The sequence below is a fragment of the Neovison vison genome, chromosome 7, assembly GCF_020171115.1.
Source record: "Neovison vison isolate M4711 chromosome 7, ASM_NN_V1, whole genome shotgun sequence".
Taxonomy (NCBI): Eukaryota; Metazoa; Chordata; class Mammalia; order Carnivora; family Mustelidae; genus Neogale; species Neogale vison.
In genome coordinates this window covers 194,232,210-194,300,803 of record NC_058097.1, presented here as the reverse complement: position 1 = coordinate 194,300,803, position 68,594 = coordinate 194,232,210, and the positions used below count along the sequence as shown (strand labels likewise).

General features: G+C 55.0%; 3 protein-coding genes across 3 annotated transcripts; 2 read left to right on the top strand and 1 right to left on the bottom strand.

Annotated features, from left to right (window-relative positions):
* The first annotated feature begins 565 nt into the window (after window positions 1-565).
* Window positions 566-3,300, top strand: TIMM10 (translocase of inner mitochondrial membrane 10). Its single transcript, XM_044261096.1, has 3 exons — window positions 566-681; window positions 1,108-1,223; window positions 2,849-3,300. The coding sequence occupies exons 2-3, from the start codon at window positions 1,153-1,155 to the stop codon at window positions 3,048-3,050; spliced, it is 273 nt and encodes a 90-aa protein (XP_044117031.1). The 5' UTR covers window positions 566-681; window positions 1,108-1,152; the 3' UTR covers window positions 3,051-3,300.
* An 11,757-nt stretch (window positions 3,301-15,057) lies between these two features.
* On the top strand, window positions 15,058-36,228 carry SLC43A1 (solute carrier family 43 member 1). Its single transcript, XM_044259339.1, has 14 exons — window positions 15,058-15,241; window positions 22,044-22,221; window positions 22,344-22,399; window positions 22,530-22,606; window positions 24,912-25,004; window positions 26,620-26,753; window positions 27,636-27,814; window positions 28,939-29,085; window positions 29,177-29,212; window positions 29,442-29,580; window positions 32,196-32,337; window positions 32,548-32,621; window positions 34,282-34,405; window positions 35,496-36,228. Exons 1-14 carry the CDS (start codon window positions 15,088-15,090, stop codon window positions 35,640-35,642), a joined length of 1,680 nt encoding a protein of 559 aa, XP_044115274.1. The 5' UTR covers window positions 15,058-15,087; the 3' UTR covers window positions 35,643-36,228.
* A 7,278-nt stretch (window positions 36,229-43,506) lies between these two features.
* Window positions 43,507-56,913, bottom strand: RTN4RL2 (reticulon 4 receptor like 2). The gene is made up of 3 exons (XM_044261095.1): window positions 56,878-56,913; window positions 50,791-51,272; window positions 43,507-44,256 (listed from the first exon to the last, which is right to left on the bottom strand). Exons 1-3 carry the CDS (start codon window positions 56,906-56,908, stop codon window positions 43,507-43,509), a joined length of 1,263 nt encoding a protein of 420 aa, XP_044117030.1. The 5' UTR covers window positions 56,909-56,913.
* Between the last annotated feature and the right edge of the window lie 11,681 nt (window positions 56,914-68,594).

Below are 68,594 nucleotides of genomic sequence, written 5' to 3'. Positions count from 1 at the left end.
CTTCTCTGCAACCCCAGGGAAAGCTTAGGACCTACATGCCCCTGTATATGCACAGTCCCCGGGAGCACTGGCTCTCAAACCTGGCTGCACAAAGAAATCACCTAAGGGACTGAAACATTGACTGATGCCTGGGTATTACTCTTTAATTGGTATGAAATAAAGTACGAACATCGGGATATTTTAAAGCGTCCCAGGTGACCTTAATTCGCAGCACAAACAGAACTGCTCTTGGCGGGAGTCCCTCCTTCTCCGCGCCAGTTTGCGCTGGGGCGTGAACTCTCCAGCGGTGCGAGCAAGGTTCACCGAGCTCCGCCCTCTACTCCTTCCTACGAATCCGTTAAACTCCAATCTCTCCGCGATCACCCGGGGAACTTGACAGCCAGGCTGCAGGCGCTCTGCACTCCGCCCAAGCCTCTATGGTATTTTGGCGTCCTCTCTAGCACATGCAAGGCGCCTTTGTCTTCAGGCACGGCCGGCGGCTCCCTCTCTATGGTAGCCGATTGCCAGTCGGCCTCTTTGGTACTTCATTCCGGAAGCGAGTCCTATCATGGAGGAGGCGGGACTTCCCTCCCGGAAGTGACCCACGTGCTTCCGCCTTAGCCTACCTGGTCCCGCGGTGAGTTTCGAGTGTTTGCCCGAAGTTGGGGACACTGCGGGTATTGTGACAGGCCGCGGGCCGTGGTAAGTGACCTCTCTCCTCAAGGTGACCCTGATAATGGCGCCGCCATTTCAGAGGTGCAGGCCCTGGACCGGGACCTTTGCATCTTAGCTCCGCGTGTTGTCGAATTCCCGGGGCCCTGGAGGTTCAGGTCCGCGGTTTAGTGTTCCCCCCCGGTCTCTGGATTTTCTCCTGGGTAGAAGTGACCAGGAGGCACTGGGCCGCCAGGGCTCGATTTCCAGCCGCTCCACTGACATGTGACCTTGGGCTAGGCAGTGTTCCCTTTCTGGGCCTCAGTTTCCACGTCTGTGAGATGGGGTGGTTGAGCGCACTGAGATCAGTGACCGGTGCCAGCCGCATGTCTTACGATTCCTTCGCATCCTCCACCCCCTTGGGATGGGAAATGGAACGGGCCGGGTGGAAGTTGACGGTGTGGTGTCTGCTCCCAGGACTAGAAGGCGAGAAGGAGCTCTCTTCCACGGTGCAGGGCTGAGATGGATCCGCTCCGGGCCCAGCAGCTGGCTGCGGAGCTGGAGGTAGAGATGATGGCTGATATGTACAACAGGTAAGGGCCCACAGTGCGCTCCCTTGTCTTTGAGAATGATCCTAGGTCATCCTCTCTGGGCTGCCTTTCGGAGGGTACCCGCCCGCACCTGCACTCCTCCTGGCTGAGGGCTAGTGCAGATGCAGTATGGGGTCACTAGAACAAGTTGGACATCTAGATTGGGATGCAGTTGGTGAGCAAGGAGCTGAGCAGGAAGAGAAGCACCAGATCAAGCTCTGGCTGGGTTCCAGGAACAGTTGAGCGTTTGCCTTTGTGCCAAAAAGCACATAGCCCACTTAGTAGTTAACACTTCTTAAGTTCTTACTCCACCTCAGGCCCATGCTGAGCAGTTTGCATGCCTTAAACTTTTTTAAGCTTCAAAGTGATCGACTGGGTCAGTTTTAGTTGTCCCATTCTAAGGTGAGGACACTGAGGCTTTTAGAGGTTAAGTAACTTCCCCAGGGCTCACAGCTGGTCAGTAGCAATATCAGGACCAGTACCTGAGTCCAGCTCCAAGCTAGTGCCCTCAACCATTTGGCAGATTTGGGAACAAATTGTAACTGGTCTAGTCACTCTTGGTTTGGCCTAGGGCAGGTTACTTGGACTGTTTGGTGGCTTTCCCAGCTATAAAATGGAGGTAGGGACGCCTGGGTGGCTCAGTTGGTTGTTCAGTGCACGTTGTGATCTTAGGATCTCAGGATCAAGCCCCACCTTGTGTTCTGCGCTCATCAGGGAGCCTTCTTGAGATTCTCCCTCTGCCTCTTCCCTGTGCACCAACACACTCATGGCCCTGCACATGTTTTCTCTCTCCCTGTCAAAGAAATAAATAATAATAAATCTTTCTAAAAATAAATAAAATGGACATAGTAATGGTACCTACCTTGTGGAGACATTGTAGATGTTACGTGTAGAAACGTATGACAAGCTCTTAGTATTAAGCCCAACACACAGTAAGTAGTCCACACCTGTTTGCTGTTTTTATTGCCTTAAGCCCCCTGGTATTTTCTCTTGATAGTTTATCTTGGAGTCTATATATTAGAATACTTCCGGGCATTTTTTTTAAAGATTTTTATTTATGATAGATAGTGACAGTGGGGAACACAAGCACAGGGGAGAAGAAGGCTCCCCAGCCTGATATGGGACTTGATCCTAGGATGCTGAGACCATGACCTGAGCCGAAGGCAGATGCCCAATGACCGAGCCAACCAGACCCCCCACTTCCGAATATTTTAAATAATTTAAAAATGTAAGCTATGAGGTCAGACTCTGGGGGTTTGTATCCCGGCTTTACATGGTCCCATGGTCCTGAGGCTCTCCATGCTATAATTTCCTTATCTGTAAAATGGGGATAATGATTGTGCCTACATCATAGGGTTATTGTAACGACTGCATGACAAGCCATGTCAAGCTCTTAACATGATGCCTGGAACATAGCCAGTACTCAACTAATGGTTCCTATTTAAATAAACCTGGGCTCAGATAGGCGAGCATTCTCAAGGACACTTTAATACGGTTGAGATGCGAACTGAGGATTTTACACTGCCTTCCTGGGAGATGAAATCAGCAAAGCAGGACAGGAATGATGGAGAGATCCTGGTATGCCTCCGGATGCTGCTGACCTGACCTTGCCCTTCCTCCCCGCCCAGAATGACCAGTGCCTGCCACCGGAAGTGCGTGCCTCCCCACTACAAGGAAGCAGAACTGTCCAAGGGCGAGTCTGTGTGCCTGGACCGCTGTGTCTCCAAGTACCTGGACATCCACGAGCGGATGGGCAAGAAGCTGACAGAGTTGTCTATGCAGGATGAAGAGCTGATGAAGAGGGTGCAGCAGAGCTCCGGGCCTGTGTGAGGCCCCGGACAGTGTACACCCCACGGTGTGCCCTGCCCCTTCCCACTTGTCCAATAAAAGTGCCCCCATTGGGTGTCAGCTATGAAGACTGCTGGGCCTCGGCTCCCTCGGGAGAGCCTCCAGGAGCCCAGAGTATGGTAGAGCTGCTCTCCTGGTTGAAGAGGGGTATTTGTCACACTGCGATGTGACTATCTATGTACGTGTATGTGTGTGTATATATATATATATTAAAACAGGTATGTTGACACCAGCTACACGTAAAGCAGTGTGCCTGGCACTTGTGAGCAGAGGCGGCAGCCGCAGCCTCTACCAGCAGAGGGAGTCTCACGTGTTTCAAAGCATAGACTGGTGCCATGTTCTGGGTTATACCCCAGGACAGCCGCTTGCCGTGTGACCCTGAACATGTCCCTTTACTGTGCTTTAGCTTCCTCGTCTGTGGAATGGGGATAATCACAGGGCTGTGGCGAGGATTAAATGGTTAAATATGTGTCCAGCATGTGGAATAATGACTGGGACATAGGAAGTGCTCTGTAGATACAAGCTGTATACACGTGTTTAAATAACAACCTAAAATTTAAATGGAGTCAGGCAGGCATTTTTTCCAGATGTAAGGGAATAGAGGAACAAGTGCACAGGAGATGGGAAGGAAGATTTGAGAAGGAAGTAGCCAGCGCCTGGGTTCTAAGTGGCAATATCGAAACATGTGACGGGACCAGCTTCATGTGTGGTGTGAGTGATTCAGGGAGGGGACTGAGCGAAAATGCTGCCGTTCACCGTTCACCTGAAATAGGGGCTGCCTCCTCACTCTTCATACACTATCCCATCCAGCTCTTTCCGCCATCATTCTGGGCTGCCATAATGGTGCACACGGATGTCTTGGCAGATGTTCGCAAGAGCATTAATGCTGAAAAGAGAGGCAAACACCAGGTTCTTATTAGGCCATGCCCAGAGTCCTTGTCTGGTTTCAGTGAAGATGAAGCATGGTTACCTTGGTGAATCTGAGATCACTGATGATCACAGAGGCTTGTGAACCTCATGGGCAGGTTAAACAAGTGTGGCGGGATCAGCCCCAGATTTGATGTACAGCTCAAAGATCTAGGAAAATGGTCGAATAATCTGTCCTGCCAGTTTGGTTTCATTGTATTGACAGTCTCAGCTGGCGCTGTGGCCCGTGGAGAAACAAGATGAAAACACATGGGAGGGAAAATCCTGGGGTTCTTTTTCTCCGGATGTAATGCATGCAGATAAAACGCCTCAGTGGGGGAGAAGAGTCTGATCTAAGCCACTCAGCTGGGCTAAGGGGCCCCATTAGACAGTGGAGGCCCAGAGCCCTGGCTGCTTGTCGGAGGTCTCACGAGAGGAGCGAGGGCTGACTGCTGCTCTGCTGTCTCCGTGAGGAGACCGCTGCCCCAAGTTCCTGAGTGTCCTGGAGAGCTGTGCGCCTTTCAGAACGCGTGGCTCACTCCCTCCAGGTAGGATTTTGGTTGATGTCAATGCCACCGTGGCAATAGTGCCTTCATAGCAGAGAGGTGGGTGTTGGAGACAGAACCTCACCAGGTCACTGGGCATGGGGTAAAGGAAGCACTAGATGCAGTTGAGTTTGGAGCTTAGAAGTGCAGGCCAAGGGACTCGGGTGGTTCATTCAGCTGAGCGTCTGATTCTTGACTCTTGATTTTAGCTCAGGTCACTATCTTAGGGTTGTGAGGTCAAGAGGTCAAGCCCTGCCTTGGACCACGTGTGGGGGTGGGGGGAAAGGGAGGCTCTGGAGGAGTCCGCTTAGGATTCTCCCTCTGCTCCTCCCTTCACCTCTCTCTCCCTCTGTTTAAAAGAAAAAAGGGTGGGCGGTGCCTGGGTGGCTCAGTGGGTTAAAGCCTCTGCCTTCTTGATCCCAGGGTCCTGGGATCAAGCCCCACTTCGGGCTCTCTGCTCAGCAGGGAACCTGCCTGCACCTCTCTCTCTGCCTGCCTCTGCCTACTTGTGATATCTGCCAAATAAATAAATAAAATCTTGGGAAAAAAAAAAAAGGTGCAGGCCCAAGCTAGACTGTCTGTGGTGGAATTTTCTAGCTGTGTGATCATGGGTGAGACATTTACCTGCCGTGTGCCTCAGTTTCCCCATCCATAACACAGTAATCGTGGTACCCACCTCCTTGAATGGTGTGAAAATGGAAAGTGTTCATAACTGCAACACTTACGAAAGTGCCTGCCTCTGTCAGATTAAGTGCTCGGTAATGTTAGCTTGTGTGTTTGTTTGTTACTGCTGAGTTTGGTGTGAGAAGACCTTGGGCAAACTTAAGCCGTGTGCACTCACCGTAGTGGCAGGCAGAAGGCCAAGGCTCCTTTCTAGTACCGAAGTGCAAGCGTGGGTCGACAGGTGGCGCTGTCTGCTCGCAGGAGCAGCCTGGCAGTGGGCAATTCCACAAATGCCCGTTTGCCTCTTCCGTGCAGGCGTCCTGAGAGGGAGCGGGGAGGGGTGAGAAAGATAGATGCGGTGCCTGCCCGCGGGTTTAGCAAGGAACATCAAAAATTCCGAGAGCGCATAGCGGGAACATCTAGAAGGGGTGGTAGGAGAGGAGAGAAGAGGTTCCAGCTGGAGGGAATAGTACTTGCAAAGGCTTTGAAGTGGCAAAGTGTGGAGCGTTCAAGAAACAGCTTCAGTGTGCCTGGAGTGCCGAGTGTGAAGGGAGGTGGTGGTGAGAGATGAGCCTTGGGGGCTGGGCAGACAGAGCTCCAAAAGAGCCTTGAGAAGCTGCGTTAAGGAGTTTGGATCTTCTCCTGCCGAGGGCAGCAGCACAGCGTTGGAGGATGTAAACCCTGGCAGTGAAAGATCTGCTCTCCCGGCTGCCCGCTGGGTGGGTAGTGGAAGATGGCGGGAGGTATCAGTGAAGGGGAGAGGTGCCAGGGAGCCCATGAGAACAGCTGTTCAATTGCCTGGTGTGCTAAGAAGTGTATCACTTCGGTTAATCCTTGTAACTACTTGCAGGCGGGTACGGTTATTCTCACTTAGCAGATGAAGAAGCTGAACTCTGAAAAGGTAGTTAACTTGCTGAAGGTCACGCAGCAGGCAAGGGACAGAGGCAGGGGTCCAGCTTATTCAGACAGCAGAGCCCACTTTTAACTGCTGCTCTAGAATTCGGGGGTTGGGGGGCATGCTCTCTCAAGAGGTACACGTCAGCAATTTCATACTTCATTCACCAATATTTATTATTGGCTGCTCCTTGCAAAGAGCCACAGAAGGTATCCAAAGTGCATTTGCTCTGTCCCGGCTCTCATGAATATTGTGGGGAGCTGGAGGGGGTACAGGAGAGGTGGGACACACATATAAAGGGTGGCAGGATAGGTTAGGCTCTTTCTGCCACAGATCGGAGTCCAAAACTCCTAATCCTAATGTATTTTTGCTTGGTTATCATTTTTAAAATCAGGAAATGTCTCAAAAATTTGGATTTGACTTTTTTTTTTTTTTAAGATTCATTTATTTGACAGTGGAAGGAGATAGGGAGAGAGGGAACACTAGCAGGAGGAGTGGAAGAGGGAGAAGCAGGAAGCTTCATGTGGGGCTCAATCCCAGGACCCGGGGATCATGATCCGAGCCAAAGGCAGACACTTAACCACTGAGCCACCCCGGTGCCCCTGCATTTGACTTCTTTTGAAAGTTTAAAGTATCAGTCAGCCTCCATTTCGGCTTGGGAGCGGCCAAGGAAGAGCAGCGAAACTCCCACTGCTGAATTCTTTCCTCATCCTCTGCTTGGCCAGTAGGCATTTCGTCCTAACCTGCCCTGGGCTTTCAGGTGAGCCGGACGCTAGATGGGAAAACATGACAGGGCGCCTGGGTGGCTCAGTGGGTTAAAGCCCCTGCCTTCAGCTCAGGTCATGATCCCAGGGTCCTGGGATCGAGCTCCACGTTGCGCTCTCTGGCAGGGAGCCTGCTTCCTCCTCTCTTTCTGCCTGACTCTCTGCCTACTTGTGATCTCTATCTGTCAAATAAATAAATAAAATCTTTAAAAAAAAAGAAAAAGAAAACATGTCGATGTTGAGGGATAGGCGGGCACTAGGTGGCTCCCGCTGGTCCTGCCCACAGCCAGGCGTTCTTGGTACAATCTACTACTTCCCCCGGGTGTGCACTAGACCTACGGACTTGCTTCTAGTAAACACCACAGCAGAGGCGACAGGATGCCCCTTCCGAGGTTAGGGTACAAGAGATAGGAATGGCCATCTTGTTAGTGGTCTTTCTCCTCTTGCTTACCCCAAGGAAGCAAGCTAACATCTTGTGAGTGGCCCTTTGAAGGGGCCTGTGTAGAAGGAACTGAGGGCAGCCTCGAACCGGCGAGGAACTCAGTCCCACCGACAGCCCCGTGATAGCTTCTGCTTCTCCAGATGACCGCAGCCCCTGCTGACCCTTCCCAGCTCTGCGAGCCACCTTGGAAGCAGAGGACCCCTCCGAGCTGCACCCTGACTCTGACCTACAGAAACCAAGATAATGAATGTTGTTTGAAGCTATTACGTTGCGGGGTAATTTGTTATGTAACCATCTCTAACCAATACCTGGACAGATCTTACAACTACTATAGTAGTTGGAGATTCTGGTCTTTTCTACACCTCCACCCAGCATGGACCAGGCCCCATTCCAGGCATTTGGGACACCTCACTGCACAAAACATAAAGATCCCTGTCCTCTTGGAACATGTATGCTAGTGGGGACAGTTCTGCATAGTAGAAGTCTGGGCTGGCAGTGCTGTTTTGAAGGAGAGAGCATTTTCAGTTCCTGGGGAGAGGTTTTTAACTGCTTTTAGGTCTCAAACCCCTCATGAAACTCCAAGAGACGCCATGGATGGTTCTTTAGAAATATGTACATGCACATAGAGTTTTGCATACAATTTTAGGGATCATCATCAAAATGTCTGTGGGCTGACCGGAGGGGAGTTTTGTGATGAGCATTGTTTTAAGTGTTGGGTCAAAGAGAAACAAGATTAAAAAATTGAATGGGGAGATATACTAAAGTCAGTTGCTTTTGCAGTTGTGCTAAGTGCCACAGGAGATGTTCTGGAGCTATAGAGAGGAATGTGTCCCCAAGTCTGGGTGCTCAGAGAAGGATGTCTCCCAGAACGGGGTCGGTAAGTGAGATTTGAAGGATGAGTGGAATTTGGCTGGCGGGAGGCAGGTAGGTGGTAGGTTCTGTGTTAAGTGCCAGGAGGGTCCCCGCCCTCCGGCACACACAGTCCACCGGACGAAACACACATCTTGATGAGTCCCCTCAAAAGGAAACTCAGATATATAGATCACATAGCAAGGGGATTTATTGCTGGAATCCGGCAGGGAGACTTCTTCCCCCAGGAAGTGACCATTAAGCCATAATCTGAAGGATTAGTTAGATAGACTCAGGCAGGGGAATGTTCCAGGCCCAGGAGAAACTTGAGATGGGAGAACATGGGGTGTTAATGGGCATGGAGAGGTCACCATGGTGAAAGCATGGTCTGGAAGGAGAGACCAGAAGGGAGGCTGGGGCTGCAGGTGGGGCCCAGACGAACTTGGGGTCATTGTTGGGAGTTTGTATATTCGTCCAGGGGTCATGGGAAGCTTGTGAGGGGAGGAGTCGGATCATATTCCTGTTTCCAGAAGATCATTCTGACTGGACCATGGGGTCATGTGCACAGGTGGAATCAGGCCAGGTTGAGAGGGGCACCCGGCTGGCTCCGCTGGTGGAGCATGTGGCTCTTGATCTGGGGGTCGTGAGTTTGAGCCCCACGTTGGGTGTAGAGATGACTTAAAAATAAAATCTTAAAAAAAAAAAAAAAAGCCAGATTGAGAGGCTGCGGGAGTGCAGGTGCAGCTGCTGATAACCTAGCTTCAGGATGACAGTGGATGAAGACAAGACATCTTTAACAGTAGGGTCCATAGGCTCTCTAGTAGGTTGGATGTGGAAGATGAGGCAGGGAGCAAGTTGGGTAACTCCAGTTTTGTGGCTTAAGCGACCAGGTGGCAGGTGGCACTTTTACTGACACAGGCAACAACGGAGCAGAAGGGGGCTAGGGGAGAGGAAGGTCCTTTGTGGTCATTATTGGGCACTTCTCGTTTTAAAAAGATTTTTAAAAAATTTTTAATTAATCTCTCTTCCCAACATGGGGCTCAAATTCAGAGCCCCCAGATCAAGTGTGGCACTTGACCTCCCAACTGAACCAACCAGGTGCCCCCCTCTGACTATTTTAGAAGATCCAACATAGCTGGATCTTAACAGCTGCATCCTCACACCACAGTCCCCTCATTCTGCGGCTTCATCCATTCTGGCCCTCATTCAAACTGACTGCCTCTGGCATCCTCTTGCCATAGGACCTCCGTGTGCACTGTGTCCTCCTCTTGGCGGGCTGATAAATCCTACTGATTCAGACATGGGAAGCTGTCTTCAGATCAGACTACAAGCACGCTGACCTCCGGTCTCGATCAGATCCCCTCCCCAGTGATATGTTCGCATGGCATCCTCCGTCTCTCTTCCTTAGCACCTCCTTTGGATGCAATTATACCACCTGTGTAATCACTCAATTCCTCTATACCTCTGTCCCATTGGACTTTGCATTCTGAGGGTAAGGTCCGTATCCTACTCACCATCGAATCCCTAGTGCCCGAAACATGTGAAGGTGTGTGTGTGTTTGAACTATAAATTCACATATCATAAAATTAAATATTTTATTTTTTAAAAGACTTCATTTATTTATTTAAGAGAGTGTGAGAGCATGAGAGAGACAGCCCATAAGCAGGGGGACGGGCAGAGGGAAAAGCAGGCTCCCCACCGAATAGGGACCCCAATGCAGGACTCGATCCCAGGACCCCCGGGATCATGATTTGAGCCAAAGGCAGTTGCCTAACTGACTGAGCTGCCCAGGCATCCCAAATTGAATATTTTAAAGATTTACATTTATTTTTTAATGTAATCTCTACACTGAACTGGGGCTGTAACTCCCAACCCCAAGATCGAGAGTCCTATGCTCCCACCAATGCAAACAGTCAGGCGCCCCCTTCTCTTTTTGAAAAATTACAAAATTTTTTGCATAATCTCAAAAGTAGATAGTTTAGTGTAAAATTCGGTGGATTTTAGTATATTCAGAGAGTCGTACAACCATCACCCCTAATTGCACATTTCCGTTGCCCCAAGAAGAAACTTCACACCCACCAGCCATCACTTCCCGTTTTCCCACCTCCCGTTCCCGGCAGCCACGCATCCACTTCTGTCTCAGTGGCTCCACCTGTTGTGGGCATGTCATAGACATGCAGTCCCACAGTATGCGGCTTTTTGTGTCTGGCTTCTTTCACTGAGCAGTGTTTACAGGGTTCTCCCATGTGGGCACAGCATGAATCGCTATGACCAAATACAATTACGCTGGAGATGAGCACACACACATTTTGTTGATCCACCGACCGATGAATGGTTGGATGCGTGCACACTCCGAATAACGCTACTGCGAACGCTTGTGTCCAAATTTCTGTGTCTATGGCTGTTCTCAGTTCTCTGGGGTATATTCCTACAAGTGGAATTTGCTGGGTCACGGGGTAGCTCTATGCTAACTATGTGAGGAACTACCAGCCTGTTTTTCCAAAGCGGCTGCACCACTTTATTTACATTCTTCATGCAAAAGTTTATAATAATGATTTATTACACAGAAGAAATAAGTTCTGACATAGTGAACTGGATACCATTATTTCCAGCACCTAACGGACTAGAAGAGCGAGGCTCAGCAGCGTGCATGCCTTGGGCAAAATTGCACAGCTCTTCAGCTCTTCAGAGTCAGGATCAGGACTCCGCAGCGGACGCTGCTGTCGGCCCAGCCTTGAAGCAGGCTGCACCAGCAGGAGATCCTATATGACTGGGGGGGTGTCAGGGAGATGGAGTTTAGGAAGGCATTACTTTTGGGGGCAGGGAGTGGGCTGAGAAATCCTATCAAGTCTGATACAGAAGTGTATCTTAGGTCCCTGCCCTTCCCCCCCCCCCATCTGAACTATTACAGTGGCTTTAAGGTCTTTAAACTGTCCTAAGTTCTCTGTCCTTTGCAATATATTCTTCTCCTTTCATTAAGCACACTCATTAGGCAAACTCAACCACATCCATCACCATCCTTAAAAAGAAAAGAAAAAAGAGACAAGACAAGACAATCCAGGAGCTCCTTTGGGCCATCTCACAGCCCTGGAAGTCCTTGGCCTCGCAGAGGTCATTCCAGACCTACCCCAGCTGACTCTTTCAGCTTCAGGCCCCACCACCCTTTCCTTTATTCATCAGATGTCTACCAGAGGTTCGTTACATGCCTGGTGCCAGGATAGCGGCAGACCTATCTCTACCACATGGCTGTGGCCCCCAAGAGATTTACAGCTCGTGGGGAGGAGGCAGACAACGAAACCAATGAGTCAAGTTTACTGTGAGGGCTTCAGTGGAGATTAGACAAGTGTTTTGGGGAGTATGTGGGTAGGGCCCCAAACCCAGCTTAGGAGACCAGACAGCTTCCAGAGAAAGGTAAAACTTGAGGTGAGTCATGAGGGAGGAGTGCATTAGATAGGAAGGTGGGGGGCGCCTGGGTGGCTCAGTCATTAAGGGTCTGCCTTCTGCTCAGGGCATGATCCCAGGGCCCGGGGATCAAGCTCCACATCGAGCTCCCTGCTCAGCGGGAAGCCTGCCTCTCCCTCTCTCACTCCGCCCGCTTATGTTCCCTCTCTCCTCTCTCGCTGTGTCTCTCTCAGTCAGATAAATAAATCTTTAAAAAAAAAAAAATGAAGAGGGGAATCTGTCATGCCCACCAGAAGGAGGAGCAGGCACAAAAGCAAGGAGATATGACGAACCCGGCTGGTTTACACTTCGTTCCACAGGTGCTTGCTGAGGGCCTCTTAGCTGCCAGGGGCTCTTGTAGGTGCTGGGGATACAGCAGGGAACACAGCAGACAGACCAGGCCCTCGCCCCCATGGAGCCCACGGTCCACGAGGGGACAATGTGGAAATGTGTTGGGGATGAAGAAGGGCAAGCATTAAAGCCATAAAGGCCCATGGACCCCTAAAGCCCATCTCAGGGAGAGGACCCACAAAACCCTGAAATTTGAATGTGAAGATGTGTGTATGTGAGCTCATGGTCACAAACGCATTTTCACAGGGAGTGGACTCATAACATTGCCTATGGTGTTCTCAAGGGGATCCATGACTGTTTTGGGTTAAAACCCTTATTCGAGGGCACCTTGTGTTAAGCTAAGGAGTTTGACCTTGATCTGGAACTTCTGGGAGCGGGTAATGAATTTTAAGAGGTGAAACCATCAGAGCCTGACTCCGTGCTCCTGCCAGAGAAAACTCCTTGTGCCTTTGTCCCCGCTGAGCCTTTGCTCATGTTCTTTCTCCTGGCCGGGAGGACTGGAGCGGGCCACACTTAAAAGCCAGATCTGACTTTGCATCCTGCCTCCACCCACCACGTTCCAGCAGCTGGCTAGCCTTCCCTCCTTGTGAAAAGCTGTGGAGATGAGCCCATGATGTTTTGAGGATTTAATAGTTTTTGCTTGGCAAGTGCCCAGCGTTCAGTAGCCACTCAGCCAATGTGAATTCCTCTCTTGGCTTGGTGACTTAACCGTTCAGGGATCCTCTCTTGTCTGAGGTCGTGCGGGTGGTTGCTCACACTGCCACAGAGCTTTGTGGGTATCACCACTCAACTCTTAACAGGCTCTGTTAAGCTCACATCTGTATTGACTGGCCTTTGCCTCATCTCATTAACCCACACTTCCCCTCTATCTTATCATCGAGGAACCTGAGGCTCAGGGAGGGGTCCGGAAGTGTCTGGAAGCATCCCATCACCACGGCTTTGGAAATAATAATAAAACTAGCCATAGCAGTAACAACAATGAACCCGTAATGTGTTACTGAGCACCTCCCGCTCAGCATTTGCCCTACACCACAAGCCCCAATTCCATCCTTCACCTCCTGCCTCCTTAATTAGGTACTGTTACCTGAATTCACAGAGGAGGAAACCCAGGCTCAGAGAGGTTAAGCAGCTTGCCTAAGGTATCCCAGGTCAGTCACTTTCAAAGTCCAGATGCAGACCTCCAGCTGACTATCCCCTAGGAAACCCGTGTCATTCTGCTTCTTGGAAAACACTACTCCCAACTGCACAGTTCAAAACCCCACCCAAGCCCGCCCTTGCATCGCGGCCAGTCTGCTCCAGCTAAGTCGTTCTCTGTTTTGATCAAGGATACGGAGGGCGCTGCCCAATTCTTCTGGGGGACCCGGGGGAGAGGATAGGGGTGAGGGAGTGCGGGTGAGGGTGGAAATATTAGGTGCTGGGGCGTGTGCCGGGGGGAGAGTATCTGGGGACCGGAGGCGAGTCACGTGCGCGTGAAACTCGACCTAGGGGGAGGGGAAGAAAAGGGAGCCCCCGCCCCTACCTCGGGGCGCAGCCCGGGACGAGTGTAAATACCACTCTTAACTCAGTGCATCCACTTGGTCTATGCCCCACCTTAAGGATCCCGGGTGCCCGGCGAGTTCCCAGCCCCCCGATTTCATCCGAGGGAACAGAGGAGGCAAGAACACCAGACTGCGGCGCTGAGTCTCCGAGGCAGGCCTGCCCCGGAGCGCAGACAAGTCCGAGCACCCGGGCGGTTCGGAGTTGGGCCCGCGGGACAGCGGACACCGAGTGTGGACGCGCCCCGAAGGCGCTGCGCTCCCCAAGGCGTCGCGTCCGCGGCGGCCAGAGGCGCGTTTGCCCCCAGACCAGAGGTGAGCAGCGGGCGTGGGTAGGGGGGTCCCTAGCTGCGGGTCCGCTGAAAGGCCCCCGGGCCGGCTCTCACCGACACTCGCAGGCTCCACAAAGAAAACTTGCTCCCGGAACCCGTGGGTCCCGCGGCGAACTGTCGACGTCTCTCCAAGCGTGCCCCTCCTTCCCCTTCCCTCCCGCCCCTCCGACTCCCCTCTTCCTCTCCGCCCGCCCGGCGGCACTTCCTCAGTTTGAAGCAATAGTCTTGTAGTTTGAACCGGCGCGCGGGAACCCAGAGCCCCATTGCACAGACGAGGGTACTGAGGCCCCGGCAGCCGCAGCTGGTGTCCTCCGCCCCTCCCTCGTGCTCTCCCCGCCTTGCCCTTCCCCGTCCCTCTCCTCTCAGCAGTATCCGTCTCCCCCCTGCCGCTCCCCGCCCCCGCGCCGCCCGTGTCCCGTCTCCTCCCACGGTGGTGGCGGCGGCCGCGGCGGGGGGAGCTCGGGCGCCTTCCCTCCCTCTGGTAAACACACCCGCCCGCCGCCGGCCCGCTGGCCCATCCGCCACCACTGCCCTTATAAAGTCAGCGGCCTCGGGACTTCCTGCCGGAGCTCGAGCCCCCTTCCCCGGCCCAAGAGCGCTGGCTGGCGCCGATGCGCGCCTCGTGGTGGCCCGAGCCCCGCCGAGTGAGTGAGGGGCGCCCCGACTCGCCCTAGGTCCCCATCCACGTGGCAGCTGTTGGCCAGGATCGAGAGACTGCAGGGACACGGGTCGCCCGGTGCGGAAAAGGGGAGGGAGGAGGGCTGGCGGGGGCCCGGCCCCGGAGCAGAGGAGTGGTCTTAACCCGAGCAGCAGGAAGGGGGGGGGTCTTAGGCGAGCCCCAGACTTCCCCTTCCTCCTCCTGCTTGCTTCTGGGGGGGTCCTTCCTGGCGCAGGTCGCCGGATTCTGGCCAGCGGTGGCTCTTCAGAGCGCGCTCTGCCCCTTGCTGACCTTTGGGGACTTGGGGGAGTGCGGGTTTGGGCCCGGGAAGCCGGGCTCCGCGCTTCTGGCCAGGGTGAAAGAGCCCGGCAGCGCGCCAGGAATCGGCTGCGCTCGCACAGGACCTGCCTTGTTTCCGATAGTGGCCAGGCGGGAGCCCGGCGCCGCGTGAACCCCTGGCACTGCCAGTGCGCACAGAGCCAGGTTGGCGGCACCCGCCGGGAAGCCCGGGGCCCTGGGGCCTTCCCGGGCTGGCTCGAGGGGGTCTCGGGAGGCTCCATGATGCGAGACCCTTCCCGGGGGGCCTCTGGGGGTTCCCCCAGCTCAGCGCTGTGTTCCTGTGCAGGCTCGCGGCCGGCATGGCCCCCACGCTACAGCAGGCGTACAGGAGGCGCTGGTGGATGGCCTGCACCGCGGTGCTGGAGAACCTCTTCTTCTCCGCTGTGCTCCTGGGCTGGGGCTCCCTGCTGATCATGCTCAAGGAGGAGGGCTTCTATTCCATCATGTGCACAGGTATGTCCGCTGGGGGAGGGACAGCAGCCGGGCAAGGTGGAAGCTGAAAAAGGACAGGTGGCCAAGGGGACAGAAAGCAGGGCTGCCAAAGAGAGAGCACTGGGCTGACGCACTTCTTGACCTCTTCACACTTCCCCTAGAGAGTGGGTGGCGATCTGCCCACTCTACCTCCTTTATCTAAAGGAGTCTTTTCCCGAATGCCAGGTGTCCTGCTGGATATTCAGACCCTAGGACTGACCACTGGAGTCCTAAGTCTTTGGCACCTCAAGTCTGGCTAGAGTAAGATGGAAACCCCTAGAAGGAGAGCTGCCGCACCCAGCTAGGGGTGGGATTTTTGTTTTTGTTTTTGTTTTTTTAAACCAGAGCTCCTGGAAGGCTATACAAGACAAAGGAGCCCCTACAAAGTGCACTTGAACGTAACTGGTCTGTGTCCTTCCTCTTCTAGGACTTTGAGCCCCCAGATAGTCAAATCAGTCATCTGCACAAGGTTAATAAGCCAGGCATTGTGGAGGGACCCTGTTTTCCATTTCAGTTCCTTTGGCTTCCTGTGAGCGGCCCCTAATGAGGAAGTAGGAATTCTAAGGCTCCTGAGTGGAGGGGAGGAGACCAGGTCCCCTCTGAGTTGTTTACCCTGGAGACTGGCAGTCGACCTGCTCTTTGTCACCTCGTGCTCTTGATGCTTGTCACTGCCCATCCTGTAGCTCCTTCCTGCCTCACTCCACCTGCTTGGTTTGGGTGTTTTTATTTTTGTTTTTTTGGAATCAACTTTATCAAAGATTAGTCTACAGCACACACTTTGATGAGACTTGACAAATGTGTGCCTCAGGGACCGTCACCCACCACAATCAGTATTTAGAATATTTCCATCACCCCCAAACTCCTGCTTCCCTTTTGCTGCCCATCCCTCAGCCTGTGCTTTTTTTTTTTAAATCCACCTGTGCTTTTTAAAAACACATGTGAAAGCTTTATTAAGATCTAAGTCATATACTTTCCAATTCACTCATTGAAAGTATACAATTTAAAAAAAAAATATTCTATCTATTTGAGAGAGAAAGCACGACAGCAGGAGCAGAGGGAGAAGGAGAAGCAGACTCCCTGCTGAGCAGGAGCCCCAATATGGGACTCCATCCCAAGACCCTGGGATTATGACCTAGAACAAACGCAGCTGCTTAACCCACTGAGCTAGGCAGGTGCCCCTAAAGTATACAATTTAGTAAGTTATGCAGCCATCACCATAATCAATTGTAGGACATTTTCTTTACCCCAGAAAGGAGTCATGTACCCATTAGGAGTGCCTTAGTTTACCTTGGACAAAAATAGATTTTTTTTTTAAAAAGCACTTGTTACCATTTAGTAAACCTCCCCCTTACTCCACCCCAGGGCTTCAAGCTACCAGAACACAGCCACCCCCCTCCCCCAAATCTTCTCTTCAACTTTTCTGTTGAAGCATTTGGCTTTCCCAGCGACGCGTGGCTTTGAGCAGCCCTCCCTTGTCTAGCACTCTGTAGTAGCCTGATTTTACCCCTCAATGATAGGAACTGTTTGCCTATTTCATGTAAATGGCATCTTATAATATGTGGTCTTTTGTGACTCACTTTTTTTCGCCTAGCATGATGCTTTCAGGGTTGATCTGTGTTGTCAGGTGTCAGGACTCAGTTTCTTCTCCACCATATGGATCGACCACATTTTATTTACGTACTCATGAGCTGATATGCATTTGTTTCCACTTTTTTGGCCATTATGAATGCTCCTGTAAACACTTAGGTACAAATTTCCTTGTGGGCATAGGCTTTGCTTCCTCTTAGGAAAAGAGTAGAATTGCTAGGTCAGGTAGTAACTGTATGTTGAACATTTTGAGAAAATGCCAGACTGTTTTCTGCAGTGGCTGCACCATTTTCCATTCCCAGTGACGGTGTGAAGGGTTCCAGTTTCTCCACATCCTCGCCCTCACTGATGATTGCTTTTTTTTAAAAATTATAACCAGTCTAGTAGATACAAATATTATCTTCTTATGGCTTTGATGTCCAATTCCCTAATGGCTAACGATGGTGAACAACTTTTCATGTGTTTCTTTTTTTTTTAGATTTTATTTATTTATTTATTAGACAGAGAGAGATCACAAGCAGGCAGAGAGAGAGGAAGGGAAGCAGGCTCCCCACCGAGCAAAGAGCCCCATGCGGGGCTCGATCTCAGGATCCTGGGATCCTGACCTGAGCCGAAGGCAGAGGCTTTAACCCACTGAGCCACCCAGGTGCCCCTTTCCATGTGTTTCTTGGTCCTTGGTATATCTTCTTTGGAAAAATGTCTGTTCAGATCCTTTGGCCATTTTTAAGTTGGGTTATTTGCTTTTTTTTAATTAAATTAAATTATTTGACAGAGAGAGAGATCACAAGTAGGCAGAGAGGCAGGCAGAGAGAGAAGGGGAAGTAGGCTCCCCACTGAGCAGAGAGCCCTAGGCGGGGCTCAATGGACCCTAAGATCATGACCTGAGCCTAAGGCAAAGGCTTAACCCACTAAGCCACCCAGGCGCCCCCCCTCTTTTTTTTTTTTTTTTTAATCATTGAATTGTAAGAGTTTTTTATATTCTAGATACAAGTCCCTTATGAGATCTGCTATTTGTAAAATTTTATTCCCTGTGGATGGTTTCCTCACATTCTTTTGGGAGCACAGAAGTTTTTAAATATTGATGAAGTCCAATGCAACCTTTTCTTTGCCATTTGTGTTCTGCTGTCATGTTTAAGCAATCCTCGTCTAAGCTACGGTCATAAAGGTTTATGCCTGTGTTTTCTTCTAAGAGTTTTTATAGTTACAGCTCTTACATTTAGATCTTGAGTCCATGTGGGGGTAATTTCATCTGGTGTTTTGAGCTGTCCAGAAGTGAGTGTGTGTCTGAGCCTGGTTGTCTGGGATCACTAGAGGTGACCAGACCGAACCCTCCTTCTTTCTCAGAACTTATTTGTCCACTCTTGGAAAGCAAGGCACAGCACGTGTCTCTTCCCCTGGCTCTCCTTCCCTCAAGTGACTTGGCCTAAATCCTTGAGCTGTCAGGCTGATTGGGGGTACTGTACCTTCAGTCATGCTGCCCTATCAAAAGTGTTTATTTTCTGCTTCTTTTAAACATTAAAAAAATATTTTATTCATTTATTTGAGAGCGGAGTGAGCACAAGAACAAGAGAGCATGAGTTGGGGGAGGGGCAGAGGGAAAGGGAGAAGCAGACTCCCCAGCTGAGCAGGGAGCCCGGATCCCAGGACCCCAGGATCAGGACCTGAGCTAAAGGCAGACGTCCAACTGCTACCCCTGTTTTCTGCTTCCTGAAGCCACGTACACAAGAACACAGAATCAGACCAGGAATGTGGGTCCCCCCCGTGTGTGGAAAGAGCCAGGCTTCCAACGCTATGTGTCTCTTGGCTTATATTAGGTGTTTACTTAGCTTTCTGAATATCTCAGTTACCCCATATGTAAAATGGGACCGATCATCCCTACCCCAAGGGACTGCTGTGAAAATGAAATGAGAGCACGCATGTGGACAACGTGGGGGGTCGTTGTTATGTGCTGGACCCAGCTTTGCCATCATTCGCCATGTGCCTATCATTCTCTCTGCATCTCTGCTTCTAAGTCTGCAAAACAGAGTGGATGTGCCTCATCCTTCTTGCCACAGAGCAATGACATGAGGACCAAATGATGTCAGTTAACAGATGTGGGGTTCATGATCCAGGTGTTCACCAGTGTTGGCCTTGGGGTCCCTGGCTACACCCTCTGTCTTCTCAGTGTTTCCTGCTCCCCCTTGAGGTTTGCCCTGGGGTGAGTGGTTGAACCACCTCTAAGGGTGTCACAGTTGAAGAGGGCTCTGTTACTCAGAATTCAGGCAAGGACAATTCAATTTAACACATACTACTGTATAGCCAGCAAAACATGCCAAAACAATAAAGTGATACCTAAAATTCATCAGGCCTTTAGTATTTGCTAGTTAGGTCTTTAGTCCTATTATGTGGTCTGTTGTCTTATTATGTAGAAGAGAAAGCTGAAGCTCAGAGAAGCTAAGTAACTTGCTTGAGGTCACACAGCTCTTAAGTAGCAGAGTGAGGATTCAGCCCGCGCTCTGACTCCACGACCTGTCTCCTGGTCCTCATGGGAATAGTGTAGATATCTCCAACCTCCTGGAGCAGTTCCCACCATAGATGAGATAGCAAGCTGGAGCCCAGTCCTGCAGGTGTTTGAGTGAACGTGACTGTCAGTGGACGGATGGATCAGGGCGTGCTATGCATACCACAGTTTGGGAAACACATTTTTTTCTAAGACCTCAGCTCTACCACCAACTCTGTACATTTTCCCTGTCCCATCCTATGCCTCACTTTACTTGCCTATACAACTGGGGCTGTTAGATTTTGATGACCTCTTCTGTTATAATCGACATGAATAGAGTTCCAAGGAGTCTTGGCAGCTTGGGCTGGCTTTATCCAAGAAGTCCGGCTGTAGCCAGCTACCAGAGTGATCAGGCCTCAGGAGCTGGCTCACGTTAGTTATCAATCAGGCTCACGAGAGGCTGATTGAGAGACCAGATAGAGCAATGCACTAACTGACCTCGATTTGTAGCTGTCCACGGGGCTGGCACCCTCCACGGCTGGGGAACACCTCCTCTTGCCTGCACCAGGACGGGCTTGGGAAGCACCTGGAACTGCTGCCTACAGGACTGGGGGTCCTGTTGGGGATGAAGGAGTGTTGACCTTGGAGAATGTCTTGAGTCCGAATGGAAGCCTGCCTGTAGGAAGCAGCGTGGCTGGGAGTTGCAGGGAGGTTGTGAGGATCAGATGAGATACTGTATGAAAGAGCTTAGCACAAAGGGAAGGTGCCGTCTGATGGTGAAATACCGAGGAGTGGGGCCAAAGTCTGATTCAGCAGCTGCACACTCAGACACCAGCAGGGGTCAGGCAGGTTGTAATAACTAATTAATAATCAGAATTTAATAATAATAAAATAAGGCAGGTGCAAGATGGCGAATGTCTGGGAGCTACTGGAGAGGTGAGGACTTGGGTGGCCTGGAGAGGGCAAGCGGTGGCGAGAAGGGGAGACCGTCGCTCAGCAAGTGCCAGATCTTCTGGCTCGATCCATCCTTCCTTCCTTCCTTCCTTTCTTCCTCCCTCCCTCCCTCTGTTCATTCGTTCATTCGTTCCTTCCTTTCCTTCTTTCTTTCTTGATTTTATTTATTTGAGAGAGAGAGCGAGCGAGAGAGAGCATGAGCAGAGGAAGAGGGAGGGAGGGAGAGCAATGGCGGGCTCAATCCCAGGATCCTGGGGTCATGACCTGAGCAGAAGGCAGACGCTTAACCAACTGAGCCATGCAGGTGCCCCGATCTTCTCAATTCTTAAAGAGAAGCCAGATTTTCCAGGGATAGCTCCCGATTTTAAACTGCATCCTGTTACAGTTTGCAAGCCAAGCAAAACAGGCGTGGGGGCCACTGCTGGTTGCCTGTTTGCAGCCTCTGGCCTGAATGATCTTTGCATTTTTTGCTGCTTTACCCATTGCCCCAACACGGTACCTGGCATACAACAGAAGTTCCTGAAGTGCACGGAGACTGAATAAAGCAGAGCAGACGAACCTGGTGGAGACATGAACAGTGATCGTGACCATCACGAAATTATGGGGCTTACCTGAACCCCAAAGGCCGTGGTCTGAATACCCCCACTGCTTCTCCCAGGAGCCTGAGCAGTCTCCCCTAGCGTCCGGGCACTGGTACTGTGGCCAGCTCCCCGCGGCCCGAGGTGCCTCCTCTCCTGGTTGACTGGCACTCAGGATCCGAAACGTCTTCGTCCTGTTCTTCCTCATGTCAACACACGGGTCGCCTCACCCCTCTGCCGCCCGCACGCCCTTCGGATATCTGAAGTCGGGAGTCACTGTCCCCAACAGGGGCAGGTGCTTCCCCTCTCAGCATTCAGGCATCATCACGGCCTCCTGTTTTGTTCTCTTCATGGCACCCACCACTCTTTACCTATCTTTCTTTCTTTCCTTCTTTCTTTCTTTCTTTAAGCCCTACGCCCAGCGTGGGGTTTGAACTCACAGCCCTGAGATCAAGTCGCATGCTCTGCTGACTCAGTCTGCCGGGCACTCAACAGCACCTGCCACTCTTTAAATCAGGGTCCATTTGTGGACTTGTTTTGTATCTAATATAAGCCCCATGAGAGCAGGGAGCTTCCATTTGTATTCACTGTGGGATCCCCAGCACCAGAGAAGAAGCTGATGCCATCATGACCCCCCAGGAGGGCCGGCCCCCACTTACCCCATCATCAGCTGTTTCAGGAGAACCTTCTCTGGGCCAGACCCTGTGCCAAGTCACCTTCCCCAGCTGAACCTCCTAAGGAACCTGTGCGTTAGGCTCCCTCTGCTTCCTCCGTGGCCCAGGGAGAGGAAGTGCCTTGTTCAAGGTTGCCCAGCTCATAGGGACGGCAGTGGGAATTCAGACCCTGGTTGGTCTGCCCTCCAGGTGCCCCCTGAGTGTGCCTTTGGCAGTGACACTGAGGCAACAAACGGGGAAGGGGAACAGCCACCTTGTGACTCCGTGAGCCCTGAGTGAAGCAAATCGCCCTCCTTTCCCCATCGTTAACCTTCTTTATTAACTCCTCATGACTCCAAGTTGCAGGTTACCTTGAGGGCGAGTCCTCACCCGAGTAGATAGGACTCTGGGCCACCCTCAAAGTCACCAGGTTGGCAGGAAGTCATCAGCTCCGGAGCCCCGACCCCAGGCCCTTCTCTCCTGCACCTGGGTGTTCCCGATGCCGCGTGCTGAGCCCTCCCTTGCCTCCTCAGCTGAGAACACCACCAACGTCACTCAGGGCGAGCGGCGCAAGTGGCTGAGCTGTGACGGCCAGGAAAAGATGCTCAACCTGGGCTTCACCATTGGCTCCTTTGTGCTGAGCGCCACCACCCTGCCGCTGGGGATCCTCATGGACCGCTTCGGCCCCCGGCCCACGCGGCTGGTGGGCAGGTGAGGCTGGTCGGCAGGTGGGGGACTGAAGGCAGGGGCTGCCGCTCAGGGGCAGTGTTGGGGGGCGGTGGAGGCTCAGAGTGTTCATGGCCAATTCCTCCCCCTTCTCTGGGTCTCCACAGTGCCAGCTTCGCTGTGTCCTGCGCCCTCATGGCCGTGGCCTCTCAGGACACCAGAGGTGAGCTGTTCGGCCTCTCGGGTGACCACAAGATAATGGGTGGTATGCGGGTGGATCATCCGCTCCCAGCTCCTCCCTTGGCCTCCGACAGCTCCCCAAATGCCCTCACCCAGCCCTCTCCCCTTCCCAGTTCTGTCTCCGCTGATATTCCTGGCGCTGTCCCTGAATGGCTTTGGTGGCATCTGCCTAACGTTCTCTTCACTCACGGTGAGTGTGACGGGCCCCACTTGGCAGCAGGGTACCCAGGAGGTGGGGGGGGGGCTGGGGCTAGAGGTGAGGGAGGGGGAGAGGGTGAGGGAGGGGCCAGTGGCCGCAGAGCAAATGCTTGTGTGTGTGTGGAACCGCATAGGCGGCCGCTAAGGACCCGACGGTGTGTGAGTGTGGGTTTTGGGCCGTGCGCGTGTCCCAAGCACGCGGTGTCTGCCGCCTCCATTCTAGGCACTGGGGCCACAGCACAAACAGGACTGCCAACTTCCTCGCCTTACTGGAACTTCTGTTTGGGGGGTGCTCAGTGAACAGGCAACGCCCCCCCCAACAAGTAAACTTAGAAATGATGTCAGTAGTCATAAGTGCTGGAAAGAAAATAAAACTGGGTGTTGTGATAGCTAGTGACAGGGAAGGAGCCGCTGGGGTGTGTGTTTGCCGCGTTGTGTCTTGTGTGATGCCCTAGATGGGGAAGGGCATGTGTCGGGGAAGGTATTAGTGAGTGTATGAGGTTAAGCCGGGTGAAATTACGCTGCTTGACCGTGCGGGACCTACAGAAACAGCTTCTTTGCATGATTCGCTCTCTTACATATGTGTTTGCTGTGCTTGTTGCTCTGAGTGCGTCTGTGGATGGATGTGAGCGAGGGTAAGGGTTAAAGGCTTGTGAGTGTGAGGTGGGGGAGGGGTTCCTGGCTGGGCCAGCTACAGGCTGTTTATCCCTGACCCATCCTGACCGCCAAACTGGGTGTTTTTGGCTGAATTTCACCTCACCCAGCTGCCGCCTTTAATTCCAGCCTGGGACATTTCACAACTCTCTAAGGAAGCGATCCCTTCCTCCCCGCGCCCCTGCGCAGCCCCTTCTCCACGCTGTGCAACTTGGCTCTGGCCCTGAATCCTTTCCCTCGCTTGCCCTGCCCTGCGTCGTGCCCAACCTCAAACCCTGCCCTCGCCGGCCTAGGGAGCTCTGCCCGCCGCCCAGTCCCCCCGCCGCCCTCCGCCCACCGCTCCTCCCCTGCCCCCCCGCTGTAATCTCCAGCCAATGGCAGGGCCCGGCGCCCGGCCCGCCCCGAGCCTCTGCCCTAGCCTCTGCCCTAGCCTCTGCCCTAGCCTGCCAGGACAGACTCGAGCCGAGCAGGGACATCCAGTGCTGCCCAGCCCCTCGGCCCGAGTTAGCCCGGTCGGCCTCGCGCCCTGCCCCCGGCGCGCCCTGCTAGGCGGAGGCAGCGCCCGGGGACCGTGGGGCGGGGGCGCCAAGGGTCCGGCCGCACTCTGGCCCTGGCCCTGGCACTTTATCCCGCGTCCTTGGCGGCGTGCCTCGCAGATACCGGGTGTCAGGGAAACCTCTGCCCCAGTGAGGGTCAGCCTGGTCCCATCCCCTTTTCATAGCCACTTGGAAGGTGGTGGAGGACTCCGTTCTCCGTGTTTGCCATCTTCCTTCCCCAAGGTATTTCAGGTCCCCTTCCTGGCCTGGATTATCCTCTCTGTGGAGAGGGTTGAATTTCCATATGGCATCTAACTCCAGTCCCAGCTGTGGGAATCTGTTGGCCTGGGGAGGATGGTGGGGCCAGAGGAGGGGTGTATACAAAGGGCAGAGTGACTTTGCTTTCTCCTCCCCAGAGGGCCTGCTCAGGCCAGTGAGCAGAACATATGATCAGTTCTCTCCTGGTGGGAATTCTGGGCCTGCTCTGCACGTCAGAGCCACCTCTCCTGGAGACCTAGCCTGCCCCTACCCTACCTTTAGTTCCACCCTTACCTCCCTGGCACCTCCCATGACTTGTCCTGGCTCAGCAGATTGGGGCCTTTGGCGTCCCCAGGAGGGTTAATTCCAGAGTCAGCCATGGTCCCAGCCTTGGGGCCTGGGAGACAGCAAGGATCACCAGTTCTGTGAACTTGAGTACGTTTCTCACCCTCTCTGGGCCTCAGTTTTCTCATCTTTCAAATGGGTTGCCCTAGATCAGTTTTTCTTAAACAGCCACTGCATGGGTTATTAAGAGGCATCGCCCAATAGAAGGGCTCCATAAACTTGGGGAACCTGGGGGTTAAGCAAAATTGACAATTTTTTTTTCTTTGAGTGCATGTCTGGGAACATTTCACATGCTAAATTGCATTGGGAGGGTGCTAGCTAGTTTCCAACCAAATTTTGCCTTCAGACTTTTCTGTTGCATCTCCCAGAGGTAGTTTTCCTGGAGCTCACTTTGAAGGCTGCAGGGCTGGATGCATTCAGGTTTTACCCCACGGGGCTGGGCACAGGGCCCCCTGGGTGGCTGTCCGGGTCCCCTAGCTCACCAGTGCTGCTTCTCTCCCTCAGCTGCCCAATATGTTTGGGAACCTGCGGTCCACGTTCATGGCCCTCATGATTGGCTCCTACGCCTCTTCTGCCATCACTTTCCCGGGAATCAAGGTATTGGAACTGTCTGGGGTGGGGGCAGTGAGGTCACCTGGGTTTTCTTTTTGCCCCGACACAAAAACTGGGTGGGACTGGGTGAGTAGTGGCTGGCGTGTCTGAGGATCCCGTTCTTGCTGGCTGGAGGTCAGTCCCCACCACCAGGGCACAAGGCACTGCCACTGACCCACAGGTCTGGCCTCCCCGCTTTGCCTCCTGTCCTTTACTACCACCCCGGGCCTAGCCTCCATCCTCTCTCCTAGGCTAGCTCAAGCCTTTCTAGCTGGTCTCCCTGCCTTTGACTGTCCCCCTCTCTGGTCTGTCATTCACATGACTTCTAGAATGATCTTAGTTGGAGGCCTGGCTCGCACACTTGCCCTGCTTCGCTGACAGACTCAAGTCCAACCCCTTCACAAAGGCATTCAATGCCCTTCACCTCCCTGGCCTCAACCAGCCTTTCCAACCATGTCTCCCTCTCCTGCCCTGGAGGGACTGGTTGCCTTGGGTCCAGGGTCACGAACGTAGTCCACATGGAGCTGGAGCCTGGACACATCTGCCTGGTGGAACTAGAACCAGAAGGCCTGCGTTCTAGCTTGGGGGAAAGCTTGGGGCCTCATTTCTTCCTCTGATATCAAGGAGTGGTTTCACCCGGGCCATCACGTACCCTCCAGATTCTGCCCGGGGCAGTCACGTGTGTTATTTTAGAAGGCACTTGCTTGGCATCCCGGGAGGAGCTTGAGAGTGGAGTGGGGGGAACGGCCGTCAGTCCTTCAGGTAGCACCAGACGCGGAGGGTGGCAGGTTCTCCCTTCTCTTTGAAGCTCTGTCCTGTCCCCAGGGAAGAAAGAGCCTCCAGGCCCCAGCCCGAGGAGGAGCAGAAACATTCCCAGGCAGCACTGGAGCTCTGAGCAGGAGCCTGAGGGGGTGGCCGATGTCCATCATCCCAGGCAGGGAGGACAGGGGGAGGGACACCGTCTCTGTGTACCTGGCTTCCCCGTTGGCACGGAATCCCAGTCAATTCAGAACCTGCTTGTCCTGATGTGAGGAGGCCTTGCGCAGAGCCTTTGCCCGTGCGTACGCGTGTGCGCACATACACAAACACACACACACACACCCCACACACACATAGTTGTCGTACCTGGGAGCACCTGTGAAAGGAGAGATAAGGCTTCTCAGATTCGGTTTGTCTTTCCCTCAGGGAACATGCCAGGAAGGGACAAGATAAACACAGTTAGGCCTGGGGTAACCTAGAACATTAATTTTTCTCTTTTGTACATAAAATGAAATGGCCTTTTTGTGTGAAAGCCAACACGTGCATCGACTCATAGGTACACTTGGGTGCCTTTTTAAGATAGTAATTGAGATTTCAAAGACCTTCCATGCTTGCGGCCAGCAATTTCAGCTCCGTGTGGGAATTGTTTCACACCTGTTTAGGGGACTTGGGTGAAAAAGGATGGTGGGTCTTCTGCATCTGACTCTTAACTTCTGGCCTCAGCTTCCTTATCTGCAAATCAGGCACAAGGAATGGGGTAGAAGAAACCTTGTCTCAGGCCACCGGGTCCTGGGCTGTGCCTTGGGCTGGGAGAGGTGGGGCCAGGCGGCCACCCCCGTGAGTCTGCCCCCTCCTTCCACAGTTGATCTATGACGCTGGTGTGTCCTTTGTGGTCATCATGTTCACGTGGTCAGGCCTGGCCTGTCTGATTTTTCTGAACTGTGCCCTCAACTGGCCTGGTGAAGCCTTTCCGGCTCCTGAGGAAGTCAACTACACGTGAGTGGCTGTGGAGGGCTATGTGGGGAGGGGGACTCCCCTCCCTGTGGAGGAAGAGGTGGGGGGGACTGGCGAGCATAGTGGTGATGCAGTGCACAGAATCAGCTTTGGTGTCAGAGAGACCTGCCTTTGCTGATGGCCTCTGCTTTCTCAGCTGTACAATGGGCTTGATCCTCCCCACCCACAAGTGTTTGAATAGACATGGCACGTAAAAGATGGTCAAAACAGGGCGACTCGTACTGTTAGTATCCTTTCTGAGTTTGGACAGTGGGATCAGAGTAGAGGGACCCCAGCCAGGGTGCTGTGTGCCATGTGGTCCCAGCAGGGGGATACAAAGACTCAAATACTCCACCTTTTATGGGGCAAGCTAAATGCCAACTTTCCCCCAGCCCCTATCAGCTTCCCCACAAGGAAGCACATGGGGTGCCAGTCAAAAGCTGATGTTTATCCTGTGTGTGCTGCTGGCCAGGCACTGTGCATAGCTCTCATACCATTGTCAACAGTCCTATGATGGGGCTTCTGTTATTAACTCCTTTAATAACGAAGACTCAGGGAACAAAGTGATTTTCCTAAGGTCATACCACTGAAGGGGGCTGGGGTAAGGCTTGGAACCAGGCTCTCTGACTCCGGAGTCTGAATTCTTAATTCTGCCTCCATGGCATCAGCCCAAGTGGAAAATGACTTACCCATCCACCACGAGGGTGCCAAGCTGGCCCCTGGCCCCGGGCTCTGAGAGATAGACACAGTGGGCTTGTCAGTCAGTGCTAGGTCAGGGGGTGCTCAGCACCCCTGGGGACGACTGGGACAGACCCTGAGAGGCCAGCTGTTGAAGGCGGGCTCTGCGCAGCTGGTTCCCACACGCCCTGGCCTGGCTGCTGGCAGGAAGAAGATCAAGCTCAGCGGGTTGGCCTTAGATCACAAGGTGACAGGTGACCGCTTCTACACCCACGTGACCATCGTGGGCCAGCGGCTGAGCCAGAAGGCCCCCAGCCTGGAGGAGGGGGCCGACGTCTTCATCTCATCCCAGGATGTTCGTGGTGCCTCGGAAAGCCCTCCTGAGAGTGAGTGTCTGGTCAAGGGGCCAGTCTTGGGGGACAACGAGGGTGGGTCCTCATGCTTAGTGAACACTCCTCCTAAGCGCTCATTCTCTCTCCTTGTGGTCCCTCCACACCCGTGGTGTAGGTGGAACATGCTCCCCATTTACAGATGGGGGCAATCAGAGCTCAGAGAATTCTGGAAGTTCAGACTCAGGGGTACTGGATTCCTGGGTGAAGGAGGGAGGGAGAAGCTTCCAGAAGGGGGCAGGCTCTCCAGGCCTGTGGGGCAGTTGGTGTCATCAGGGCTCCCTTCAACCCTTTGAGCCCCTGGCTTCAGGTACTGTCCCCTCACCCCCCCAGGCCACTGTCTGGCTAGGCCCTCCAACGTCCGGCTGGCTGGCTCCCCCTGCTGGCCGGAAGAGGAGCTGCAGCCACCTGCCTGGGGCACTTCCTGAGGTGTCGTCCCAGATTAGAGGAAGGTGCGCTGACCTTGGAGTCAAGAGATGGAGGTTTGAGTCTGGCTCCCCAGTTGCAGGCCATGTGACTTTTGGGTCGATCCTGTAACCCTGCTCTGGCTTTCCTTATCTCTTAAACCAGCAGTAATAACATCCACTGAACAGGGAAGTTAATCGTGAGGATTAAATGGTCCATGGCCGTGGAAGCTCTGTTACGGGCACAGGAGTGTGCAGGTGTGAGTGTGTCACCCCCGCTGCTGGCCTCTCATGACAGAGGGAGGCCGGCGACCTGCCGCTTCCAGCCCTGTGAGCCTGAGCCAGTCACTGAGCTCTGGGCCTCCGTTCCTCAGCAGCAGAAGGTACTAAAGACAGGGTTTTGTGCGCTTTGAGTAAATGGGATGGTATGTGTCGAGGGAGTGGCACATAGTAGGTGCTTAATAAATAGTAGCTAGAGTTATTATTATACACCAGCGAGGACATCAGAGGTCACGTGAAAATCTTCTGTTGCGATCATTATCAAACTGGGCAAGTACCTGGAGGGCAGTGAGCCTCAAGAGTCGTTTTTGAAGAAAGCAGTCTCCCTCCTGAGTCACTAGTGCATGTCCAAGCCCCCTCCGGAGCTGCATCTGCGGGGACAATCAGAGGGAAATGGAAGCTCCGGGGGCTCACGGGCGCCCTCTGCTGTCTCCCCAGAGACCGTCCCGTTCCGCCAGAGCCTCTGCTCCCCCATTTTCCTGTGGAGCCTCCTCACCATGGGCATGACCCAGTTGCGGGTCATCTTCTACATGGCCGCCATGAACAAGATGCTGGAGTACCTGGTGACGGGGGGCCAGGAGCATGGTGAGGGGCTGCCGAGCCTGCCGGGGGCTGGGGCACAAGAGGGTCACCCTGCTGAGCTCCTAACATTCTGGCTTCTCCCCCCACCCATCAGAGACGGACATCCTGAGAAAAAGGGCAGCAGAGACAGGTAAGGGGATGAAAATTGGGGCCTGCCCCCTGCCCCCCGCTGCCCTCTCCACAGGGAGCCTGGGCCTATCCTCAGAGCTCTGGGCATTTGGGGCATCGAAAACCTGGGCTCAGGGGGAGGCAGGGCTGGCACCCCCTCTTCTACACCAAAAGTGGGTAACAGTGTCCACTGGGCTGCCGGCCTCTGTCGTGCTAGCTCCTGACTCTACTTTTCTTGCCGTCCTGCCCAGTTGGGTTCTACTCCTCCATCTTCGGGGCTATGCAGCTGTTGTGCCTTCTCACCTGCCCTCTGATCGGCTACATCATGGACTGGCGTATCAAGGACTGTGTGGACGCCCCCGGTGAGGGCGCTGCCCTTGGAGACCCCAGGTGACCGGCACAGGGATGGCCATAGCCTGTCGCTTTCTCTGCCCTTTCACATCCAGCATCTCATTTCATTCTCCCCAGAGCCTTGGGAGAGCAGGAGCCTCTCCCCATTTTACAGATAAGGAAACTGGGGGGAGGGCGCTGATGGCTTGGTAATGAGTGTAGCTCATCTCAAGTGCTGACTGTGAATGAGGCATCTTGCACGGTCCTGTCGAGCCCTGCGACAGCTCTCTGAGGTTGGTATGTTGTCCTCACTTCACGGGTGAGGACGTGGAGACCCAGAAAGGTAAGTAACTTACCCAAGATCGCACAGCTTTTATTTTATTTTATTTTACTTATTTTATTATTTTAAAGGTTTTATTTAACGGGGCACCTGGGTGGCCCAGTTGGTTTAAGTATCTGACTCTTGGTTTCAGCTCAGATTGTGATCTCAGGGTCCTGGGATCAAGCCCCATGGCTCCCTGCTCAGTGGGGAGTCTGCTTCTCCTTCCCCTCTGCCCTTCCCCCACTACTTGTGTGCCCTTGTGCGGACACTCTCTCAAATAAATAAATAAAACATTTTTAAAAGGATTTTATTTATTTATTTGGGGGGGGCGCCAAGCAGAGGGAAAGACAGAGAGAGAATCTCAAGCAGACTCAAGCATGGAACTCAACTCGGGGCTCAATCCCAGGACCCAAAGATGGTGACCTGAGCTGAAACCAAGAGTCGGCCATTTAACTGACTGAGCCACCCAACTTCCCTACCACACAGCTTCTAGTAGCAGGTTCTAGAACCTGTTATAAAGGGTATACCCTAAAGCCTTCTGTGGCTAGGAAGAGAGAGAGTCGGTATAACAGATGTCCATTGCTGTATCACAAATTACCCCAGAACTCGGGCATCTTTAAACGGCTAACATTTATTGTCTCGTAGAGTTTCTGAGTCAGGAATCTGGGGATGACTTAGCTGGGTGGTTGTGTCTCAGTGTCTGTCTGAGTCTGTTTGGGCTGGTCTAACAAAACACCACACATTGGGTAGCCTAAAAACAATAGAAATTTAGTTTTCACAGTTCTAGAAGCTGAAAGTCTCAGATCAGAGAACCAGTGGTTGAGTGAGAGCCCTCTTCTGAGTGGCAGACTTGCCCCAGTGTCCTCTCATGGCCTAAGGAACAGGGAGCTCCGTGGGGCCTCCTAATCCCATGAGGAGGGCTCTGCTCTCATGACCTAATCATCCTGCAGAGGCCCACCCCCAATACCATCGCATTGGGCATTAGGCTTTCGGCATATGAATTCCAAGGGGACACAGCCATTCAGACCATAGCAGGGTCCCAGGAGGCTGCAGTCCGGCTGTTGGCCGAGGCTACAGAGATCTGGGGTGTTGATGGGAATGGGGGAATCCATTACTGAGCTCACTCACGTGGCTCTTGGCAGAAGGTGTGGCTCCTCCCTACCTGGGTCTCTCCACAGGGCTACTTACCACAGGGCAGCTGGCTTTCCCCAGAGCCAGGGGTCTAAGGGAGGGAGACCAAGATGGCAGCCTCTGTGTCCGTCACAGTGAAATCTCCCAGGAGACGCACCATCGCTTCCATGGCCAGTCACACTTCCATCTGTCAGTCACACAGAGTCACTGGTCTGGTGTGGGAGGGGACAACACAGGGTATGGCTAGTAGGAGGTGGGGCTCACTGAGACCCATCTTGTTGGCGGGAGACCATTGCTGGGTCTTGAACTTAGGTTTTCTGACTGCATGTTCTTTTTGTGTTTGTCCTGAGAGGTTAGGAATGGAAGACTTCTTCTTCTTCTTCTTCTTTTTTAAGATTTTATTTATTTGTTTGACAGAGATCACAAGTAGGCAGAGAGGCAGGCAGGGGCGGCGGGGGGTGGGGGGAGCAGGCTCCCCACTGAGCAGAGAGCCTGATGCGGGGCTTCATCCCAGGACCCTGAGATCATGACCCGAGCCAAAGGCAGAGGCCCAACCCACTGAGCCACCCAGGCGCCCTGGAATGGAAGACTTCTAAGGAACAATCCAGTGGCTTCCCTCCCCAACATTGGTGCCCCCACCTTGTCACTCAGCCTCCTGAAGGCAGAGCCATCTATGTAGGGTAGAAGGGCAGCCTGCCCTCATCCCAGCCTGCTGGGACGTTCTCATCCTCTGGGTCTGGGGCAGTCCTTTGAGCCCTTGCTTGTGCCAGAGCAGGGCTTGCTGGGCAGTCAGGGGCCAAGCTGCTGTCCCCAGAGGAGCATCTACTTTTGTTCAGGCTGATGGGCAGAGACGCTTCTTCTCCAGTGGGAGGTGGTGTGAGCGCTCCCGGTTCTCCACCTTCCTTCCCAGCCTTGTGTCTCCGACTTCAGTGTGCGTGAAACATGCCTGGGCTATTTGTCAAAATGCAGATGCCTAGGCCATGCTCCCGCACTTCTGGCAGTGGGAGCCTGGAGTCTGCATTTTAAAGAAAGACCCCAGGTGATCCTGGAGCCATGGGGGGGGGCGCCACACTTCGAGAGAAACAGGGCTGGAGACACAGCCTGCTCCCTGAACCCCCACAGCAAAGGGGCAGCTTTCGGAAGGGAGGCCAGCCCAGAACCAGGGAGGGAGGGAGCTGCTGTGGAGTGGGGGCAGCCGCCAGCGACCTCCTGTGCTCCTCAGGGATGGGGTTGCCACCAAGCCCGCCAGGCCGCGCTACCGCAAGATCCAGAAGCTCACCAATGCCATCAACGCCTTCACCCTGACCAACTTCCTGCTGGTGGGGTTTGGCGTCACCTGCCTCATCAACAGCTTACACGTCCAGGTACCCGCTTCCGTCCTCCCCGCTCCCTGCCTCCCAGGACCCCTCCAAAGGGACGTTTCACCTGCCTTCCAGGAAGCATGGTTCTCATCTTCTGGGTCTGTTTTCTGGGGACGGGGTGGTCAGGGGTCGGGGTCCCTCTTCACCTGACCCATCCTACCTCCTGCCTCCACACCTGCCCTTCACCTCTCCCCTCCCTCTTTTTGGTTTCAGTTTGCCACCTTCGTCCTGCACACCATGGTCCGGGGTTTCTACCACTCAGCCTGTGGCAGCCTCTATGCTGCAGTGTGAGTCAGCCCGCGCTTTGCTGCCTCCCCGAGCTTTCCCCCATAGCCAGAGAATCCCAGAGCAGAGAGTCCAAAGGGCCCCAGACGCCCCCCTTCCTGCCCCCCTCCACCGCTTCCCTGGAGTGCTGACTGACATCTCACAGCCGGCGGGGAGCTAGGAGGCTGTCTGGGGGCCCACTCTCTCAAAGCTTCTCGGGTGGGGGGCCCCCACCCCCTCACCGCTATCAAAGGCAGCTTGCCCCACCGCCGGCTGGCTCCAGTGCCAGGAGGTCCTGCCTTAGAGGAAGCCGAAATTCTTGGTTTGATGACTCTTTGGTTAGGTCCGCTCTCTCTCCTCCCATCAGCCCTGTAGAAATTCCCAGGCTGCAGTCTTGCCTGCCTTCTAACTCTCCTGCTCCATCTGGGGCAGCCCCCCGTTCCCTTTCCCCTCGCCCTTCTGGTTTCCACTGCCAGCCCTGCCAAGTGACTCTGGTGTGTGCGGTGACACATTCCTCGCCACTATCAGGTGCTTCCTCAGTGGCAGGCGCGGTGCAGGAGCCCTGACCCGGGTCAGCAGAGGGCAGCCCCATCTCCTTCACCTGCTCCAGCCAGAGCCTTGACGTCACGCTTGCACCTTCCCTCCCTCACACTCCGCATCCAGTCCCCAGCAGTCCTGCCGGCTCCCCATCCGCAAACCCCAAAGGCAACCCCCTCCTCATCCCTACCGCCACCCCCCTGCCCTGGCTGAGTGCAGCAGCTCCCGGCGGGCTCCCCGCACCTGCCCTCTCCTCCCTTGGTCTATTTTTAACACACGGCTGGAGACACCTGTTGGGACATAAGTCTTTTCCTGTCACTCTGTGGCTTCCTGCCATGATCTGAGAAAAAGCCAGAGAATTTGTTATGGCTGAACAGGCCCTCCAAGGTCCAGCCCCTGGGAACCCTTCTGCTCTCTTCCTTCCCCTTCCCCACTCACTCGCTCTGCTGCAGCCACTGTGGCTGCCCCCTGCCGCAGTAACCCCCAGTGTGTTCCCTACTTGGGGCGTTTGCATTTGCTCTTCCCTCTTTCTGGAACATTCTCCCTCCAGATATCGGCAAGGCTCACAGTAGTCTCATCTTGCCCAGGTCCTTACTCGGCTGTCCTCTTGTCAGGGAGGCCCCTGCTGGCCATCCAGTGAAACCCCCGATACCTCTCCAGGCTTTCTCTGCCCTGTTTCTCTCCTTAGCTCTTATCACCAGCCCACACTCTAGGCATTTATCCCGCTCCTTGTCCAACTGCCGCCCGCCCCACCAGAAAGCCGCCTCTGCAAGGGCGGGAATCTTTGTTGGGTCTGATGGTGAATGTGCCTGCACCTTAGGTCAGTGCCTGGCCCATAGGAGCGCAGTGGATACTTGTCAAAAGAATAAATGAACAGCCCAGTGAGGTCAGTGCTAGCTCGGTTACTAGTGGAGGAAAAAGTGGGTCCCGGAGAGGAGGGATTCCTTGCTGTTATCACCTAGATAGCAGGTGGAGAAGCCCCAGAGTCACTGCACACCTCTCTGAGGCCAGAGTCCAAAGAGCATGGGCAGAGAGGCCCTTCCGTTCTGCCCTGCCTGCCTTGCAGATGCCAGCGTCCGGGGGTGGGGGTGCTGGACCTTGAGAGGGCCGCACCGCCCTCCTGACTGGCCCCCCTCTCGTGGACAGGTTCCCCTCCAACCACTTCGGGACGCTGACGGGTCTGCAGTCCCTCATCAGTGCTGTGTTCGCCCTGCTCCTGCAGCCGCTTTTCATGGCCATGGTGGGACCCTTGAAAGGAGAGCCCTTCTGGGTGAGAACCGGGGGTGGCACGGGGGGAGCAGGAGCCCCTTCCCAGGGTGCTTCGGAGGAGTTGGGGGCTGGGAGGAGGGCTTGTGTGTGGCCGAATCCTTGACTCCTATCTCCGACTAAAGGTCTCTAATCGGGGGGTTCCCGAGCTGGCCGCCCATCACAGCCCCTCACAGAGTGAAAAATACAGATTCCCCAGCCTGCCTCTTGCCCTGGGCCCAGGAGTGTCTCTCCTTCAGGTGCCAGGTGAAGGGGCCCAGTTCTGAGGCAGTCTGGTGTCCCCCCAGACATGGATGATCTCTCTCTCAGCACCTCTGGAAAGGGGTTCCTCCAAACCCTCTCAGCTCAAACACCCTCAGGATGGGGCAGCAGCCTTTGGTGTGGTTAGGAGGGCTTTTCACTTCCACCGAACACACGTCTGCCTCTGCAAAGCTGGTCCTCTCTCTGCCCTGTGGGGACCCCTGTCCTATAACGCTTCTCGCAGCAGAGCGACGAAGAAAGGACAGTCACGGTTTACGGAGTGTTCACGAGGTGCTGAGCTCCCCGCGTACTCTGCTTCCACCATCTTTGCCCTAACGAGGCTTTGGGAGTCAAGGCAATTTGCCCGAAGTCGCACAACATGTCGGGGGGTGTGGAGGCCCGTGCAAGGGCCGCTGTCCTGGGCCCTCTGTCCCCCAGCCGCATGCCTCAGCTCCTTTAACCGATAGCAGACCTCTTCTCACCAACCTCAGTGTGATCCTATCGTCAATATCCGCAGCCCAGAAGGTCCCATTGCAGAAGGTGCCCTGGATTGGGCACCAGCCCGGGGTCCCCCAGTGTTTCCCCAGAGGACGCCAGCTTGTGAGGGTCCTGGTGTTAGGCGAAGTTCAGACCATGCTCTGATACTTTACGAAGCGGTTGAACAGTAGACGAGGAATTGGGGAAAGGGTGACTGAAGACAGAGTAAGCAGTAGCTATGTTGATCATTCTGGCCTAGGACCTGGAGTGAAAATGGCTGTCTCCTCCTCTCTGTTGGAAGCTGAGGAGGGTCCTTGAGGCTGATGAGAGAAAACGAGTACCCATTTGACTCTTGTCTCTCTCTCCTTGCCCTCAAGGTGAATCTGGGCCTCCTGCTCTTCTCGTTCCTGGGCTTCCTGCTACCTTCCTACCTCTTCTACTACCGTGCCCGGCTCCAGAGGGAGTACGCCACCTACTGGGAGGGCCCAAAGAAGGTGCTTGGCAGCTCTGAGGTGACCGCGTAGACCTCTTGAGGCCAAGGGACCTGGATGACAGGAAGCCAAGGCCTGAGTAACCAAAGGGAATGCCTCATGTGGCTTTTCTACCTGTAACATACGCACAGAGCTGGGCCGTGGATTTATAAATACCAAGAGAAGTTCTATTTTTATAGGGACTTGCTAAAAGGAAAAAAAAAAAAAAAACTAAAAAAAATTTCCCCAAAGCAATGCTCCATTGACTGAAGACAGCCCCTGTGCTAGAAGGATTGGGCCTTTTTCCTTCTCAGAATGGCAGAGACCAGGATGTGGGGCTGCCCTTTCTCTGGGCCTGCCTCCTGGTGCCTCCTGGGGGCTTGTGGGATCAACAAACAGGCAAATAGGCTACCCCTGGGTTCTAGCTATGCAATGCCCAGAGCATGTGTGTGTGTGTGTGTGTGCGTGTGTGTGTGTGAAACAACCTTCCCCTTAGAGGAAAGGGATCTGAGGTGCTCGCTGTATCTTGGATGGGGCGTTAGGGGGTAAGCCCCTTCCAGGGACCGGAGGGCGGGTTCCCTCCCTGGTACTGCTTTTTGCAGGTCTTAGAGGAAAAATAAAAAGGGAAGTGAGAGACTGGCTGGTGTGTGCCTGTATCTTTGTTGGGGGTGGGGGGGGTTGTTTTCCCACACCCCCATCTCTTCCTCACCCAGGCTCAGTTGGGCATTAAGTAGGACACCTAAAGTGCTAGCCTGTCCACCTCTGGCTGTCGGCTCATCTTCCGGTTCTTAACCATGCCCTGCCCTTGGTGTCTGGAGGGAGTCCACGTCCTGCCCTCTGCTCCTGCCCCCCCACTTCCCATGGTCTGAGGTATGTCCAGGAAGTTGCCTTTCTCTGAACAGGGGGTCAGGGCAGGATGCTTTAGAAAAATGCCGAGGGTATAATGGAGGTTTGTTGAAATTTACACTTTTTTATAGTCTCCTGTTTTATCTTAAAACTTCATGCAAATTTGGAGCTTCACTTTATACTATATTCATACTTATTTTTAACATTGAAGTGAGGCTTTAAAATTACATAGGTAAAGACACCATGTTTGAGAACAAGGGGCCCGCCAAGAAAATATACCTTATTTATCCCCGGTCTACACTTCTTCATGTCCCTGGGACAGAAGCCTTTGAGGCCAGAGAGTAAGTCACAGAATGAAGGGATGGGCCAGGAGGGCCTGTGCCCCACAGGTATCTCATTGTAAAGATGGCCCAAGAGGTTGGTATCTTCACAATGGTTTGTAGGTTGAGGAAAGCCCAGACAGGTTAAGGCACAAGGCCAGCGGGTAGGTGGTAGAGCTGAGCTTGGGATCAGGGCGTCCGACTGTTGAGTCCTGACCACAGGCCTACCAGGGGCAGTCATGGCCAGAAAGATCCCAAGCTTCTCAGGGGAGCTCAGCTGTCCTCTCAGGGCTGAGAGCGACCTCAAAGACCCTCTTCACAACCCCTTTCCCTGGAGGAAAAAAAACAAAAACAAAGACAACTTTGGAGAACCCTCAAATGTCAGTACTGAAGACAAAATTACAGATAAAACTGTCCCTTTGTCTTAAACTCTCTTTAGAAATTAATGAAACAGATTGATCCACCCATTTCACAAATGAGGAAACATGTCCAGAGAGGTCTGGAGATTGGACAAGACCCAGGCCTGCTCTGAGCCCAGAGTGCTAACTTTCAACACCGTTCCCGTTTTGCAAAATACTAAACCAGAATTGGACAGCGCCCACTAAGGAGTTGGATGGGTTCCCGGAGGGCCAGCCTGGGTCTCACTGTGCTCGCCGTCCCGGATCTTGACCCTCCGAGTAATCTGGCGGGGAGTTTGATCACGAGGGAAGGATCCCACCAGAACAGGTTGCTGGTGGGCAGAGCAAGCAAAGCCCTGCACCGGGTGCTGGGTGTATCCAGCAGGCGGCGCTGCGGGGCTGCGTCTGGGACGGGATGGGATGGGGTGGGGGTGGAGGTGGGGGGAGGGGGGCGGAGAACCAAAAGGGAATCCCCCCCCAACACACCCCTCCACACACAGCGTCCCCGCTAGCGGGTCCTACCTGGGCCTCGACCCCCAGACTCCCACCCTGGCTTGTGCTGCCCTCCTTGGACGGCTCACGCCTTCCCGACCCCCACACTTAAAAGCGTCATCTGCACCCCCACCGGCCCTCAGACCGAGGGAGGGGGGGCCTGGACGGTGGCCCCTTGCTCAGCTGGGGCTTCGGACCGGGTGGGAGTTGCCTCCAGAAATCTCGGCCTCCCGGGGGAGGGGTGGAGAGCTTGGGGAGGGGGCTGGGCAGGGGCGGAAGCGAGCTGAGCCGTGTTTGTCGCGGCGCTGCCGAGCGGAACAGATGGCTGGGGAGGGGAGAGGGTACGTGGCGGGGGGGAGGAGGGGTGCGGGGGCCGGAGGATGAGGAACGAGGAATTTCGACGCCCCGAGTCTCCCAGGAGAAGCCCCCCTCCCCATCTCTTTCTTGCAAGAGTGGGGGCCAACGTCGGCCTTTCTCCCGAAGAGCCCGGCCTCTGGCCTGCCGCGGCCCTCGCTGCGCAGCCGGCCGCCCCAGGGCGCGCCCCTCGCCCCTGGGTCGCCCCCCTGCGCCGGCGGGGCGGGCTGGGTCAAGGCCGCCGCGAGCCGCCCGGGGCGCTAGGGTTAATGGGGCTGCACCCCGAGGGGCGAGGGGGCGGCGGGAAGCCGGCTCCCGAGCTGGGAGCGAGTTCAGGGATCGTAAATAGCTGAGGGAAAACGTGTTAATTGGAACTTTATGCAAATGAGCTGGGACTGCGGGGTTGGGGGGTGGAGGGAGGGAGAAGGTCACGCGGGTGCGGGACCCGAGCCCATTTCCGAGGGCAGGGGAGGCGGGCTCCGGCCTGGGAGGGATAGGTGAGTGGTCCTGACGTCTGGGCGTTGGCCCCCGGGGGGGGGGCCGCGGGGCCCTGCAGGGGCGGCTTCCTCCCTGACCCCCTGACCCAGAAACCGAGAGGACGCCTCCAGCGTGTGCGCATCCCGCGTCCAGAAGTTCAGGGTCTCAGATCGCCGCGAGGGGGGGGGGACACATTGTAAGCGTCTGTTTCCGCTAGTGGCTGCTTACCTGGGGTCTCACTTCTGCTGTGTCCCCATCCCATGGTCTCCGCGTCCTCCCTCTGCCTCCTCCCTCCTTTATCATCGCCCCCCCCCCCATCACCCTCTTGGCGCTCAGTGTCGCCTGTTACATTCACCAAGAGTCCCTGCTTTGCGGTGGGGGTGAATCTAACTTTTATTCCTTTGCTTTCTCAACTCTGCCCCCTTCCCTGACCACCCCATCTTTGAGATGTTTCTCAGCTTTTAAAGTGTTCAGTAACCAACCCCCACTTAAAATGAAGCTCCAGGGTCCTTCGGTGATCTGATTCAGCAGGGCCAAGGGTTTCAGGAATCTGTATTTTAGCAACTTCCCACCTAAATCAGATGTAAAAGACCCTCCTCTAAATAAATAAATATATATATATATATATATATATATATATATATATATATACATACATACATACAGGCAGGGAATTGGTGGGCAGGAAAGAGTGGGCAAGCTTTCTTCCAAGGCTCACCCTTGCCCCTGCTTCTGACCTCACCTCTGCTCAGAATGGCCATCCAGGCTTCTGGCACGATCACACCAGGCGTGGAGAAAGTGCCAGGAAGGAGAAAAGGAAGGAAGGAGAAAGGGACAAAAAGAAAGAAATGAGTGTGCACCTAGCTCTATTCTCTCTGAGTAGGGTCTTCCCCTTCCCTTCTGCTGCCTGCTTCCCTCCCCTTCACGTCAGCTGGGCCACCTTCATCTCTTACTCCACCTGCCTGACCTCCACTTCTGGATTCCTTTCCCCCTTTTCAGCTGAAGTTTTTAGAATGGCTAAAGGATCTTAGGGGGGAGTGGGCAGAACCAACCAAAGCTCCCACCTCCAAAAGAAAGGGGCGAGAGGCAACTGGGGTTGGAAGGAAGGAGGGGAGGGAAGCTGGACTTGAGGGAAGGTAATACAGCAAATACTAGGTCACCTTTCCAAGGGGTTATTGTATTTACTCCCCACAGCAAGATGATTTAAGCAGGTGCTATTGTCCTCAGGTCACAAATGGAAAAACAACAACAAAAAACAACCCACAATAGACAATCAGAGAGGTTAAATAACCTGCTGAAGGTCACACAGTAAGTAGAAGAATAACTAGGTCGTTCACCTTCCACTTCCCCAAAATCATTTCTCCAGAGGCCTCTGGTCGCTGTCCCAGGCCTGTCCTCCCTGCCCTACCCCCAGGGGCAATGGGGATGGGGAAGGGCACGGTGTACAGAAATGAAAGGAGATGCTCAGGTTTCGGAACATCTGACAGGTCTGGCTGGAAGCATTAAAAATTCATGCAGAAACCTGACCCCAGCCGGACCTTGGGTCTGCCACCTGGACTGTCCCTGACCTTGTGGCCTCTCAGAGCCTGGTGGGCGAATTTCCCTTCAGCAGTGTCCCGGAAGCCCCGTATCTTTGTATCTCAAAGGAGGGGGGTTCTCTTAGGGATTAGGGGTCTGAAGTCGGGTGCTAGCAGTTCTGAAAGCAGGGCTGAGAGGCCTCCCCGCCACTCTGAGGGTAAGAACCTTAGAGGCTTAAGGGCTTATAAACCCCATCATCTGGCGTCCTTCTCCTGTTCCTCTCCCCAGGCGGTTGGACCGATGCTCACGCTCAGTTTACTTTGACTGAAGCCTGGCTGTGATTCCCAAGGTGGCCAGTGGGGGGCAGCCATCTGCCTGTAGGTAGCCTGAGCCGGAGCCTTTACCGCTGCTTTGAAGGACAGTCAAAGAACCCCCACTGATAAGGTCAGAGAGGGGCAGACTGGGCCTTGGCGGAAGGGGTCTGGAGTCTGTCATCCGAGGAGGGGGGAGAGGCTTCCTCGTTTGGGGGAGATCGAGGAACTTTAAGGAGATTTCAAAGTAGGTGTGTGGGTTGCGATGCAGGATAACTGACCGCCAGCATGATACGATCATTCTAGCCCCAGTGAAGATGTGGGGCGAGGCCATGAGAGAAAAGGCGAGAAAGGCATTTGGTAACCAACTCTGAGGGATCTTTGATGGTCGGCTAAGGCATTTCATCTTTAACCTCTAGGCAGTAAGGAGGTATTGTAGGTTTCCTAGTGACAGAAAAACACAAGGCAAATTTTCCTCGGTTGAATCTGGCCACCATGGGCAGCGGGTGGGAGGGAGAGAGACTGAAGGTAGGAAAACCAGGGAGCGGGGTACTGCTATTTTCTTCTCTATTCTAGGCATGAGGTAATGAGGAGATGGAGCAGGGAGATGGTGGAGGGAATGAAAAGGGAGGGATGGGTCTGGCCAGGAGGGGACTGGGTAACCAGGCAGACAGATTATAGAGAGGAGTTAAGCACAGGGATCCTGGGGGTCTGGTAGACAATGCAGGATGTGGGTCCTCTCTCAGAATGTGGCAGGTGAATGAGCTTTGTTTTGTTCAAGGGCGGGGGCTCTTGGACAAATCCCCTCCCCTCTCTGGGCCTCAGTTTCCCCATCAGAGTACTGGTGATTGCGCAGGATGGCCTCGAAAGCCCCTCCTGTGTCAGGGTGTGCAGCTCAGGGCTGTAAACCTGAGTTGTCCCCAGGACGCCGGGGGATGTGTGCGCCCGAGATATCTGGAGGTGGTCTCTGTGCCGGGTCCTGCTTCGGGGGTTGTGTGGCTCTGCGTGCGTGCATTTGGGGGTACATCTGCCTGTTTGTGGGACCCGTGGGTGTCAGCTGGCCTGCACGTGCTCCATAGCTCTGCACTGTGCGAGTGTGTGTGAGAGAGCGTGTGAGCGTGGGTGTGCACGTGATGGGCGTCCGTGGGTCTGTCTGGGCTGGTGGTGGTAGAAGTGGGGGTGGTGGAAAGAGGCACTGCTGTAGGCTTCTTCCTGAGGCTCACACACTCCTCTTGCTTTCACTGTTCTGAAATAGCATCTGGACCAAAGGCCCATGAATATTTCACAACGATAATTCTGTGACCTGGACAGCCTGCTTCTGATTTCCCAGCATCCTCCCTCCCCCTGCCCAGTCCCCGGCAGCTCCTCTCCAGCAGAGCTCTTGCCCCCCTAACCCGCTGGCTAGCTTCCTCAAAGCCAAACTGACTCGGGCTCCTGGGAGGCCCCAGCTCCCCACGTTCCTGGTTAGCTGACTGTTTTCATTGTTCTCCCACCCGCCCCTTAGTCTTGTCCAAGGTCCCCCTGCCTCAGGCCTTCCTGTTTCTGCCTCCTCTCCTTGCCGTCCTTCTGACTTGCCTGGTCAGAGTCACAGGATCTCAGCATTCCTGCTCTCTGAGCCCTGGCATCCCGGCTCCCTCTCTTTCCATTCCCACCCCCCTGAGTCTTAATCCTAAATGGAAACCATCAAACTTCTCCCCAGCTGCTCTGATGAGGCTCACCCCTAACCTGTCTCTCAAGTTCTACTTTAGTCCGGCTCTTTCCTTCCCCAGGCCTCCCTAGCCCGACCTCCATCCCTCCCTTTCACATACTGGAAAGATGAAGCTTCAGATCCTACTTCAAGCCAGCAGGGTACCCCAACTTGGGATTCTTGTCCCTCTGGTCACCTGAGGACCTTGGTCTCTCCTCTAACCTGCTTGCAGAGCTGCTTCTCTAACCCGGTCCATCCCACCTCACAGGAGCCAAGGGAAAGAGATCACTGATCTATAGGGTTGTTGTGTACAACTGTGCAGGTTGTACACTGCATAAAGGCACACAGCCAAGAAGAGGGCAAGTGTTTGTTGTGGTGTGGGGCTGGGTTGCCCTGAGGATGAGGTGCTTTTTTCAGATTTGTCCAAAGCCATGTTTGGGTTGGCTGTGCCCCTGGATGTCGGTTATTTCTCCTTGAAGGGTAAGATGGAAAATGCTCTTCCTTCCGGAAGGAACAGGGCCTGGGAGGGAGCCATTAACCAGGCTGGAGGCCTTCCCCAGCCTCCGCTCCTCAGGTGCCAGGAAACTCAGGGTGGTCTGTAGCTGCTTCTCCCGGACCAATGGGAAGCGAGGTGATACCAGCACCCACTCTTGGCTGTCAGAATTCACCTGGCCTACTTGGGACTCCAGGGTCACTCCTCTTCCTCAGTCTTCAGCTTCTCGTTATGGGGGAGCAGCACTCCAGGCAACAAGAAGCACTTCGGTTGCCTGGGTCGTATCCTCTTTCTCCAACCCTCTTGGCCCTGAGCCTGCTACTTCTCATGGCTCTGATGGTTCTAAGCCCTCCTCCCACTTTTGGGGTCCTGAGCCAACAAATCTTACAGAAGAAGATAAAATAATAGAATTTTTTAATAAATTTTTTTTTTTTTTTTTCCCAAACAACTTCTGTTGATCTTCACCACACAGGGACCACCGTGGAGAGGAAAGTTCCCTCCAGGCACCCTAAAAAGTGTCCCGGGTAGACTTAGGAGAAAAGTATTCCTCCAGTGTCGGGAGGTTGAGGGAGGCTAGGAGAAGCAGGGGCCTAGGGTTAGCCTGGCCCCAACTGAGGCATCCCTCCAAAGGGCTCCTAGGCGGGGCTCCCTTCCAGGGAGCTTCCAAAGGCTCTGCTGGTGGGCGATGCTCTGCAGACAAAGCCCCTCGGTGGGAGCTGGGAGAGGGGGTCGGCGGCTGCCTGGGGTGCCCCACCCCAGCCTTGGAGTGGGAAAGAGTTAATGGCCGGAGTTGGGGAGAACAGGGCTGAGCCACCGGGCGCAACCCAGTCCTGAGCCTGCAGCCCCGGAGGCAGAGAGAAGCGGCCGGTCCGTCCCTGGGGAGGGGAGAGGAAGGCTGCAGAGGCCGGGGGTGGGTGGGTGGGGGGTTGGAGAGCGGGCGCGGGCCGGGGGCGGGCCGAGCCGCCGCTGGGGGGAGGTGGGGGGAGGGGGACACACAGGCCTCTTCAGTCTCAGCACCGCAGTCAGAGGTGGTGGGGCGCCAGGAGCAGGAGGCAAAGCAGAGGGGTGGGCAGCCCGGCCGAGAGCGCGGGGCCGCGGGAGTCCGGGGGCGCCTGGCAGGCCGCGCCCGGGCACGTCTGCTCCCCCCGCTGGTCCTCGCCCCCGTAGCCCCCCCAGTAGTCGTCCTCCGTGGGCGCGTCCCCGCCCTGGCGCCCCCGCGGGTCTTCGGCGGGCAGGTCTCGGTAGAGGGTGGAGGGGTCGGCGGGCGGCGCCCCTGCCTCGGCCACGCCGTACAGGTGGTTGGACGAGCTGTTGCCGCGCGCGCGGCTGCCGGGCCGCGTGGGCGCCGCGGGCGGGCACGCCTGGAAGTCGGCTTCGCGGAGGGTGCGCAGGTCGCGGCCCTGGCGCTCCGGGGGGGTGGCGCAGGTCACGTCGGAGCTGGACACGCGCGCGCGCTGGAACCAGGCCCAGAGCGGCCGCGCGCGGCAGTCGCACGCCCAGGGGTTGGCGTTGAGCCGCAGGAACTCGAGCGACGGCAGGTCGGCCAGCGCCTCGCCGGGCAGCGAAGCCAGGCTGTTGTTGAACAGGTAGAGGATGGTGAGGCGGCTGAGGCCGCGGAAGGCCGCGCGGTGCACGCCCTGCAGCCGGTTCCCGTGCAGCAGCAGCCGGTCCAGGCTGCCCAGGCCGCGGAACACGTGCTCCGTGAGCAGCCGCAGGCGGTTCCCGTGGAGGAAGAGATGGCTCAGGTTGGCCAGGTCCGCGAACAGGTCATCCTGGGGGTGGGGGTTGGGGAGAGAAGAAGAGAGTGGTCCTTAGAGGCACGTGGGGAGGAAGGGAAAGAGGGAGAGCATCGTGGTGGAACGCAAAGGGTTTGACTTTTTGATTCGGACGGTTCTGGGTTCGACTCCTGCCTCCCCTAACCTGTTGAGAAGTTAATGTGGGGGAAACAATGTAGTTGAAGCCAGTAGTTCTTAAACGTTAGTGCCTTGAATGCCCTGCAGAGCCCGGCGTGCTGTGCACAGCCCCCCAACTCCGAGTTTCTGATCGAGCAGGTCTGCGGTGTAGCCACACGATCTGTTCCCAGGCGGTGCTGATGCTGTTCGTTAGAGGGCCACACCTGGAGAATGAGAACCCCGGGCTTGCTTAAGCCCAGACTTCCGGACTTCGAATCCTGGATCTCTCCGTCCAGACTGTGCCACTCTGGGCAACTCTCCGTATCTCTGACTCAGTCTCTTCACCTGTAAGGTGGACAGATTAAATGAAGCAACATGTATTAGGTGACTGAGAACAAGATTTCCATGAGGTAGGCATTAGTGGGTTGGCCGCTGTTGTTAATTTGGCCAAGCCAGTAATCCCTCCAAGCCGGTTTCCTCATCTATAAAATGGGAATGAGTGTACGTCCTCCTGCGTTGGTGCTGAGGATTAAGGGAGACAATCCACACAAAAAGCAGATGGGTGAGGCGCTGGGCACAGTGCCTGGCACATTGGGATTCGGTCCAGTGAAGCCCACAGGCTCAGTAGTGAGAGCCCGGGGCTTCCCATCCAGGGTGCCCTCCTCCTGGCTGCAGAGGGCTGAGGGAGGGTTCTGTGGGATCATGCTGCAAGGATACGGCCTGGGTGGGCACGGAGATCACCATCAATAAAAAGCGGTTATGGTGAGGGTAGGGTCTTGGTTACAGTTAGGTCGAATCCTGTTCCTCTAACAGAGGAGTTTCCTGGGGCTCAAAAGTTCTGCTGTTCTTCTTCCACAGGATATTCAAGGGACTAGGTGTCAGCGACACCCACCAGAGGGAGGAGGCCGGGGGGGGGGGGGAGGGGGAAGAAGCCTGCTGTTTGATGCCCTCCATCACTGGCCCCCTTCAAGGGCTGTCCCACCTGCCTGCCTGGGGTTGGGGCGTCCCAGAATCAGGCCTTGGTAGTGCTGGACGGATCCTGGACGGTGATCCAGAATGAATGGGGGTACGGGAACAGGTGTAGGTATGCTTCCTGGGGGCAGGGAGCTGGATTCTGTCCCTTAACCAGCTCACCAGCTTGGGGGTGGTCAGCCTGACCCGAATATAGTGCTTCCGGGTCGCTTTCTGTAGAGGAGAGCACTGAGACCCAGAGAGACTAAGGGCTTGCCAGAAGGGGGCCCAGAGCCCCAGTACCGAGGTCCTCCCCTCTGTGGATGATACCCCTGTGGTCAGCAGGCCCAGAAGGCCTGGTTCTCAGGGATGAGAGCATCGCGGCGCTGAAGCCTGCGCACCCCTGGGTGCTGTTTCCCACCCGTTCCTGGCTGGGGGATGATCCCGCCCTTCCCACCTAGGAGCCGGAGGCAGGCTCGCAGGTGGGGGGAGGGCGTTGCCTCCCAGCCCACACCCACAGCCTCCACCTTCCTGTGCTCCTGCTTTTCTCGCCCCCTCCCATCTGCCTTCCGCCCTCTCCGCTGCAGGAACTGAGCCTGCCAAGAACCCTCCTCTTGGCCACATTGAGATCCGTCCCCTCAACCTTCTCGGCTGTCTCTGACACCAGCGTTCTCTGCCCCCTGCTGCCCCCACCCTGTGTCCGGCTCAGTGGTTCTCTGCACCCCTGTGGCCTCAGCCTGTCCCAGCTTGGCCAGGCGCCCTCGTCCTTCTCTTCCTGGCCCCCAGGGAGTGCGCTCTGAAACCTTTCCACTCAGACACCTTGTTAGGGTTTTCCTTTTTTATGGAGTGTCAGCCCAGGTAGGACACCCAGAGATACCTGGTCAGGATCAACAAGGGGGGGCGGGTAGAAGCAGAGGTCACCAGCACTCTTGGGACTTCCTGAGGTCAGGAAGGGAAGACCGAAGACCAGACACCCCAGAAGTTCAAACGCCTTTGATCCACAGCCCCAATTTGATGGCTACAGAATCCCTTGATCTCAACTCTTCTACTTCCCCCTCTTCCCTCTTGCGAATGTCCTGGCCCTCCCCCTTGCTGAGCCTCCATCCGGGGTCCGTACCCCTCCCTTCATCCCAGCTGTTGCCAGATGCCGGGTCACTTCCTGGGCTGCGGCTCTCAAATGCGGGCCTTCCTCTCTCCCCATTAAAACGTTCTCTGTGCATTAATAAGCTCTTGACTTTCACAGCCCTCGCCCTCCCCACCCTGTGCCCCCCCTCCCCCCCCCCCCCCCCCCCCCGGCCTGCCCCGGGCTGAGAGCGGCTGCTAAAGTCATCTACTTCCATTTCGAAAACCACATTTCCCTCACCTCCCTGCAGGTCGGTTCACAGCTCTCTGCATCCATTTGGAATCTCAACGCCGGATCCCTGCCCTCCCCGATGCCCCCCTCCAGGCCCCAGAGCATCCAGCATCCTGCTCTTCACCTTGCCTCCTTCCATCCTCCCGGCTCCAATCTCTGGCACTAGCTGCTGGGCTGTGTGACCTTGGGCAGCTCCATAACCTCTCTGAGCCTCAGGTTTCTTCATCTATGAAGCAAGGGACTTGAGAGAGTTGATCATTAAGATCTAGCCTCATCTGATATTTATGAGTAAGTGAGTCCTGGAGTGTACCTCATTCATTCAGCAAAGCTGTACTGAGTGTCTGCTCCGTGCCAGGCACCCCCACTCACAGGGCTCACCAATCTCTGCCAGGTGTCACCGTCATCGTTGTCGGCGTCAGAGCCTGCGCCGGGTGCCAAGCTCTGTGCTGCCCAGACCCCACATAGTAATTGAATCATCCCAGCCCCACAAGGCAGATAATATTATTGCGTCCCTTCCGGAGAAGAGGAGAGGAAGGCTCCCCAGAAGGCAAGAGACGTGCCCAGGGTCCAACAGCTCCATGTGCTGGGATGCGGGCGTGAACTCCGGAGTCAGCCAGACCCGGGCCGGTTCTAGGCTGTGCTCCTAAATGTCCGGGTGACCTCACACCTGTGCCTGGACCTCACCGAGGCTCAGTGTCCTCGGCGGTGGAGGAAATGATGCTTGCTCTGAACCACACACATCGCTGAGCCCTTTTCAGGCGGCATCGACTTGAACCCTCACAACGCACCTCTGAAGTGCAGGTGGTTTTCTCCGCTTTATGGATGGGTCCGCGGAGGCTCAGAGAGGCGAAGGAACGCCCGGAGCTACCGGGCAAGCCGGAGGGGGGCCTGGGATTCAGGCCCAGCCCTGCCTGCCTGCGAAGACTGCCCTTATGCACCATGCGGGCTGTCACGAGTGAAGGAGAGAACCGTGTCTCTGTCACCGGGTTCTAGTCATAGGAAATAAGACCCAGGAGGGCAGAGACTCTGCTCCTGCTCACTCTTGAAGCCCTGGCACCCAGAACACCACCTGGCACGGAGACCGCGCTCTGTACGCTGATGAAGGAATGCCCCCTGGTACGGTGCCTGGCCTACAACAGACAGTTCGTGAGAAACTCCGCCCTACCCCACCTCCACCTTCCTGTTTCTGAAAAGCTGTGGCGCCTCGCCCCCTCCAAAGCTCCCCTCTCTGGGCTCCCCTCACCTGCCGGTACCATCTCCCGGCCTGGTTCTTTCCCTAGACAGTCCCCTGGCAGAGGTAGCTCTTTCTCCTTCCTGCAGGGGCTGGTGCAGACGCTCCCTTCCCCTGAGGCCCTGAGGGCCCCTCCCACCCCCACCCACCATTCACACCACGGGGTGCAAGACAAGCACTTCCCCATTCAGAAGGACCCCTGCCCTCCCGCGCCCACTCAAGGTCTCCTTGGCCCAGACCCTGCTTGAGCCCAGGCCTGAGAGACGGAAGGTCCGGTTGTCAGGACCGATTTATTCTGCACTGACCTACATGCTTTATAGACACAAACTCATTGGCTTTTTGTAGCCATTCTTTGTGGAAGGTCTTGTTTTTATCTTTCCCATTTTAAAGATAAGGAAACTGGGGTTCAGAATGGGGAGGCAACTTGCCTCAAGTTAAGTGAAGTCGAAAAACAGCGGAGCAGGGATTCAAACTCAGGCGCTCTGGCCCCAGATCCATCCTCCTGAACAGCTAATGTGTGTTGGTAAAGAGGTCAGGGTGTCAGTAGGAGTTACTGTCCAGCTACGAGCAGGAATAGGACAATGATAGCACCCGTGTGCAGGGGTCTCTGGGCTAAATTTTCAGCCTCACAGAGCGTCTTAGGTAAATGTCAAGTACTACCTTGGTCACCATTTTACAGACGAGGACATGAAGATGGAGAGGTCGAGGGATTTGTCCGAAGACCTACAGTAGCCAGGGTTTGAACCTCGGTCGGGCAGGCTCCAAAGAGTGTCCTTTCAAAGCCCAGCCCACACCACTGTCCTTCCTGCCCCGCTGGACGGAGCCTGGGGGAGGGTGAGGGACGGACATTCCTAAAATGTCATCAGACGCCAGAGGCTCCAGCACCATGGGCACTAATGGGTTGTGTGACCCCAGGAACTTCCATTCTGTGTTCCTACTGCCCTTAACGGTCCCCTACAACCAGGCTGTTGGGACGATGAGACACGAAACCCCCAGTCACACGGACAGTGGTTTAAGAGAATTGATGTGTCGAGGCCTGCTGTCTACAAAATCTTTGGGGCCCCGGCCGCCGCATCCTTGCTTCCTCGTCTGTAAGGAGACAACCTCCAACAGGAGGAAGACGTGAGATGAGGGGGCTGAATATACTTTGTAAACGCTGAGGTGCGAGGCAAATTTAGGAAGCAAAGGAAAGGGAGGGAGTATTCTGGGACCCGCTCGTGGCCTCAGTATCCTCCATGAAGATGACCCAAATCTCCAGGATCGGGTCCAAGACGGGCTGTTTCACCAAGGCCAATGTTAAATGAGGCTTGTTTCTCTTTTTAAAATAGTATTTTAACAAGCATTTACATAGTGCTTACCGCATGCCAAGCACTATTCTAAGTGCTTTACAAATTATTCATGCACTGAATGCTTATAAAACCCCTAGGAGATGGGGGGGGGGCTGTCGCTGCCCCTGTTTTACAGATGGGAAGACTGTGGCACAGGAAGGTTGAAATTTGCCACGTGCTTGTAAATGATACCAGAGTCGATGCCTGTATAGTCCTTAGCCAGGGCCAGACACACAGTGTGCCTCCTAAGTAGTAGTGTTTGCTATGATAACCATTGTTTAGGCAGTAATCGTGGCCATGGCAGACTTCTCCAGGGGGGTCTGCGTTTTTCTTCTTGTCTTTCCCCCTCCCTAGAATGTTATCTCGGAAGGCAGGGAGCTTTGTCTGTTTGGCTCCCTGCTGTCTCCCTAGTGCCTCGCGCGTAGTGGGTACTTCATACACTGGTCAGGCTACTACTGCCCGTGTCATCGGCACTGACCTGATGTGCACATCAGCATATTGGTGAAACCGGGCAGGCTCCAGACCCAGGGTGGGGAGGAGCAAGGGCCTTCCAGGCTTATGGGGCAGGGGGACGGGAAGAATTTAGAGGTCCTTGCCCCCTTCCAGCCAGAGGCTAGGTAGCCCAGGGAGGAATTTCTTCCAGAGTGGTTTGGAGGGTGTGTGATTGCTTCCTGGGGAAATAGAATGGGAGGATCTGGCTGTCAAACAGTCAGCATAACAACAACAATAAACAATATTTAGATCAATGACAATAACAATAAATAGCAATTACTGTTATTCCTTCCGTTTCCAGAGCATCCATTTTCCAGCTACTTAACCGCTCTTTACCCTTTTCTTTTCCTTCTTCCCTTGCGCGGGGACGACAGGTTTGGGGGAATCCGAAAGATTAGGACTCCCCCTTGTCCCAATACCCAGTGAGCTGGAGAGAGGTGGAACCTTCCATGGGGCATAATTACAAGGGCTCTGCCCTCTTGCTCCTCCTCCCCGTGACGTGATGTGGGAGGGCGTAGGGGTGGGTGAGAAAGGCAGCCTCCAAGGCCTCCAGGCTGGGTGCCTGGGGAAAGGCAGAGTCCCCCGAAGGCAAACAAGGGGGAAAGGAGGGATCACAGAAAGAGACACGTACATACACCCAGACAGACATGGGGGAGTGTGCAGAGTGGGCGTGTGAAGGGAGACAGACAGAAGAGGCAGAAGAAGACAGATGGGGGAGGCAAGTTAGTGAGAGAGGCAGAGAGGGACAGAAAGGGATAGACAGACAGACGGACGGGCAGAGGGAGACAGATGGGGGGTTGGAGAGTTAGGGAGAGAGGCAGCGAGGGACCCAAACAGGCATAGACAGGAAGATATAAGGAGATAGAAGATATAAGATATAAGGAGAGAAAATAAAGAAAAGCCCCTGGTGAGAGTGAGAGGAACAGAAACTCAGGAAAGGGGCCGGGAACTGGAGAGGCTTTGGCAGAAAGGGGGTCCCCCTGCGCCCTGGGGCAGAGGAGCCCAGGGTCCGGGGGAGGGCAGGGCGGCCCCAGCAGACGTGCCCGGAGCCGGCTCACCTGGAGGTGGAGCAGGCTGTTCTCCTGGAGGTAGAGGTACTGCAGGCTGACCAGGCCGCGGAAGATGTTGCCGGGCAGGCTGCTGAGCTGGCAGCGGTACAGGTGCAGGGACTGCAGCCGCTCCAGGCCCTGGAAGGTGTCGGGCTCCAGAGAGCGCAGGTGCCGGTTGTCGCCGAGGTCCAGCTCCTCCAGGGCCTGCAGGTGGCGGAAGGTGCCCGGGTAGATGGTGGAGAGGTTGTTGGAGAATAGCCACAGGGTGAGCAGGTTGGGCCCGAAGGTGCCGGGCCGCAGCGTACGGATGAGGTTGTTCTGCAGGAAGAGTCGCTGCGTGCTGGGCGGCAGGGACAGCGGCACGGAGGAGAAGTTGTTGGCCTGGCAGCTCACGGTGGGCGGGGACGAGTAGCAGGTGCAGAGCATGGGGCAGCTGGGGGCCGCTGGGGGCAGGGCCAGGAGCATCAGCAGGAGGCAGGCCGAGGCGGGACCTGTGGGAGACGGAGGAGGCCGGGGGGGTTCTGGGCAACCCCTCCCTCAACGCCCCCCTCCCGGCCCCCGCGGCCAGGCCTGCCAGCCAGGGGCCTGCCCACACACCCCTAAGGGCAGCGCTCCTGGGGGACAGGGGTTCTGGGTGCAACCCTCAGGGACGCAAGAGGCCCTGACCCATGGCTGAGTTCTGAGGCTCTTGGTCTATTAAAAAATATAGAAATGCTAAGAGGACACTGTGGAAAGCAAGGTTTGCCCATGTAACTGCCAGGGCTCTCCAGCTCCGGACGGTCGGCCCCTGATGGTTCTTGCTTCTACCGGGCAGCCCTGTAAGATGTCTTATTTAGGATGTTTAGCAGCATCCCTATCCTCTGCCCACTAGGTGCGAGCAACACCTGCCCCCAGGTTATGATAACCTAAATGTCTCCAGACATTGCCAGATGTCCCCTGGGGGGCGAATCGCCCCCATTTGAGAACGGCTGGAACTAAATTGAGAATCTTCGTGAATCTAAGGCTTGTGAAAAATGGTCCTCAGGTTGCCCCGGGGTCCGGCCTTACCGAAACCCCCCATGCCTGCAGCCCCTTCCTCATTGTCCAACAGCTTTCATCTCGGAAGAACCAGGGCCTGTCCAGGCGGGAAGGGCCCTGGGGGACCACGGGTCAGTTCTAACTGGGCCAGCAGACCCCTGCAACAGAATCAGGCAGGTGGTCCTGGAAAGCAGGCAGAATCAGAATTTTGGGGGTGACAGCCTGGGAATCTGCATTTCACACCACAGGCTCTCCTCATTCAAAGTCATCAAAGTCCCTTAAAAATAATATGTTTTTCAAAGTAACTTTTGGATGATGGAAATACTTCAGCTTCCTTATGATACAGATGGAGAAGCAGGCCCAGGGAGCCCCAAGAGCCTGGGGCTAAAGGGTTGTGTCTAGGCCCCTGTATCCCTGCGCTATGGTACGGGTGCAGGACCCCCCAACCATCCCTGTCCCTGGCCTTCTGCAGCTGATGAGCTTCCGAGCTGGATCTAGCTTGCCCTCTGCCCTCTATCATGATTTCCAGATGAGTCCTGGGATTTTCTCCTGGCAAATTTGCCTGGGGAAAGGGAAGCCGACACCCCATAAACTGGGCAGTGATTCCCTGGGCACACACTGATGAGAACCTTCTGCTTCAAGGAATGTGTTAGCCCCATGAGGGCAGGGGGAGGGGCGGGAGACAGTTCCTTGGACCCCGGACCCGAGATCCTGGGGCTCTGTGGGTTTCAGAGACTCCAGAGGAAGGACGGAGGGTCTGTGGCTCTGAGTGGTCCTTGCACTCCAGAGGTGGCTGTGTGTGAATGTGTGTGTGTGCTTACACACGAATGTATGATTGTAGGGACGGGTGTGAGTGCTGCTGAGCTGCTGTGTGCCCATGGCACCGCCGGTCTGAGTGTGGCATGGACGGCACAGATACCCTGCTGTGCCTTCTCCCTGGTATGTGTGGTGTTCCCACTCCTTGCTCTGGGCACCGCCCCAGCTCTGACCGGGCCCCTCCTCGTGCCCTGCGGCGCGAGCGTGTGCCGGCTGTCCTCCGCGTGTGTGTGAGTGCGGCCCCGTGCGTGTGTAGGCTGGGTGTGATGTAATAACTCAGTGACACAGCGGCTGCTGTTCCGTTCCTTCACACCACCTCCGCGTTTCTCGGCCCTTCTCACCCCTCCCCCGTGCGGCGTTTCACGATTACTTTCTCCTCCCGAGTTTTTCTCAGAGCCACGTGGGGTGGAGGGGCACGTCTCTCACCCCTTCCTCTGAACCAGGCAGAGGTGGGGAGCGGGAGTGCGGCAGGGAACCCTGGGTGGGTTTCGTGAGGCCTGAGGTTTGGGCCTTAGAGCAGGAAATTTCAGAGCTGGAAAGGTCCTCCATGTGGTTCCAGTTCTTGTTCTATGCAAGGGACATGGGGCTCAGAGAGGGCAAGGAGCTTGCCCAAGGTCACACAGCAAAGTGACTGACTGATTGGGCAAGGACCAGAAAGAATTCTCCTGATGCCTGGCCAGGACACTTCTCTTTGTAGCAGTCACCCTCTGAGCTTGCTTCCCTGAGGACTTGACACCAGAGGAAGTCAAATCCTTTTCTGATCCTTAATCCCACCCCTGATCCACAAAGCTCATGAGAGTGTGAGCTCTGAAGGCCAGCAGCCCTCCAGAGGATTACCGAGCTCTTGGCCCCAGCCTCTAGGGCTGACTGGTACCCCAGAAGGAGGGACAGCGGGAAGGATGTGTGGTTCCGGGGAGCTCTCCAGATTCCGGGGCCACTCCCTGGCCCCAGGGTCCCTTCCAGCCTGGGGACCAAGCCTACAGGGGTTGACTTGCAACTCTTTGGCTCTCTGCTTGCCCACAGCAGCGGGCTCCTCTCCTCTTTCCCCACGCCCCCTCTGGCTGGTCCCCACATCTACGCCCACCGGGGCCCACTGCCCCACGTCCGAGATGGTGTTCCCTACAGGCTCTTTGAGGAGGGGCCCTGAGCAGGGGGCCCCTCCGTGACAGCTGCTGCGTAACAGTGACTCTGTTGCCATTTCTGGCCCTCTCCGCCGTGCAAAGCAGCTGTAACCCAAGGAGCCTCATCCATAATTCAGGCTGCGGCTCTCACTGGAGGCGAGGAGGAGGGGAAGATGGGGGGCTCTGGGTTTCTCTGCCCCCAGGCCTGGCTGGAGCGCTGCTGGGCAGAGGCAGTGGGGGCTGGTGAGCCATGCCACTCTCTCCCTCCTCCGCCCTTAGTCCCTGCCCGGCGTGTGCCCTTTTCCTTCTCCACCCCCTGCTTCCCACGGCTCCTCACCATCACTCCTTCCCTCCAGGCCTTGTCTTTTCTGTCTCCCTGAGGACCACATGTCCACTCCCAGCCCCCATCTTGTGACTCCCTGGCAAAGACCAGGGCAAGATGCAAAGTGTTGGAGCCGGAAGGCGGGGGGGTACATCCATGGCCTTCAAGGGCAAACCCCCGTCTTATTTCACAGTCTTATTTCACAGGCAGAACCGCTAAGGGCTGGAGAGGGGAAGGGTCAGTTTCGGAGGAAGCAGCTCAGGCCTCCTGATCCGGATCTCTGACAGTCTGCCTTCAGTATCTTTCTCGAAGCCTTCATTTTGCTGCTTATTCCTTCTACAGGCTGAGGAGAGCCCCTGTGACAGCCTCCCCCACCCTCTTGGCTCACCCCATCCTCTCTCTTTCCTCCTCTTCCTTTTTTCTAAAGTCAGCAGGTGATGGCGAGAGCCGCAGGGGAGCACAGAGCAAGCATGGGCTGAAGCCATCTGTCGTGAAGCACCTACTGTGTGCCAGACTTTGTCTTACTCCACGGCCTTCCGCAGAGAGTATAACAGAGTGTAAGCCCATGGAGTAATATTATTGCCTCCATTCGGCAGCCCAGGCGAGGGACGCTCAAGCACAGAGTTGCCTCAGGTGGTGCAGCTAGTATCCGGTGGAACCAGACCAGTCCACGTCAGAAGAGACTCTCTGACCTTTCTCTGGGAGACCTCACATCATCCACAGAAACCACACTGAGTGTGACAATCACTGCCTTTGAGGTAAAGGGAGACAGAAAGTGCACCCAGGTGCACGGGCCTGGGCCATCCATGAGGCTGTTGTGGGGATGGAGGAGCAAAGGGACCCAGACTCTGGGCAACTTTTTTCTTCTGGGCTTCAGCTTGTGGCTGCTCTAAGGGACAGCCCGTTTGGGAGTCAAAAAGGAATGACCAGTGTCCAGGAGATGTGGCTAGGATTGACCTACGGACGGAGTGGAGAGAGGCCAGAATAAGGTATCGATCCTGGAAGGCTGAGGTGCCCAGAGCCAAAAAGTATCCATTCACCGAGGGACCATTGTCAAGGACTCTGGACTATCAGCCTGCAGTCCCAAGGCTCAGAAGCAAGGTTCTCACCCCAGTAACCACCTTTTAGTCCAGAGGCTCTGGTGAAAGAAGGAGCTTGGGGAGGAGGCAGGTGGACTCCGGGCGGAGGGCAGGTGCCAGGGTGCTGATCTGCTGGGCGGAGGGGCTCCTGGGAAAGGTGCTCCCTGGAAGGGGAGTCAAGGGCCCTGGCTCTGAAGGAAGGACACGGGGTCCCAGATGAGCAGCAATAGCTCCACACCCAAAAGGCTGCGGAAGGGCTAGGGCCTGGCAGGCAGCTGCTGAGGGGGCAGGGGCTGAGGAGGTGGGAGCCCGGAGCAGAACGGAGGTGGCGGCAACACTGGTGACGCAGGGGCCTGGGGAAGCACTGGTGCGGTGACGGGGGTTTCGAGCTGCTGCAAACAGCTTCTCACTCTGCCAGAATGTAACACCCCAAAATAAGCAGCCACCGTGGTAGCGGTGGCAAGATCCGACGACGGGGCCCAGAGATATAAATGGCAGCATGCAGCCAGCCGGGGTGCCCAGCCTTGGAGGCTGCCAGCCCACTCGAATGTCCTCACCCTTTCCCCCTCACAGCCGCCCCCAAGGCCCAGAGCTCAGAAGCCCCCAGGCTGGCCCAGCGACCGCTCCCTGAGAGAAGGGAGGTGACAAGCAGGCGCTTTGGGAATGGAGGGCTTCCCACGTGGAAGTGGTTACCAGAAGCCTCTTTGTCTCCTCCCTGGGCAGCACCCCCCTGGTGCCTCTCTCCCGTCTTGTCCTCTTCCTCCTCCTCTTCCTTCCTTCCCAGCTCCCATCCTCATCAGCCCCCAGCCTGTCTCCCCTCTGTGGTTCCCTGTCGCCAACCAGAGCGCTCATCCTTGACCCCCTTCCTGGCTCCTGACACCCCAGTTCTATCCGCCAGCCGCGTCCCTCTCTGGTTTTTAGGCTTCGTTCTTCCCACTCCCCTTTCCTTCCCAGTCCCCAGAGTGCCAGCCCTCCTCTTGCCCATTACCCACCCTGCCTTCCGGATTCTGGGTTCCTCTCCCTCACCTTCTCTCCACCCCTCTGTGCATCTGGTCTCTCTCCTCTCTTCCTCCGTCCTCACCTGGGTCCCGTTTCCCTCCATGCTTTTCCCGTCTAACCTTTACTTTATTTTATTCCTCCTCTGTCTTTCTCCTTCCTCTAGCCACTTTCTCCATCATCGACTGCTTCTTGCTTCCCACCCCTCTCTATGACCCCTTCCTCACCCCACCCCCAATCTCTGATCCACACCCTAGTCTGTCACTCAGTCCATGGAACTATCCCCCTTTCTAGCGCCCTCCATCTGTCTTACTAGGCAGGGCCGTTTGGATTTCCCTCCGAGCCTCCTATCCTCCCAGCCAGCCCCCTACCAACACCCTCTGCCTTCCCAGGTGACTGGAAAGTGCTGAGGCACGGGGCACGAGGAGTTGCTGAGTCGGCGCTTCCCCAGCCGGTCAGAGTCCTCAGCGTCCCCCGGAGCAGGTGGAGCCCGGGCCGGGTCCGCCTGCTCCAGCGTCCCCCCCTCGGTCACGAGCTACCCGTACCTCCCAGCAGGCTCCGAGCCGGGTGCGCTCCTCCAGCCCGCATCCCTGGGCGCGGGGGCGGGGCCCCAGGCTAACCTCTCCCCCCTCCCCAGGCAACCCCCCCACCCCCACAGCGGCCCCACCCTCGCGCCCTGGGGGAGGGGGCACCCGGCTCCCCTCCCCTGGTTGCCCTCCGCCCACCGGCGGGCTGGGGTCCCTACCTTGCAGCAGGCGCCCGAGCCCGGGCAGCATCTTGTCTCGACGCTCGGGGGAGGGGGCGGCGGGGGGAGGGCGCTCCCACTCGCTCCCTGAGCCCGCCGGACGGACGACGGGGACTCCGCGGGTCTCCGGGAGGGCCCGGGAGTCCCCAGGCTGTGTGGCCCGGCCGCGGCGCTCTATCCTGCGCCCCCCGGGCTGCGGGCCTCGGGAGGAGCCATCGGCCCCGACGGGACGGGGCGGGGCGCGACGGGGCTGGGAGGGCTGGAGCTAGCCGTCGACGCCCGGTGCCGGCGCCCCCCAGCAGTGCAGGCAGCGCGCGAGTCCGTCAGTCCGTCGGTCCGCGCGCCCCGGCTGCTCGCCGAGGGAGAGTGGGGACAGCGAGGATGCTCTTCCCAACCACCCCCACTCCTTCCCGCACTCGCTGGCTCCTCCCTCGCTTCCTAGCTAGCCGGCTTAACCCTCTCCTGGCCACTAGGAGGCGGGAGCGGCTCTCTAGCCCCCTCCATCCCGGCCCCCTCCCCTCCTTGGGGAACCCGGAGGACGTAGTTCGATCGCCTTCGCGGAGCCACGCTTCGAGAGAAATCCTCTCCTGGGGGGGTGGGGGAGGCGGTGCAGTAGTGTGAGGGAGCTCCGTGGACTTGGCCAATTCCCCCTCCCAACTTTCCTGGAGGAGATGGGCTCCTGGGTCACCTCCCCCTCCTGCCGCGTCCCCGGCGCCAATGTCCGGGCCTCCACCGTTTCTCTCCCCTAGATTCCACCTTTCCTTCCGTTCCCAGACCCCAAGCCCAGAGTGTGCGCGACTCTTAAGAATAGAATATGCAAGAGTTTGCGTGTGCAAGGCTGAGTGCCTATGAGCGTGCACGCGCGCACAAGGACCCTTGTGCAGGTGTGACTCTAGAGTGCTTGCGCGCGACCTTTTAAACGGGCCCGCGGAAGGGGGGAGGGCACGCGAGTGTGCGAATGGGTGAGCCGCTGAGTGCCCACCAGCGTGCGCGTCTGCACGGGTGGGAACCGTGAGGTGTTCGAGAGTTTGGCGCGAGTGAGCTTGGGATGGTGGCACGGGGATATGTGCCCGGGTGTGTGCGTGTGCCCCGTAACGCCCTGGTGAGCGGGTGCAAGTTTGGGTGTGAGCGCGAGTGTGTGCATTTTTATGTGTATGTGTGATGTGTCCTAAAGGGAATATCTCATCTCCCCCGTGGGGAGGAGACCGTTGATTTCACTCGAGCTTCTTCTTCCTCCAAAAGAGGGGTGCATTCTGATCTCGTCGGGGTCCCTCCTGCCTCTCGCGGCCGTGTTCGAGGCGATACCAAACGATTCGTGACCTAAGCGTCTCCTTACAAAGGCGGCGGTGACGGTGACCCCGGCCGAGACCCAGCCCGGGGCGCCTGGCATTCGGCCTTCAGAGCCGCCGCGGCTCCGGACCGGCGCAGAGCCCTGGGGGAGGGCGCTTCGGGGACGGCGGCCTTGCGGCACCCGCGGGGCTGGAGCTGCGGGAGCGGCGCGTGCAGCCCAGGCCGGGGCCATCTGCGCGCGGCCTCACCCGAGGAAGCGCGAGAGCCCCGGGCGGCCGCTCCCGGGAGCACTGAAAAGCAAACCCTAGCCCCGTTGCCTCGCTCCCTGGTTCCTCCTGCCCTGTCGGTGCCTGAGCCCAGCACGGCACCGCGCAGACAGTCGGCGCTGTATAAATGCCGGTTCCTGTTTCCCATTCATTTTCTGCTGCACTCATGGTCGCTCATGCTTCTCTGGCTCTCGTTCGATTTCTCTCACTTTCTTCCCCCACCCTTATTCATATTTGTAGTCTCCGTCTCTCCGTTCCACCTCCCGCCCCGTTCTTCCCCCCCTCCCCTCCTTCCCCTCGCCTCTCCCTGTCATTTCCTATCTTGATGCACCTGTCTCTCTCTCTCACTGTCCCTCCGTGTCCCTGTCGCCTCCGTTCCGTCCTGTGGCTCTCTGCCTCTCGGACTCTACATCTCTGCGTCTCTTGTCTCTTTCCCGGGGTGTGTCTCCCTCCCCGCCTCACCCCCACCCCACCCCACCCCATTTCTCCCGCAGGCTCCCGGCCTTCTTGCCCCTGGACGCTCAGGCGCCCCCTGCTGGTGCATCGTCTGCCCTTCCAGGGCTCCGTCCGCCCCTAATGTCCTCTCCCGCGCCTCTCCTGCTCGGGAGAGGTCGGAGCAGAGACCCGCGTCCCTGGGGCTCCAGTCCCCCTCCCATCTCTCGAAGGCAGGAACAGGCCCCAGCGTTTACTGGGACCCCACCCTGCCGAGGCCCCGCGCCTGGGAGGAGGGCCTGGAGGGGGCGGCGGGGAGGGAGTGTTGGGGGTAGCAGGGTGGGATTTGGCGTCCTTCCCCGGAATGAGCCGCGGCACAATCTGTCGCTGGGTTTGTTTGCCGAGCTGCCTCCGGAGCGCAGTGGGGCTGGCTCCCGGGGAGCGAAATATCACAAGATGCGGAGACAGACGCTGAGGGGCGGGTGGGCGGCGGGCTGACTCAGGTGTGCTGTCATCGGTTCCCTGGGCCCGCGATCTTCTGAGAGGGGTGGGGGGGTACCCCGGGCCCCGGACACAGGCCAGCTCCCAAAGCTGGGACGGGATCCCCCATCCGGGGGTGAGATGCAGAGAAGGGATGCCCCTGCCAATAATCCGTGGCCTTGGGAGCCCCAGGGGACAGCTCCAAATTGAGTGTACCCCAGAGGGTCACAGACCCCTCTGCTCCTATCCCATTGTACAGGCTTGCACGGGGTTTCCTATAATTATCTGCTGACTCACCACTTTCCTCTACTAGACTGCCAGCTTTTTGAGGGCAGGAAACTCCTCTCATCCATCTTTGTGTCCCCCCAATTGCTCAATGAACCCTTTTAGGTGGATGGATGCATGGATGGATGGGGGTGGGTGGTGGGTGGGTGGGTGGATGCTTTACGGGAAATACCACAATGCCTTTGGTCTTCCCTGTAGAGCATTCTGACCTCTTGTTCCTCTCCCTATCCATACCTGCATCAACCCCTGCCCCCATCCCGCAGGGGTGGCAGGGAATTGGAAGCAGCTCTCCCCAGGGTCTGAAGACCAGCGTTCTCCAGGTGACCCTAAGTAAATCATTCCCTATTCCGTCCGTTGCTTCAGTCTTTTCATCTGTACAGTGGAGACATATTCCTCAGGCTTCAGTAACTCTCCAGCCACTCCAGATTTGAGAAAATGCTTAGAGAAATGAAGTTCTGACCCATCTCTGTGGTGGTTAACTATTGTTCTTACTGTCCTTAGGGTGGTTCTTTAAGATCTTTGCCCCAGGAGAATCAGACACCACGTGTGAACATGAGTTTTTCTTCCGCAGTTAGGTGTTTTGACATCTCAGCGAGTAAGCTGATGGCAAGATGTAATGGATGGCTGTGTCATAGGGCATCTGGGTCCATCCCTGCCAGGCTGGACACTTGGCCAGTCTCTGGGGCTGCCGGGTCCTCAGGACTGGCCACAGAGCTGTCCTGCCCTCTGGTGGCGATAGGCGGATCTGCAGCCCCAAGGGAAGCCAGGGCTCTTTGGAATTGGGCTGGTGGGTGGATGGATTTTCCCTGAGAAGGGGAGGGATCCGTTGTGTGGAAAACAGTGGGCTTTGGAAAGGAGGTCATGGAGAAGAGACAGGATATTGGCACAGATTAGTCAAGGCGTGGCTTCCTCTATGATTTCCCGCTTATTAACATCACTCTTACTCTCACTGTGGCGCTAGGGCTCCTCTTTCCTCTGGGAGACCCCACCCGGGGAGTCCGTGGAATTTCCCTGACCCTTTTGGACACCTACTTGGCAAAGTCATCGTGTAGGACACTTGGCAGCAGGTGAGGTGGGGGTGGCTCAGTGGTCAAGAGTGCGGGTGTCGGCAGGTTCCTGCCCTGGCTCTGCGGCGCGCTCGGCTAGCTCCATGACCTTGGGAGAGGTGTTCAGCGGTGCTAAGCCCCGGGTTTCTCACCCAGAAGATGGGAGGAGGGCAATACTGGTTCCCAACTCCCGGGGGGATCTGAGGATTCAATGAGATAAAAGGAGAAAGAACCTAACAGAGTACTGACCCTGTGCTCAACAAACCCTAATAATATTACTATTGATTTTCTCTTTCAGCCTCACAGCGGCCTGCAGAAACAGATGTCGCATCTAGCGGAGACAGCAAAGTGGGGACCCGAGGGTGCATGCGTACTGAGAAGCAGAGCTGGGTCTGGGAGTCGGTTTTTAGTTGTAACCTCCTGTAATCCCACGTGTGTGTCTCCGACCACATCTCTGCCTTCCCCTGGCACAGACCAGGGCTGCCCTGTGTGGCCAGTGCTGTCTGGGCCTGAGCTAGAAGTCCAGTTCTCCCCTGAGCCTGCCTCCACACGGCCGCTGTGTAACCTGGGACAGACCTGTCTCCTCCCTGGGCGTCAGGATCCCCATCACGGAAAGGAGCAGCTGGGACTCTGTCCTCTTTCTTTAAGGTCCCGCAGAGCCATGCTTTTGTGCCATCCTCGTTTTTCCGTGGTGACTCTAGAATCAGAGGCTGCTGAAATGCAGCCCTCAACCAGATTCCATTCCATGCTGCTCCCCCCCCTTCCCAGCTCTGGGGGCGTGATGAGAGGCCCCAGGGGCCGGTCAGAACTTCTAGGGACTTCCAGAGCCCCCTGAGCCTTTCAGGGCCTGCTGGCAGTGGTGGGGGAGGGGTGGCAGAGAAGGAGAGGCTGCACTTTTCACCCAGAACCCTCCTGCACTGAAGTCCAAGTCCAACTCTACCCCCCTAATGGGGACAGGGGACAGGGCTGCTTTCCAAAAGGGAAGAAGACAGAAACCAAAGTAGTTTAAAGGGCAGGGGTGTCAGAACTTGTTTTCTCCTTTTGTGCTTGGTTTCTAGGGTCTCTGTCCATTTATATTATTTATAATGGTTACTGGCATTTGTGAACTATTTCATGTCATGAACTTACGGGTATTGGCTCATTTAACATTCTGAGCAGCTTTATGGGGGAGGGCCTATTAATATCCCCTTTTTACAGATGGAGATTACTCAGAGAGGTAATATTACTCTTATATCCTTCTTGCCCTGGGTCCCATGCTTTAGAGGGTTCTGGAAGAAAAAAAATAGAGAGGTTTTTGTTAGCAACCTCCTCCAACCAGCATCCCTCCTTGGGGCATGAAGTTCCTGCAACCAAAGGGTTATGCCCTCGGGGAGCCTGCATTTCCCCTTCTAGACCATACTGTGGATATCCAGAGTTCTGGACTCCTTTCTCAAATGGCCCTAGTCCACTGCCAGGGCCTCTGGGGGCATTTTCTCCCATCTACCTTTTTTTTTTTTTTAAAGATTTTATTTATTTATTTGACAGACAGAGATCACAAGCAGGCAGAGAGGCAGGCAGAGAGAGAGAGAGGAGGAAGCAGGCTCCCTGCTGAGCAGAGAGCCCGATGCGGGCCTCGATCCCAGGACCCTGAGATCATGACCTGAGCCGAAGGCAGCAGCTTAACCCACTGAGCCACCCAGGCGCCCTCCCATCTACCTTTTTGCCAGTGTGGGCACCCCTAACCAAGGGATGGCTGAAGGGCAGCTGTTTGTGAGGAGGGTCGGAGCTTGGACATGTGGGTAGGATAGTGCCATGTAGGATATACATGAGGCCCCATGTTTGGGATGGAGCTATGTTTGGGAAGACAAGAGAACGTGGCTGTGTTTCTGTATAGAACTCCGTGGAGTTAGATCATTCTGAATTTGAATCCAGTTTTTCCAATGTCAGGTTCCTTTGAAGGATGCAAAGGAACAATGCTGGTGTGGAAAGACAGGAGTTGCCTGGCATGGACGGGTGGGGTGAGGAGAAGCCTCCCAGCTTATGGGGCCTGTGCTTCCATCTAACATGGCAAATGTCAGATTCAGGGGCAGCCATGGTGAGACGTCATGTGACTTCATCTTAGCCAACATGCCCAGGAAGTTGTGGAACCAAGCTCTGAATCCAAGTCTGTGTGACTCTTTCCTTGTTTCACAAAGCTCCACGCCAGTCTTGACCAACAGTCCTAATTTTGGCTCCCTGAAGGGCTGTCGGTTAGAAACTTGGGTCCCCTTGTGTCTGCCAGAGCTTCCCTCCTGGTGACGAAAGCCTCCCTTTCACACTAGACTGTGACTTGCCGAGCGCAGGGTCCACATTTTCTTTGACTTTATTTCATGCACCTGGCACGGCCTTGACTCAGTGCAGGCACTCGGCAGATTGTGCTGACCTACCAGACCGAGGTCTTGGAAATGAGCATGGCGCAAGGTGGTGTTAGTCCAGTTGGTGTCCAGCAGAGGGAGCAAGTCTGGGACAGAGAGTGGGCTTTGGGAAGCAGTGGGAAGCCCCACCTGGTAGTAGATGAGTTGCCTAAGACTCTATGAGTCCGGGGATTCAGATTTGGGGTTAAAAGGCTCCCACGATGACCCGCTTCCACCCTTGCACTGATTTCTCCAACCCCCTCCCCTCACTTCAGGAGACACCAGAAGAGAAAGGATGTTTATGGCATGACTTCCCTCTGTGCTTTTCTGTGGGCAGCACTTTTCTTATTTATAAGAAAATGGACAGGACAGAACAATTCCCTAACCCTTAGATTCTGTGGGCTGAAACCACTGAATCGGCAAAGGGGAGTGCGTGTGAGTGAAGGGCACAGTGGGAGGCAGGGCAGAGAGCCACAAGTCCTACTACAGGGGACATGGACCCCTACTGCCTATTCCCACCACCACGGCCCAGTTTGGGCTTCTGCAGTAGCCTGCTAACAGATTTCTCTGTCTCTCAGCCCACTCACCTCAGCTAATCTCAATGTTAATTCCCCAAGGTGTAGTTTTGATCCTATGACCTGCTGCTCAGAAGCCTCCCGTGGCCAAATCTGGCCCGCTGATGATTCAGGTCTCTGAATCCCGAAGCACTCAAATGAATAAGAAAAGCCTTAAGACTTCAACAGATAAACAGGTGAAGGATGGGGGACAGCTACTTCACCCAAGAGGATAAGCAGAGTAAACAAATACTCAGAAAAATAGTTCAACCTGTTCGTGATCAAAGAGATGGAAATGAAGGCAGTCTGGGGATAGCGATTTATACTTATTCAATTAGCAGAATTCATAAACACCATCACCCAGTGCTGGCAAGGTTGGATGAAGTCTGTGTTCCAACATCCTTGGAAGCAGCATGCAAAACTCTGCAAAACAATCTAGTAAAATGTAACAAGAGCCTCAAAAATATTATTACCTTTTGACCCATTAATCTCACTTCTGGGAACTGATCTTAAGAGCATAGTTCAATAGATGAAGAAAGCTCCTGGCATGCCACTGGCCTTATCCTCCCACATTTTTTCAGGCAAGGAGATGGTTAAGAAAACCATGGCTCATCCAGTCAATGCAATATTACGCAGCCACAAAAACGATAATTATAGAGAATATGCAGAAGCATGGAAAATGTTTATAACATCATGTTTATTGAGAAAAAACAGGATATGAAACTTGCATGAACACTGTGATTGCGACCATGAACAGTAAGTATTCGTGTTGACAAAGTCTGGAAGAGAATATGCAAAAATGAAAATTATTTAAGGTTGGGAGGATGAGTGGTTTTCCTTTTTGTTTAAGCTTCTTCTTTGTTAATGTTGAAATATTATTTTCACAACAGGATGAATTCTATAAAAACAAAGCCTCTATTATTGCTTATAAAATAAAGTTAAAACTCTCTAGCCTACATTCGCTGTAATAATCAGAATGATCACTTTTGTTAGGTGTTTAATAATGACAGTGACCCCGTTTGTTAGGTGTTTACTGCATTTCGGGCTGTTAGGTGAGTCATTTATGCAGTTTCACTGAATCTTCACTGAGGACCCTCTGTGTAAAAACTAACATATCTCCATTTTACAGATTAGGAATCCAACACCCCCCAGGGGGTAGGGGGCGGTTAGCCCAGGTGCCTATAGGGTAAATAGCAGGGCAGGGCTGGAACTGCTGGCTGTCTGCTTCCAGAACTTGTGCTAAATCCCATCACGGGCTTTGTGTGTCAGTGTTTCAAAAACGTCAGTCATTAATGTATCACTGTGATGATTTGGGGGCTAACGGTGGCCCACACATCATGTACTGTGATTTACTTAATCTTTAAATTTAAATTTAAATCAACTCACTTTTTAAACATTCAAACGCCTACTCTAGCATTATCCTAAGTAAGAGTCCCCGTGGAATCATCTGTTAAATGTGTTGGTTATATTTTTCAATGTACAATAAAATAAAAAAGAATTAATAGTATAAAAATTCCCTGAAGATCATCTTGTATACCCCTCCCCACTTTAGGAGAAACTGAATTATCTTATGCCACAGTCTAACTCGACCTCCTGGTCCATTTTTCTTCCTCCACACCACCTGCCCTATCAGCTACCACCTTCTCGAGACCTGAACCAGTGCCAGCCCGATGGCTTCTCTGGACTTCCCTGACCCCTCCTAGCCGGGTGCCTTGTGACAGACCCTATGCCCCTCCCTGCTCCTGTGTTCAGTGTTTCTCTGGGGCTTGCAGGAGCCGAATGCAGATCAAAGCCCTTATGGACAAAGAGGACACTCAGATTCAGAAATCTGCCTACTACAAAAATTAATTATCAGGGCTCCTGGGTGGCTCCGTCGTTTAGCATCTGCCTTTGGCTCGGGTTGTGATCCCAGGGTCATGGGATCAAGCCCTGCATTCAGGCTTCCTGCTCAGCGGGGAAACCTGCTCCTCCCTCTCCCACTCCCCCTGTTTCTGTTCCCTCTCTCGCTGTGTCTCTGTCGAATAAATAAATAAAACCTTTAAAAAAATTAAATCTCATTTATTAAGCTCCCACTGTGTGCCAGGCGCTATACAGGAAGCTTTATGTATATGGAATTTCTATCGGCTCTTTTACTTTTTTTTCCATCTTGGGGTCAAAGTGTCTACATTAACCAATACTTTTCATTCTATTGTGATAAGGGCATTTAATATGAGACTTACCTTCTTAGATTTCTAAAGGTGTAGTGCAGTGATATTATCTATCTATGTTGTACAGCAGATCTCCACAACTGATTTACCTTGACTCTTTTTTTTTTTTTAAGATTTTATATATTTATTTGACAGAGAGAGAGAGAGACCGCACGCACAAGCAGGCGGAACCGCAGGCAGAGGGAGAGGGAGAGGGAGAAGGAGACTCCCACTGAGCTTGGAGCCCAAAGTGGGACTTGATCCCGGGATTGTGGGATCATGACCTGAGCCAAAGGCAGATGCTTAACCAACTAAGGCACCCAGGCGCCCCTATTATTGACTCTATAATGACTCTGTGACATTCATATGATTTTTAATTTATTTTTTTAATTTTAACTTTTTTTTTTTTTTAATAGAGAGAGCATGCAAGCAGGGGGCAGGGCAGAGGGAGAGGGGGAGAGAGAGTCTTAAGCAGGCTCCATGCCCAGCACAGCAGACGTGGGGCTCAACCTCATGACCCTGAGATCATGACCTAAGCTGAAATCAAGAGTTGGACACTTAACCAATTGAGCCATCCAGGTGCCCCTGATTTTTTTTTAAAGATTTTATTTTTTTATTTGACAGACAGAGATTACAAGGAGGCAGAGAGACAGGCAGAGAGAGAGGAGGAAGCAGGCTCCCTGCTGAGCAGAGAGCCCGATGCGGGGCTCGATCCCAGGACCCTGAGATCATGACCTGAGCCGAAGGCAGAGGCTTAACCCACTGAGCCACCCAGGTGCCCCTGATTTTTAATTTCTACTTCATATGTTGGCAAACTGTGGTCCATAGACCATGGGTCCATGCTGTGTGAAACACACAGCAGGTAAGTAATAGAGCCTAGACTCAAGTCTTGTACTGTTTGACCCCAAAGTCCTTTCTCTTACCACTCTGATCCTCAATCTTATGAATGATGAGGGTAATAAGACAGGCCAGTGCTCCCTCCTCCATGCTCTCCGAAGCGGGCCTATGCATTTCTTGCCTCTCCAGGGTGGCAACAAGAGGCATTAATTCACTAAGGGAGGGACTGTTGATTGGTCTGACCATTTTGGAAGACAGTTTGACAGCAGCTGTTAAATTGAGGGGTGCCTGGGTGGCTCAGTCAGTTGGGTGTCTGCTCAGGTCATGATCCCAAGGTCCTGGGATTGAGCCCTGCATCAGGCTCCTTGCTCAGCGGGGAGTCTGCTTCTCCCTCTTCCTCTGCCACTCCCCCTGCTTCTTCTCATTCTGTCTCTCTCTCTGTCTCTCTCCGTCAAATAAATAAATAAAATCTTTTAAAAAAATTGAAAATGAAGATGATTGTTGGCCCCCAAATTTACTTTTTTTTTTTTTTTTTTTTTTTTTAAGAGAGAAAGAATGCAAGTAGTGGAAGGAGCAGTGGGAAGGAAAAGGGAAGGTGAATCTCAAGCAGACTCTACACTGAGCACTGAGCTCAATGTGGGGCTTGATCTCACAACCCTGAGACGGTGACCTGAGCCCAAACCAAGAGTTGGACACCTAAGTGACTGAGCCACCCAGAAGCCCCTAGGTATATTCCTTTCAGTACATCCATAAGTATATATGTACATCCATAAGAATGTATGTACATCAAAAAGAATGAAGGGGCTCCTGGCTGGCTCAGTCAGTAGAACTTGGGACTCTTGATCTCAGGATTGTGAATTCAAGCCCCACGTTGGATAGGGAGTCTGCTTAAAAGAAAAAAAAGAATGAAGGAAGTATGTGTGTTCTTATGAGGAACAATAACCTAGCAGAGATACTAAGTTACAGCAAGGCGAGGGGCAGAACAATGTGTCAAACCCTGTGGGATGAAATGTATCTAATTATACACACACACACACACACACACACACACAGGCCGACAGAGGCTACCTCTGGAAGGACATAAACAAAACAGGTAACAGAAGCAGCCCAGAATTCTGTATCAGACAGACTCTGCAGGAGGTGAGATGGAAGGGCTGGTTTTGCAGCAGCATCCAGCCAGAGGACCGGGCTCGCATCCCAGGGTCATCAGAGGAATCTGTGCACGTGAGTAATGGAGATGTCCCCACCTGCATACCCACCGCAGCCAGCCCACCCCCAGATGATGGCAGACTTACTTTCTACTACGTAACCTTTTGTGCTGTTTGTTTCTTAAAACCCTGGGCCATATATTACCTCTTTAATAATTTAGAATTTAAAATTAAAAAAAGAGGAATTTCCTGCCTGAGGCAGGACCCACCTAAGAAATGAGAAGAGGCCAGGCTACCGGCAGAGGGAGAGCAGGCCCTCGAGGGCCCGGGTGGGAGGGGCTGGGACGCTGTGACCTGTGGCCTCTTCCAGCCCGTGGGGGACCTCAGGACCCTCTCTCCATCTCCCTTCAGGGGAAGGTTCCATCCTTTCCCTTCTGTGACCAGCAGCTGGTCACCGCTTCAGAGGTAAGTTTTTGGACGAGATGTATTTCAACAGCTACACTGAGCTCGGATTCCTTCACTTCTGCAGGACTTGATTCTTTGTTTCTAAAAAGGAGGTGACACATACATCACAGGGTGGTCCTGAGGGTCAAGGAGCCTCTGCTGGGCAGTACACAGAGGACACGAAACTGGGGAGACTCCTCCATGACCTTGGCAAAAAGGGAAAAGGTGTCTGGTGAGGGGTCCGGGCGGCACACAGTGGGGGTGGAAGAAAGGGCTTGTGTTGAGTTTTTGGAAAACTCCACCCAAGCTTGGTTGAGTGAAACTCCTTATACCACCAGTCTCTTGGACTCATCAGGGCAGCCCTGCGGGCCAAGAGC

Bases quoted from the DNA above. Each gene is read 5' to 3' on its own strand.
- TIMM10 (XM_044261096.1), top strand. From the start codon at position 1,153: ATGGATCCGCTCCGGGCCCAGCAGCTGGCTGCGGAGCTGGAGGTAGAG. The intron at 1,224-2,848 runs GTAAGGGCCCAC...CTCCCCGCCCAG, and splicing joins ATGGCTGATATGTACAACAG to AATGACCAGTGCCTGCCACC.
- SLC43A1 (XM_044259339.1), top strand. From the start codon at position 15,088: ATGGCCCCCACGCTACAGCAGGCGTACAGGAGGCGCTGGTGGATGGCC. The intron at 22,607-24,911 runs GTGAGTGTGACG...TCTCTCCCTCAG, and splicing joins TAACGTTCTCTTCACTCACG to CTGCCCAATATGTTTGGGAA. The intron at 32,338-32,547 runs GTACCCGCTTCC...TTTTGGTTTCAG, and splicing joins TCAACAGCTTACACGTCCAG to TTTGCCACCTTCGTCCTGCA.
- RTN4RL2 (XM_044261095.1), bottom strand. From the start codon at position 56,908: ATGCTGCCCGGGCTCGGGCGCCTGCTGCAAG. The intron at 51,273-56,877 runs GTAGGGACCCCA...CGTCTCCCACAG, and splicing joins GCTCGGGCGCCTGCTGCAAG to GTCCCGCCTCGGCCTGCCTC. The intron at 44,257-50,790 runs GTGAGCCGGCTC...CCCCACCCCCAG, and splicing joins ACAGCCTGCTCCACCTCCAG to GATGACCTGTTCGCGGACCT.